The sequence below is a fragment of the Vanacampus margaritifer genome, unplaced genomic scaffold (assembly GCF_051991255.1).
Source record: "Vanacampus margaritifer isolate UIUO_Vmar unplaced genomic scaffold, RoL_Vmar_1.0 HiC_scaffold_25, whole genome shotgun sequence".
In the NCBI taxonomy this organism is placed as follows: domain Eukaryota; kingdom Metazoa; phylum Chordata; class Actinopteri; order Syngnathiformes; family Syngnathidae; genus Vanacampus; species Vanacampus margaritifer.
The window spans coordinates 880,866-952,954 of NW_027520735.1; positions in this window are offsets into that span (position 1 = coordinate 880,866).

Consider the following 72,089-nt stretch of genomic DNA (forward strand, 5'->3'; position numbering starts at 1 on the left):
TGTAACCCTAACCCTAATTTGAAACCCTAGTTTGAAACCCTAACCCTAATGTTAAACCCTAGTTTGAAACCCTAACCCTAATGTAAAACCCTAGTTTGAAACCCTACCCCTAATTTGAAACCCTAGTTTGAAATCCTAACCCTAATGTAAAACCCCTTGTTTGTAACCCTAACCCTAATTTGAAACCCTAGTTTGAAACCCTAACCCTAATGGTAAACCCTAGTTTGAAACCCTAACCCTAATGTAAAACCCTAGTTTGAAACCTTAACCCTAATTTGAAACCCTTGTTTGAAACCCTAAGCCTAATTTGAAACCCCTGTTTGAAATCCTAACTCTAATGTGAAACCTTAGTTTGAAACCCTAACCCTCATAAAAAACCCTAGTTTGTAACCCTAACCCTAATGTAAAATCCTAGTTTGTAACCCTAACCCTAATGTTAAACCCTAGTTTGAAACCCTAACCCTAATGTAAAACCCTAGTTTGAAACCCTAACCCTAATGATAAACCCTAGTTTGAAACCCTAACCCTAATGCAAAACCCTAGTTTGAAACCCTAACCCTAATGATAAACCCTAGTTTTAAACCCTAACCCTAAATTGAAACCCTAGTTTGAAACCCTAACCCTAATGTAAAACCCTAGTTTGAAACCCTAACCCTAATGTAAAACCCTAGTTTGAAACCCTAACCCTAATGTAAAACCATAGTTTGAAGCACTAACCCTAATGTAAAACACTAGTTTGAAACGCTAACCCTAATGTAAAACCCTAGTTTGAAGCATTAACCCTAATGTTAAACCCTAATTTGAAACCCTAACACTAAATTGAAACTCCAGTTTGAAACCCTAACACTAATGTAAAACCCTAGTTTGTAACCCTAACCCTAATGTAAAACCTTAGTGTGAAACCCTAACCCTAATGTAAAACCCTAGTTTGAAACCCTAACCCTAATGTAAAACACTAGTTTGAAACCCTAACCCTAATTTGAAACCCTAGTTTGAAACCCTAACCCTGATGTAAAACCCTAGTTTGAAACCCTACCCCTAATTTGAAACCCGAGTTTGAAACCCTAGCGCTAATGTAAAACCCTAGTTTGCAACCCTAACCCTAATTTGAAACCCTAGTTTGAAACCCTAACCCTAATGTTAAACCCTATTTTGAAACCCTAACCCTAATGTAAAACCCTAGTTTGAAACCCTAACCCTAACCCTAATGTAAAACCCTAGTTTGAAACCCTAATCCTAATGTAAAACCTCAATTTGAAACCCAAACCCTAATTTGAAACCCTAGTTTGAAACCCTAACCCTAATGTAAAACCCTAGTTTGTAACCCTAATCCTAATGTAAAACCTCAATTTGAAACCCAAACCCTAATTTGAAACCCTAGTTTGAAACCCTAAACCTAATGTAAAACCCAAGTTTGAAACCCTAACCCTAATTTAAAACCCCTGTTTTGAAACCCTAACCCTAATGTAAAATCCTTGTTTGAAACCCTAACCCTAATGTAAAACCCTTGTTTGAAACCCTAACCCTAATTTGAAACCCTAGTTTGAAACCCTAACCCTAATATAAAACCCTAGTTTGAAACCCTAACCCTAATTAGAAACCCTAGTTTGAAACCCTAACCCTAATGTAAAACCCTAGTTTGAAACCCTAACCCTAATGATAAACCCTAGTTTAATACCCTAACCCTAATTAGAAAGCCTAGTTTGATACCCTAACCCTAATTTGAAACCCTAGTTTGAAACCCTAACCCTAATGTAAAACCCTAGTTTGTAACCTTAACACTAATGTAAAACCCTAGTTTGGAACCCTAACCCTAATGTTAAACCCTAGTTTGAAACCCTAACCCTAATGTAAAACCCTTGTTTGAAACCCTAACCCTAATGTAAAACCCTAGTTTGAAGCAGTAACCCTAATGTAAAACCCTAGTTTGAAACTCTAACCCTAATTTTAAACCCTAGTTTGAAACCCTAACCCTATTGTAAAACCCTAGTTTGAAAGCGTAACCCTAATGTAAAACCCTAGTTTGAAGCATTAACCCTAATGTAAAACCCTAGTTTGAAACCCTAACACTAACGTTAAACCCTAGTTTGAAACCCTAACCGTAATGTAAAACCCTAGTTTGTAACCCTAACCCTAATGTAAAACCCTAGTTTGAAACCCTAACCCTAATGATAAACCCTAGTTTGAAACCCTAACCCTAATGCAAAACCCTAGTTTGAAACCCTAACCCTAATGTAAAACCCTTGTTTGTAACCCTAACCCAAATGTAAAGCCCTAGTTTGAAACCCAACCCTAATGTAAAACCCTAGTTTGAAGCATTAACCCTAATGTAAAACACTAGTTTGAAACCCTAACCCTAATAATAAGCCCTAGTTTGAAACCCTAACCCTAATGTAAAACCCTAGTTTGAAACCCTAACCCTAATGATAAACCCTAGTTTGAAACCCTAACCCTAAATTGAAACGCTAGTTTGAAACCGTAACCCTAATGTAAAACCCTAGTTTGAAACCCTAACCCTAATGTAAAACCCTAGTTTGAAACCCTAACCCTAATGTAAAACCCTAGTTTGTAACCCTAACTCTAATGTAAAACCCTAGTTTGAAACCCTAACCCTAATGTAAAACCCTAGTTTGAAACCCTAACCCTAATGTAAAACCCTTGTTTGAAACCCTTACCCTAATTTTAAACCCGAGTTTGAAACCCTAGCCCTAATGTAAAACCCTAGTTTGAAACCCTAACCCTAATGTAAAACCCTAGTTTGAAACCCTAACCCTAATGTAAAACCCTTGTTTGAAACCCTTACCCTAATTTTAAACCCGAGTTTGAAACCCTAGCCCTAATGTAAAACCCTAGTTTGAAACCCTAACCCTAATGTAAAACCCCTTGTTTGTAACCCTAACCCTAATTTGAAACCCTAGTTTGAAACCCTAACCCTAATGTAAAACCCTAGTTTGAAACCCTAACCCTAATGTAAAACCCTAGTTTGAAACCCTAACCCTAATGTAAAACCATAGTTTGAAGCACTAACCCTAATGTAAAACACTAGTTTGAAACCCTAACACTAAATTGAAACCCCAGTTTGAAACCCTAACACTAATGTAAAACCCTAGTTTGTAACCCTAACCCTAATGTAAAACCTTAGTGTGAAACCCTAACCCTAATGTAAAACCCTAGTTTGAAACCCTAACCCTAATGTAAAACCCTAGTTTGAAACCCTAACCCTAATTTGAAACCCTAGTTTGAAGCATTAACCCTAATGTAAAACACTAGTTTGAAACCCTAACCCTAATTATAAGCCCTAGTTTGAAACCCTAACCCTAATGTAAAACCCTAGTTTGAAACCCTAACCCTAATGATAAACCCTAGTTTGAAACCCTAACCCTAAATTGAAACCCTAGTTTGAAACCCTAACCCTAATTTAAAACCCTAGTTTGAAACCCTAACCCTAATGTAAAACCCTAGTTTGTAACCCTAACCCTAATGAAAAAACCCTTGTTTGAAACCCTAAACCTAATGTAAAACCCTAGTTTGAAACCCTAACCCTAATGTAAAACCCTTGTTTGAAACCCTAACCCTAAAACAAAACCCTAGATTGAAACCCTAAGCCTAATTTGAAACCCTAGTTTGAAACCCTAACCCTAATTTGAAACCCTAGTTTGAAACCCTAACCCTAATGTAAAACCCTAGTTTGAAACCCTAACCCTAATTAGAAACCCTAGTTTGAAACCCTAACCCTAATATAAAACCCTAGTTTGTAACCCTAACCCTAATGTAAAATGACTGTTTTGAAACCCTAACCCTAATGTAAAACCCTAGTTTGAAAACCTAACCCTAATGTAAAACCCTAGTGTGAAACCCTAACCCTAATTTTTAACCCCTGTTTTTAAACCCTAACCCTAATGTAAAACCCTAGTTTGAAACCCTAAACCTAATGTAAAACCCTAGTTTGAAACCCTAACCCTAATGTAAAACCCTAGTTTAAAACCCTAACCCTAATGTAAAACCCTTGTTTGAAACCCTAACCCTAATTTTAAACCCGAGTTTGTAACCTTAACACTAATGTAAAACCCTAGTTTGGAACCCTAACCCTAATGTTAAACCCTAGTTTGAAACCCTAACCCTAATGTAAAACCCTTGTTTGAAACCCTAACCCTAATGTAAAACCCTAGTTTGAAGCAGTAACCCTAATGTAAAACCCTAGTTTGAAACTCTAACCCTAATTTTAAACCCTAGTTTGAAACCCTAACCCTATTGTAAAACCCTAGTTTGAAAGCGTAACCCTAATGTAAAACCCTAGTTTGAAGCATTAACCCTAATGTAAAACCCTAGTTTGAAACCCTAACACTAACGTTAAACCCTAGTTTGAAACCCTAACCGTAATGTAAAACCCTAGTTTGTAACCCTAACCCTAATGTAAAACCCTAGTTTGAAACCCTAACCCTAATGATAAACCCTAGTTTGAAACCCTAACCCTAATGCAAAACCCTAGTTTGAAACCCTAACCCTAATGTAAAACCCTTGTTTGTAACCCTAACCCAAATGTAAAGCCCTAGTTTGAAACCCAACCCTAATGTAAAACCCTAGTTTGAAGCATTAACCCTAATGTAAAACACTAGTTTGAAACCCTAACCCTAATAATAAGCCCTAGTTTGAAGCATTAACCCTAATGTAAAACACTAGTTTGAAACCCTAACCCTAATTATAAGCCCTAGTTTGAAACCCTAACCCTAATGTAAAACCCTAGTTTGAAACCCTAACCCTAATGATAAACCCTAGTTTGAAACCCTAACCCTAAATTGAAACCCTAGTTTGAAACCCTAACCCTAATTTAAAACCCTAGTTTGAAACCCTAACCCTAATGTAAAACCCTAGTTTGTAACCCTAACCCTAATGAAAAAACCCTTGTTTGAAACCCTAAACCTAATGTAAAACCCTAGTTTGAAACCCTAACCCTAATGTAAAACCCTTGTTTGAAACCCTAACCCTAAAACAAAACCCTAGATTGAAACCCTAAGCCTAATTTGAAACCCTAGTTTGAAACCCTAACCCTAATTTGAAACCCTAGTTTGAAACCCTAACCCTAATGTAAAACCCTAGTTTGAAACCCTAACCCTAATTAGAAACCCTAGTTTGAAACCCTAACCCTAATATAAAACCCTAGTTTGTAACCCTAACCCTAATGTAAAATGACTGTTTTGAAACCCTAACCCTAATGTAAAACCCTAGTTTGAAAACCTAACCCTAATGTAAAACCCTAGTGTGAAACCCTAACCCTAATTTTTAACCCCTGTTTTTAAACCCTAACCCTAATGTAAAACCCTAGTTTGAAACCCTAAACCTAATGTAAAACCCTAGTTTGAAACCCTAACCCTAATGTAAAACCCTAGTTTAAAACCCTAACCCTAATGTAAAACCCTTGTTTGAAACCCTAACCCTAATTTTAAACCCGAGTTTGTAACCTTAACACTAATGTAAAACCCTAGTTTGGAACCCTAACCCTAATGTTAAACCCTAGTTTGAAACCCTAACCCTAATGTAAAACCCTTGTTTGAAACCCTAACCCTAATGTAAAACCCTAGTTTGAAGCAGTAACCCTAATGTAAAACCCTAGTTTGAAACTCTAACCCTAATTTTAAACCCTAGTTTGAAACCCTAACCCTATTGTAAAACCCTAGTTTGAAAGCGTAACCCTAATGTAAAACCCTAGTTTGAAGCATTAACCCTAATGTAAAACCCTAGTTTGAAACCCTAACACTAACGTTAAACCCTAGTTTGAAACCCTAACCGTAATGTAAAACCCTAGTTTGTAACCCTAACCCTAATGTAAAACCCTAGTTTGAAACCCTAACCCTAATGATAAACCCTAGTTTGAAACCCTAACCCTAATGCAAAACCCTAGTTTGAAACCCTAACCCTAATGTAAAACCCTTGTTTGTAACCCTAACCCAAATGTAAAGCCCTAGTTTGAAACCCAACCCTAATGTAAAACCCTAGTTTGAAGCATTAACCCTAATGTAAAACACTAGTTTGAAACCCTAACCCTAATAATAAGCCCTAGTTTGAAACCCTAACCCTAATGTAAAACCCTAGTTTGAAACCCTAACCCTAATGATAAACCCTAGTTTGAAACCCTAACCCTAAATTGAAACCCTAGTTTGAAACCCTAACCCTAATGTAAAACCCTAGTTTGAAACCCTAACCCTAATGTAAAACCCTAGTTTGAAACCCTAACCCTAATGTAAAACCCTAGTTTGTAACCCTAACTCTAATGTAAAACCCTAGTTTGAAACCCTAACCCTAATGTAAAACCCTAGTTTGAAACCCTAACCCTAATGTAAAACCCTTGTTTGAAACCCTTACCCTAATTTTAAACCCGAGTTTGAAACCCTAACCCTAATGTAAAACCCTAGTTTGAAACCCTAACCCTAATGTAAAACCCCTTGTTTGTAACCCTAACCCTAATTTGAAACCCTAGTTTGAAACCCTAACCCTAATGTAAAACCATAGTTTGAAGCACTAACCCTAATGTAAAACACTAGTTTGAAACCCTAACACTAAATTGAAACCCCAGTTTGAAACCCTAACACTAATGTAAAACCCTAGTTTGTAACCCTAACCCTAATGTAAAACCTTAGTGTGAAACCCTAACCCTAATGTAAAACCCTAGTTTGAAACCCTAACCCTAATGTAAAACCCTAGTTTGAAACCCTAACCCTAATTTGAAACCCTAGTTTGAAGCATTAACCCTAATGTAAAACACTAGTTTGAAACCCTAACCCTAATTAGAAACCCTAGTTTGAAACCCTAACCCTAATGTAAAACCCTAGTTTGTAACCCTAACCCTAATGTAAAATGACTGTTTTGAAACCCTAACCCTAATGTAAAACCCTTGTTTGAAACCCTAACCCTAATGTAAAACCCTAGTTTGAAAACCTAACCCTAATGTAAAACCCTAGTGTGAAACCCTAACCCTAATTTTTAACCCCTGTTTTTAAACCCTAACCCTAATGTAAAACCCTAGTTTGAAACCCTAAACCTAATGTAAAACCCTAGTTTGAAACCCTAACCCTAATGTAAAACCCTAATTTGAAACCCTAACCCTAATGTAAAACCCTTGTTTGAAACCCTAACCCTAATTTTAAACCCGAGTTTGAAACCCTAACCCTAATGTAAAATCCTAGTTTGAAACCCTAACCCTAATGTAAAACCCCTTGTTTGTAACCCTAACCCTAATTTGAAACCCTAGTTTGAAACCCTAACCCTAATGTTAAACCCTAGTTTGAAACCCTAACCCTAATGTAAAACCCTAGTTTGAAACCCTACCCCTAATTTGAAACCCTAGTTTGAAATCCTAACCCTAATGTAAAACCCCTTGTTTGTAACCCTAACCCTAATTTGAAACCCTAGTTTGAAACCCTAACCCTAAAGTTAAACCCTAGTTTGAAACCCTAACCCTAATGTAAAACCCTAGTTTGAAACCTTAACCCTAATTTGAAACCCTAACCCTTATTTGAAACCCCTGTTTGAAATCCTAACTCTAATGTGAAACCTTAGTTTGAAACCCTAACCCTCATAAAAAACCCTAGTTTGTAACCCTAACCCTCATGTAAAATCCTAGTTTGTAACCCTAACCCTAATGTTAAACCCTAGTTTGAAACCCTAACCCTAATGTAAAACCCTAGTTTGAAACCCTAACCCTAATGATAAACCCTAGTTTGAAACCCTAACCCTAATGCAAAACCCTAGTTTGAAACCCTAACCCTAATGTAAAACCCTAGTTTCTAAACCTAACCCAAATGTAAAACCCTAGTTTGAAACACTAACCCTAATGTAAAACCCTAGTTTGAAACGCTAACCCTAATGTAAAACCCTAGTTTAAAGCATTAAACCTAAAGTAAAACACTAGTTTGAAACCCTAACCCTAATGTTAAACCCTAGTTTGAAACCCTAACCCTAATGTAAAACCCTAGTTTGAAACCCTAACCCTAATGATAAACCTTAGTTTGAAACCCTAACCCTAAATTGAAACCCTAGTTTGAAACCCTAACCCTAATGTAAAACCCTAGTTTGAAACCCTAACCCTAATGTAAAACCCTAGTTTGAAACACTAACCCTAATGTAAAACCATAGTTTGAAGCACTAACCCTAATGTAAAACACTAGTTTGAAACGCTAACCCTAATGTAAAACCCTAGTTTGAAGCATTAACCCTAATGTAAAACCCTAGTTTGAAACCCCAAACCTAATTTGAAACCCTAGTTTGAAACCCTAACCCTAATGTAAAACCCTAGTTTGTAACCCTAATCCTAATGTAAAACCTCAATTTGAAACCCAAACCCTAATTTGAAACCCTAGTTTGAAACCCTAAACCTAATGTAAAACCCAAGTTTGAAACCCTAACCCTAATTTAAAACCCCTGTTTTGAAACCCTAACCCTAATGTAAAACCCTTGTTTGAAACCCTAACCCTAATGTAAAACCCTTGTTTGAAACCCTAACCCTAATGTAAAACCCTAGTTTGAAAGCCTAACCCTAATGATAAACCCTAGTTTGAAACCCTAAACCTAATGCAAAACCCTAGTTTGAAACCCTAACCCTAATGTAAAACCCTTGTTTGTAACCCTAACCCAAATGTAAAGCCCTAGTTTGAAACCCTAACCCTAATGTAAAACCCTAGTTTGAAACCCTAACCCTAATGATAAACCCTAGTTTGAAACCCTAACCCTAAATTGAAACCCTAGTTTGAAACCCTAACCCTAATGTAAAACCCTAGTTTGAAACCCTAACCCTAATGTAAAACCCTAGTTTGTAACCCTAACCCTAATGTAAAACCCTAGTTTGAAACCCTAAACCTAATGTAAAACCCTAGTTTGAAACCCTAACCCTATTGTAAAACCCTTGTTTGAAACCCTAACCCTAAAACAAAACCCTAGATTGAAACCCTAAGCCTAATTTGAAACCCTAGTTTGAAACCCTAACCCTAATGTAAAACCCTAGTTTGAAACCCTAACTCTAATTTGAAACCCTAGTTTGAAACCCTAACCCTAATGTAAAACCCTACTTTGAAGCCCTACCCCTAATTTGAAACCCGAGTTTGAAACCCTAGTGCTAATGTAAAACCCTAGTTTGCAACCCTAACCCTAATTTGAAACCCTAGTTTGAAACCCTAACCCTAATGTTAAACCCTATTTTGAAACCCTAACCCTAATGTAAAACCCTATTTTGAAACCCTAACCCTAATGTAAAACCCTAGTTTGAAACCCTAACCCTAATGTAAAACCCTAGTTTGAAACCCCAAACCTAATTTGAAACCCTAGTTTGAAACCCTAACCCTAATGTAAACCCCTAGTTTGTAACCCTAATCCTAATGTAAAACCTCAATTTGAAACCCAAACCCTAATTTGAAACCCTAGTTTGAAACCCTAAACCTAATGTAAAACCCAAGTTTGAAACCCTAACCCTAATTTAAAACCCCTGTTTTGAAACCCAAACCCTAATGTAAAACCCTTGTTTGAAACCCTAACCCTAATGTAAAACCCTTGTTTGTAACCCTAACCCTAATGTAAAACCCTAGTTTGAAACCCTAACCCTAATGATAAACCCTAGTTTGAAACCCTAAACCTAATGCAAAACCCTAGTTTGAAACCCTAACCCTAATGTAAAACCCTTGTTTGTAACCCTAACCCAAATGTAAAGCCCTAGTTTGAAACCCTAACCCTAATGTAAAACCCTAGTTTGAAACCCTAACCCTAATGATAAACCCTAGTTTGAAACCCTAACCCTAAATTGAAACCCTAGTTTGAAACCCTAACCCTAATGTAAAACCCTAGTTTGAAACCCTAACCCTATTGTAAAACCCTAGTTTGTAACCCTAACCCTAATGTAAAACCCTAGTTTGAAACCCTAAACCTAATGTAAAACCCTAGTTTGAAACCCTAACCCTATTGTAAAAACCCTTGTTTGAAACCCTAACCCTAAAACAAAACCCTAGATTGAAACCCTAAGCCTAATTTGAAACCCTAGTTTGAAACCCTAACCCTAATGTAAAACCCTAGTTTGAAACCCTAATCCTAATGTTAAACCCTAGTTTGTAACCCTAACCCTAATGTAAAACCCTAGTTTGAAACGCTAACCCTAATGTTAAACCCTAGTTTGAAACCCTAACCCTAATGTAAAACCCTTGTTTGAAACCCTAACCCTAATGTAAAACCCAAGTTTGAAACGCTAAGCCTAATTTGAAACCCTAGTTTGAAACCCTAAACCTAATGTAAAACCCTAGTTTGTAACCCTAACCCAAATGTAAAACCCTAGTTTGAAAACCTAACACTAATGTAAAACCCTAGTTTGAAACCCTAACCCTAATGTAAAACCCTAGTTTGAAGCATTAACCCTAATGTAAAACCCTAGTTTGAAGCACTAACCCTAATGTAAAACACTAGTTTGAAACGCTAACTCTAATGTAAAACCCTAGTTTGAAACCCCAAATCTAATATGAAACCATAGTTTAAAACCCTAACCCTAATGTAAAACCCTAGTTTGAAGCATTAACCCTAATTTAAAACAACAGTTTGAAACGCTAACCCTAATGTTAAACCCTAATTTGAAACCCTAACCCTAATGTAAAACCCTAGTTTGAAACCCTAACCCTAATGTAAAACCCTAGTTTGTAACCCTAACCCTAATGTAAAACCATAGTTTGAAACCCTAACCCTAATGTAAAACCCTAGTTTGAAACCCTAACCCTAATGTAAAACCCTAGTTTGTAACCCTAACTCTAATGTAAAACCCTAGTTTGAAACCCTAACCCTAATGTAAAACAATAGTTTGAAACCCTAACCCTAATGTAAAACCCTTGTTTGAAACCCTAACCCTAAAACAAAACCCTAGCTTGAAACCCTAAGCCTAATTTGAAACCCTAGTTTTAAACCCTAACCCTAATGTAAAGCCCTAGTTTGAAACCCTAACCCTTATTTTAAACCCGAGTTTGAAACCCTAACCCTAATGTAAAACCCTAGTTTGAAACCCTAACCCTAATGTAAAACCCCTTGTTTGTAACCCTAACCCTAATTTGAAACCCTAACCCTAATGTTAAACCCTAGTTTGAAACCCAAACCTTAATGTAAAACCCTAGTTTGAAACCCTAACCCTAATTTGAAACCCCTGTTTGAAATCCTAACTCTAATGTGAAACCTTAGTTTGAAACCCTAACCCTCATAAAAAACCCTAGTTTGTAACCCTAACCCAAATGTAAAACCCTAGTTTGAAACACTAACCCTAATGTAAAACCCTAGTTTGAAACCTTAACCCTAATGTAAAACCCTAGTTTGAAACCCTAACCCTAATGTAAAACCCTAGTTTGAAACCCTAACCCTAATGTAAAACCCTAGTTTGAAACCCTAACCCTAATGTAAAACCCTAGTTTGAAGCACTAACCCTAATGTAAAACACTAGTTTGAAACACTAACCCTAATGTAAAACCCTAGTTTGAAGCATTAACCCTAATGTTAAACCCTAGTTTGAAACACTAACCCTAATAATAAGCCCTAGTTTGAAACCCTAACCCTAATGTAAAACCCTAGTTTGAAACCCTAACCCTAATGATAAACCCTAGTTTGAAACCCTAACCCTAAATTGAAACCCTAGTTTGAAACCCTAACCCTAATGTAAAACCCTAGTTTGAAACCCTAACCCTAATGTAAAACCCTAGTTTGAAACCCTAACCCTAATGTAAAACCCTAGTTTGTAACCCTAACTCTAATGTAAAACCCTAGTTTGAAACCCTAACCCTAATGTAAAACCCTAGTTTGAAACCCTAACCCTAATGTAAAACCCTTGTTTGAAACCCTTACCCTAATTTTAAACCCGAGTTTGAAACCCTAACCCTAATGTAAAACCCTAGTTTGAAACCCTAACCCTAATGTAAAACCCCTTGTTTGTAACCCTAACCCTAATTTGAAACCCTAGTTTGAAACCCTAACCCTAATGTAAAACCCTAGTTTGAAACCCTAACCCTAATGTAAAACCATAGTTTGAAGCACTAACCCTAATGTAAAACACTAGTTTGAAACCCTAACACTAAATTGAAACCCCAGTTTGAAACCCTAACACTAATGTAAAACCCTAGTTTGTAACCCTAACCCTAATGTAAAACCTTAGTGTGAAACCCTAACCCTAATGTAAAACCCTAGTTTGAAACCCTAACCCTAATGTAAAACCCTAGTTTGAAACCCTAACCCTAATTTGAAACCCTAGTTTGAAGCATTAACCCTAATGTAAAACACTAGTTTGAAACCCTAACCCTAATTATAAGCCCTAGTTTGAAACCCTAACCCTAATGTAAAACCCTAGTTTGAAACCCTAACCCTAATGATAAACCCTAGTTTGAAACCCTAACCCTAAATTGAAACCCTAGTTTGAAACCCTAACCCTAATTTAAAACCCTAGTTTGAAACCCTAACCCTAATGTAAAACCCTAGTTTGTAACCCTAACCCTAATGTAAAACCCTAGTTTGAAACCCTAAACCTAATGTAAAACCCTAGTTTGAAACCCTAACCCTAATGTAAAACCCTTGTTTGAAACCCTAACCCTAAAACAAAACCCTAGATTGAAACCCTAAGCCTAATTTGAAACCCTACTTTGAAACCCTAACCCTAATTTGAAACCCTAGTTTGAAACCCTAACCCTAATGTAAAACCCTAGTTTGAAACCCTAACCCTAATTAGAAACCCTAGTTTGAAACCCTAACCCTAATGTAAAACCCTAGTTTGTAACCCTAACCCTAATGTAAAATGACTGTTTTGAAACCTTAACCCTAATGTAAAACCCTTGTTTGAAACCCTAACCCTAATGTAAAACCCTAGTTTGAAAACCTAACCCTAATGTAAAACCCTAGTTTGAAACCCTAAACCTAATGCAAAACCCTAGTTTGAAACCCTAACCCTAATGTAAAACCCTAGTTTGAAACCCTAACCCTAATGTAAAACCCTTGTTTGAAACCCTAACCCTAATTTTAAACCCGAGTTTGAAACCCTAACCCTAATGTAAAACCCTAGTTTGAAACCCTAACCCTAATGTAAAACCCCTTGTTTGTAACCCTAACCCTAATTTGAAACCCTAGTTTGAAACCCTAACCCTAATGTTAAACCCTAGTTTGAAACCCTAATCCTAATGTAAAACCCTAGTTTGAAACCCTACCCCTAATTTGAAACCCTAGTTTGAAATCCTAACCCTAATGTAAAACCCCTTGTTTGTAACCCTAACCCTAATTTGAAACCCTAGTTTGAAACCCTAACCCTAAAGTTAAACCCTAGTTTGAAACCCTAACCCTAATGTAAAACCCTAGTTTGAAACCTTAACCCTAATTTGAAACCCTTGTTTGAAACCCTAACCCTAATTTGAAACCCCTGTTTGAAATCCTAACTCTAATGTGAAACCTTAGTTTGAAACCCTAACCCTCATAAAAAACCCTAGTTTGTAACCCTAACCCTAATGTAAAATCCTAGTTTGTAACCCTAACCCTAATGTTAAACCCTAGTTTGAAACCCTAACCCTAATGTAAAACCCTAGTTTGAAACCCTAACCCTAATGATAAACCCTAGTTTGAAACCCTAACCCTAATGCAAAACCCTAGTTTGAAACCCTAACCCTAATGTAAAACCCTAGTTTGTAAACCTAACCCAAATGTAAAACCCTAGTTTGAAACACTAACCCTAATGTAAAACCCTAGTTTGAAACGCTAACCCTAATGTAAAACCCTAGTTTAAAGCATTAAACCTAAAGTAAAACACTAGTTTGAAACCCTAACCCTAATGTTAAACCCTAGTTTGAAACCCTAACCCTAATGTAAAACCCTAGTTTGAAACCCTAACCCTAATGATAAACCCTAGTTTGAAACCCTAACCCTAAATTGAAACCCTAGTTTGAAACCCTAACCCTAATGTAAAACCCTAGTTTGAAACCCTAACCCTAATGTAAAACCCTAGTTTGAAACACTAACCCTAATGTAAAACCATAGTTTGAAGCACTAACCCTAATGTAAAACACTAGTTTGAAACGCTAACCCTAATGTAAAACCCTAGTTTGAAGCATTAACCCTAATGTAAAACCCTAGTTTGAAACCCCAAACCTAATTTGAAACCCTAGTTTGAAACCCTAACCCTAATGTAAAACCCTAGTTTGTAACCCTAATCCTAATGTAAAACCTCAATTTGAAACCCAAACCCTAATTTGAAACCCTAGTTTGAAACCCTAAACCTAATGTAAAACCCAAGTTTGAAACCCTAACCCTAATTTAAAACCCCTGTTTTGAAACCCTAACCCTAATGTAAAACCCTTGTTTGAAACCCTAACCCTAATGTAAAACCCTTGTTTGAAACCCTAACCCTAATGTTAAACCCTAGTTTGAAAGCCTAACCCTAATGATAAACCCTAGTTTGAAACCCTAAACCTAATGCAAAACCCTAGTTTGAAACCCTAACCCTAATGTAAAACCCTTGTTTGTAACCCTAACCCAAATGTAAAGCCCTAGTTTGAAACCCTAACCCTAATGTAAAACCCTAGTTTGAAACCCTAACCCTAATGATAAACCCTAGTTTGAAACCCTAACCCTAAATTGAAACCCTAGTTTGAAACCCTAACCCTAATGTAAAACCCTAGTTTGAAACCCTAACCCTAATGTAAAACCCTAGTTTGTAACCCTAACCCTAATGTAAAACCCTAGTTTGAAACCCTAAATCTAATGTAAAACCCTAGTTTGAAACCCTAACCCTATTGTAAAACCCTTGTTTGAAACCCTAACCCTAAAACAAAACCCTAGATTGAAACCCTAAGCCTAATTTGAAACCCTAGTTTGAAACCCTAACCCTAATGTAAAACCCTAGTTTGAAACCCTAAACCTAATGCAAAACCCTAGTTTGAAACCCTAACCCTAATGTAAAACCCTAGTTTGAAACCCTAACCCTAATGTAAAACCCTTGTTTGAAACCCTAACCCTAATTTTAAACCCGAGTTTGAAACCCTAACCCTAATGTAAAACCCTAGTTTGAAACCCTAACCCTAATGTAAAACCCCTTGTTTGTAACCCTAACCCTAATTTGAAACCCTAGTTTGAAACCCTAACCCTAATGTTAAACCCTAGTTTGAAACCCTAATCCTAATGTAAAACCCTAGTTTGAAACCCTACCCCTAATTTGAAACCCTAGTTTGAAATCCTAACCCTAATGTAAAACCCCTTGTTTGTAACCCTAACCCTAATTTGAAACCCTAGTTTGAAACCCTAACCCTAAAGTTAAACCCTAGTTTGAAACCCTAACCCTAATGTAAAACCCTAGTTTGAAACCTTAACCCTAATTTGAAACCCTTGTTTGAAACCCTAACCCTAATTTGAAACCTCTGTTTGAAATCCTAACTCTAATGTGAAACCTTAGTTTGAAACCCTAACCCTCATAAAAAACCCTAGTTTGTAACCCTAACCCTAATGTAAAATCCTAGTTTGTAACCCTAACCCTAATGTTAAACCCTAGTTTGAAACCCTAACCCTAATGTAAAACCCTAGTTTGAAACCCTAACCCTAATGATAAACCCTAGTTTGAAACCCTAACCCTAATGCAAAACCCTAGTTTGAAACCCTAACCCTAATGTAAAACCCTAGTTTGTAAACCTAACCCAAATGTAAAACCCTAGTTTGAAACACTAACCCTAATGTAAAACCCTAGTTTGAAACGCTAACCCTAATGTAAAACCCTAGTTTAAAGCATTAAACCTAAAGTAAAACACTAGTTTGAAACCCTAACCCTAATGTTAAACCCTAGTTTGAAACCCTAACCCTAATGTAAAACCCTAGTTTGAAACCCTAACCCTAATGATAAACCCTAGTTTGAAACCCTAACCCTAAATTGAAACCCTAGTTTGAAACCCTAACCCTAATGTAAAACCCTAGTTTGAAACCCTAACCCTAATGTAAAACCCTAGTTTGAAACACTAACCCTAATGTAAAACCATAGTTTGAAGCACTAACCCTAATGTAAAACACTAGTTTGAAACGCTAACCCTAATGTAAAACCCTAGTTTGAAGCATTAACCCTAATGTAAAACCCTAGTTTGAAACCCCAAACCTAATTTGAAACCCTAGTTTGAAACCCTAACCCTAATGTAAAACCCTAGTTTGTAACCCTAATCCTAATGTAAAACCTCAATTTGAAACCCAAACCCTAATTTGAAACCCTAGTTTGAAACCCTAAACCTAATGTAAAACCCAAGTTTGAAACCCTAACCCTAATTTAAAACCCCTGTTTTGAAACCCTAACCCTAATGTAAAACCCTTGTTTGAAACCCTAACCCTAATGTAAAACCCTTGTTTGAAACCCTAACCCTAATGTTAAACCCTAGTTTGAAAGCCTAACCCTAATGATAAACCCTAGTTTGAAACCCTAAACCTAATGCAAAACCCTAGTTTGAAACCCTAACCCTAATGTAAAACCCTTGTTTGTAACCCTAACCCAAATGTAAAGCCCTAGTTTGAAACCCTAACCCTAATGTAAAACCCTAGTTTGAAACCCTAACCCTAATGATAAACCCTAGTTTGAAACCCTAACCCTAAATTGAAACCCTAGTTTGAAACCCTAACCCTAATGTAAAACCCTAGTTTGAAACCCTAACCCTAATGTAAAACCCTAGTTTGTAACCCTAACCCTAATGTAAAACCCTAGTTTGAAACCCTAAATCTAATGTAAAACCCTAGTTTGAAACCCTAACCCTATTGTAAAAGCCTTGTTTGAAACCCTAAGCCTAATTTGAAACCCTAGATTGAAACCCTAAGCCTAATTTGAAACCCTAGTTTGAAACCCTAACCCTAATGTAAAACCCTAGTTTGAAACCCTAACTCTAATTTGAAACCCTAGTTTGAAACCCTAACCCTAATGTAAAACCCTAGTTTGAAACCCTACCCCTAATTTGAAACCCGAGTTTGAAACCCTAGTGCTAATGTAAAACCCTAGTTTGCAACCCTAACCCTAATTTGAAACCCTAGTTTGAAACCCTAACCCTAATGTTAAACCCTATTTTGAAACCCTAACCCTAATGTAAAACCCTATTTTGAAACCCTAACCCTAATGTAAAACCCTAGTTTGAAACCCTAACCCTAATGTAAAACCCTAGTTTGAAACCCCAAACCTAATTTGAAACACTAGTTTGAAACCCTAACCCTAATGTAAAACCCTAGTTTGTAACCCTAATCCTAATGTAAAACCTCAATTTGAAACCCAAACCCTAATTTGAAACCCTAGTTTGAAACCCTAAACCTAATGTAAAACCCAAGTTTGAAACCCTAACCCTAATTTAAAACCCCTGTTTTGAAACCCTAACCCTAATGTAAAACCCTTGTTTGAAACCCTAACCCTAATGTAAAACCCTTGTTTGAAACCCTAACCCTAATGTAAAACCCTAGTTTGAAACCCTAACCCTAATGATAAACCCTAGTTTGAAACCCTAAACCTAATGCAAAACCCTAGTTTGAAACCCTAACCCTAATGTAAAACCCTTGTTTGTAACCCTAACCCAAATGTAAAGCCCTAGTTTGAAACCCTAACCCTAATGTAAAACCCTAGTTTGAAACCCTAACCCTAATGATAAACCCTAGTTTGAAACCCTAACCCTAAATTGAAACCCTAGTTTGAAACCCTAACCCTAATGTAAAACCCTAGTTTGAAACCCTAACCCTATTGTAAAACCCTAGTTTGTAACCCTAACCCTAATGTAAAACCCTAGTTTGAAACCCTAAACCTAATGTAAAACCCTAGTTTGAAACCCTAACCCTATTGTAAAACCCTTGTTTGAAACCCTAACCCTAAAACAAAACCCTAGATTGAAACCCTAAGCCTAATTTGAAACCCTAGTTTGAAACCCTAACCCTAATGTAAAACCCTAGTTTGAAACCCTAATCCTAATGTTAAACCCTAGTTTGTAACCCTAACCCTAATGTAAAACCCTAGTTTGAAACGCTAACCCTAATGTTAAACCCTAATTTGAAACCCTAACCCTAATGTAAAACCCTTGTTTGAAACCCTAACCCTAATGTAAAACCCAAGTTTGAAACGCTAAGCCTAATTTGAAACCCTAGTTTGAAACCCTAAACCTAATGTAAAACCCTAGTTTGTAACCCTAACCCAAATGTAAAACCCTAGTTTGAAAACCTAACACTAATGTAAAACCCTAGTTTGAAACCCTAACCCTAATGTAAAACCCTAGTTTGAAGCATTAACCCTAATGTAAAACCCTAGTTTGAAGCACTAACCCTAATGTAAAACACTAGTTTGAAACGCTAACTCTAATGTAAAACCCTAGTTTGAAACCCCAAATCTAATTTGAAACCATAGTTTAAAACCCTAACCCTAATGTAAAACCCTAGTTTGAAGCATTAACCCTAATGTAAAACAACAGTTTGAAACGCTAACCCTAATGTTAAACCCTAATTTGAAACCCTAACCCTAATGTAAAACCCTAGTTTGAAACCCTAACCCTAATGTAAAACCCTAGTTTGTAACCCTAACCCTAATGTAAAACCATAGTTTGAAACCCTAACCCTAATGTAAAACCCTAGTTTGAAACCCTAACCCTAATGTAAAACCCTAGTTTGTAACCCTAACTCTAATGTAAAACCCTAGTTTGAAACCCTAACCCTAATGTAAAACAATAGTTTGAAACCCTAACCCTAATGTAAAACCCTAGTTTGTAACCCTAACTCTAATGTAAAACCCTAGTTTGAAACCCTAACCCTAATGTAAAACAATAGTTTGAAACCCTAACCCTAATGTAAAGCCCTAGTTTGAAACCCTAACCCTTATTTTAAACCCGAGTTTGAAACCCTAACCCTAATGTAAAACCCTAGTTTGAAACCCTAACCCTAATGTAAAACCCCTTGTTTGTAACCCTAACCCTAATTTGAAACCCTAACCCTAATGTTAAACCCTAGTTTGAAACCCAAACCTTAATGTAAAACCCTAGTTTGAAACCCTAACCCTAATTTGAAACCCCTGTTTGAAATCCTAACTCTAATGTGAAACCTTAGTTTGAAACCCTAACCCTCATAAAAAACCCTAGTTTGAAACCCTAACCCAAATTTAAAACCCTAGTTTGAAACACTAACCCTAATGTAAAACCCTAGTTTGAAACCTTAACCCTAATGTAAAACCCTAGTTTGAAACACTAACCCTAATGTAAAACCCTAGTTTGAAACCTTAACCCTAATGTAAAACCCTAGTTTGAAACCCTAACCCTAATGTAAAACCCTAGTTTGAAACCCTAACCCTAATGTAAAACCCTAGTTTGAAACCCTAACCCTAATGTAAAACCCTAGTTTGAAGAACTAACCCTAATGTAAAACACTAGTTTGAAACACTAACCCTAATGTAAAACCCTAGTTTGAAGCATTAACCCTAATGTTAAACCCTAGTTTGAAACCCTAACACTAAATTGAAACCACAGTTTGAAACCCTAACCCTAATGTAAAACCCTAGTTTGAAACCCTAACCCTAATGTAAAACCCTAGTTTGTAACCCTAACCCTAATGTAAAACCATAGTTTGAAACCCTAACCCTAATGTAAAACCCTAGTTTGAAACCCTAACCCTAATGTAAAACCCTAGTTTGTAACCCTAACTCTAATGTAAAACCCTAGTTTGAAACCCTAACCCTAATGAAAAACCCTAGTTTGAAACCCTAACCCTAATGTAAAACCCTTGTTTGAAACCCTAACCCTAATTTTAAACCCGAGTTTGAAACACTAACCCTAATGTAAAACCCTAGTTTGAAACCCTAACCCTAATGTAAAACCCCTTGTTTGTAACCCTAACCCTAATTTGAAACCCTAGTTTGAAACCCTAACCCTAATGTTAAACCCTAGTTTGAAACCCTAACCCTAATGTAAAACCCTAGTTTGAAATCCTAACCCTAATTTGAAACCCTAGTTTGAAACCCTAACCCTAATGTAAAACCCCTTGTTTGTAACCCTAACCCTAATTTGAAACCCTAGTTTGAAACCCTAACCCTAATGATAAACCCTAGTTTGAAACCCTAACCCTAATGTAAAACCCTAGTTTGAAACCCTAAACCTAATTTGAAACCCTTGTTTGAAACCCTAACCCTAATTTGAAACCCCTGTTTGAAATCCTAACTCTAATGTGAAACCCTAGTTTGAAATCCTAACTCTAATGTGAAACCCTAGTTTAAAACGCTAACCCTTATGTAAAACCCTAGTTTGAAGCATTAACCCTAAAGTAAAACACTAGTTTGAAACCCTAACCCTAATGTTAAACCCTAGTTTCAAACCCTAACCCTAATGTAAAACCCTAGTTTGAAACCCTAACCCTAATGATAAACCCTAGTTTGAAACCCTAACCCTAAATTGAAATCCTAGTTTGAAACCCTAACCCTAATGTAAAACCCTAGTTTGAAACCCTAACCCTAATGTAAAACCCTAGTTTGAAACCCTAGCGCTAATGTAAAACCCTAGTTTGAAACCCTAACCCTAATGTAAAACCCTAGTTTGAAACCCCAAACCTAATTTGAAACCCTAGTTTGAAACCCTAACCCTAATGTAAAACCCTAGTTTGTAACCCTAATCCTAATGTAAAACCACAATTTGAAACCCAAACCCTAATTTGAAACCCTAGTTTGAAACCCTAAACCTAATGTAAAACCCAAGTTTGAAACCCTAACCCTAATTTAAAACCCCTGTTTTGAAACCCTAACCCTAATGTAAAACCCTTGTTTGAAACCCTAACCCTAATTTGAAACCCTAGTTTGAAACCCTAACCCTAATATAAAACCCTAGTTTGAAACCCTAACCCTAATTAGAAACCCTAGTTTGAAACCCTAACCCTAATGTAAAACCCTAGTTTGAAACCCTAACCCTAATGATAAACCCTAGTTTAAAACCCTAACCCTAATTAGAAAGCCTAGTTTGAAACCCTAACCCTAATGTAAAACCCTAGTTTGAAACCCTAACCCTAATGATAAACCCTAGTTTAAAACCCTAACCCTAATTTGAAACCCTAGTTTGAAACCCTAACCCTAATTTGAAACCCTAGTTTGAAACCCTAACCCTAATGTAAAACCCTAGTTTGTAACCCTAACCCTAATGTAAAACCATAGTTTGAAACCCTAACCCTAATGTAAAACCCTAGTTTGAAACCCTAACCCTAATGTAAAACCCTAGTTTGTAACCCTAACTCTAATGTAAAACCCTAGTTTGAAACCCTAACCCTAATGTAAAACAATAGTTTGAAACCCTAACCCTAATGTAAAACCCTTGTTTGAAACCCTAACCCTAAAACAAAACCCTAGCTTGAAACCCTAAGCCTAATTTGAAACCCTAGTTTTAAACCCTAACCCTAATGTAAAGCCCTAGTTTGAAACCCTAACCCTTATTTTAAACCCGAGTTTGAAACCCTAACCCTAATGTAAAACCCTAGTTTGAAACCCTAACCCTAATGTAAAACCCCTTGTTTGTAACCCTAACCCTAATTTGAAACCCTAACCCTAATGTTAAACCCTAGTTTGAAACCCAAACCTTAATGTAAAACCCTAGTTTGAAACCCTAACCCTAATTTGAAACCCCTGTTTGAAATCCTAACTCTAATGTGAAACCTTAGTTTGAAACCCTAACCCTCATAAAAAACCCTAGTTTGTAACCCTAACCCAAATGTAAAACCCTAGTTTGAAACACTAACCCTAATGTAAAACCCTAGTTTGAAACCTTAACCCTAATGTAAAACCCTAGTTTGAAACCCTAACCCTAATGTAAAACCCTAGTTTGAAACCCTAACCCTAATGTAAAACCCTAGTTTGAAACCCTAACCCTAATGTAAAACCCTAGTTTGAAGCACTAACCCTAATATAAAACACTAGTTTGAAACACTAACCCTAATGTAAAACCCTAGTTTGAAGCATTAACCCTAATGTTAAACCCTAGTTTGAAACACTAACCCTAATAATAAGCCCTAGTTTGAAACCCTAACCCTAATGTAAAACCCTAGTTTGAAACCCTAACCCTAATGATAAACCCTAGTTTGAAACCCTAACCCTAAATTGAAACCCTAGTTTGAAACCCAAACCCTAATGTAAAACCCTAGTTTGAAACCCTAACCCTAATGTAAAACCCTAGTTTGAAACCCTAACCCTAATGTAAAACCCTAGTTTGTAACCCTAACTCTAATGTAAAACCCTAGTTTGAAACCCTAACCCTAATGTAAAACCCTAGTTTGAAACCCTAACCCTAATGTAAAACCCTTGTTTGAAACCCTTACCCTAATTTTAAACCCGAGTTTGAAACCCTAACCCTAATGTAAAACCCTAGTTTGAAACCCTAACCCTAATGTAAAACCCCTTGTTTGTAACCCTAACCCTAATTTTAAACCCTAGTTTGAAACCCTAACCCTAATGTAAAACCCTAGTTTGAAACCCTAACCCTAATGTAAAACCCTAGTTTGAAACCCTAACCCTAATGTAAAACCATAGTTTGAAGCACTAACCCTAATGTAAAACACTAGTTTGAAACCCTAACACTAAATTGAAACCCCAGTTTGAAACCCTAACACTAATGTAAAACCCTAGTTTGTAACCCTAACCCTAATGTAAAACCTTAGTGTGAAACCCTAACCCTAATGTAAAACCCTAGTTTGAAACCCTAACCCTAATGTAAAACCCTAGTTTGAAACCCTAACCCTAATTTGAAACCCTAGTTTGAAGCATTAACCCTAATGTAAAACACTAGTTTGAAACCCTAACCCTAATTATAAGCCCTAGTTTGAAACCCTAACCCTAATGTAAAACCCTAGTTTGAAACCCTAACCCTAATGATAAACCCTAGTTTGAAACCCTAACCCTAAATTGAAACCCTAGTTTGAAACCCTAACCCTAATTTAAAACCCTAGTTTGAAACCCTAACCCTAATGTAAAACCCTAGTTTGTAACCCTAACCCTAATGTAAAACCCTAGTTTGAAACCCTAAACCTAATGTAAAACCCTAGTTTGAAACCCTAACCCTAATGTAAAACCCTTGTTTGAAACCCTAACCCTAAAACAAAACCCTAGATTGAAACCCTAAGCCTAATTTGAAACCCTACTTTGAAACCCTAACCCTAATTTGAAACCCTAGTTTGAAACCCTAACCCTAATGTAAAACCCTAGTTTGAAACCCTAACCCTAATTAGAAACCCTAGTTTGAAACCCTAACCCTAATGTAAAACCCTAGTTTGTAAACCTAACCCTAATGTAAAATGACTGTTTTGAAACCTTAACCCTAATGTAAAACCCTTGTTTGAAACCCTAACCCTAATGTAAAACCCTAGTTTGAAAACCTAACCCTAATGTAAAACCCTAGTGTGAAACCCTAACCCTAATTTTTAACCCCTGTTTTTAAACCCTAACCCTAATGTAAAACCCTAGTTTGAAACCCTAAACCTAATGCAAAACCCTAGTTTGAAACCCTAACCCTAATGTAAAACCCTAGTTTGAAACCCTAACCCTAATGTAAAACCCTTGTTTGAAACCCTAACCCTAATTTTAAACCCGAGTTTGAAACCCTAACCCTAATGTAAAACCCTAGTTTGAAACCCTAACCCTAATGTAAAACCCCTTGTTTGTAACCCTAACCCTAATTTGAAACCCTAGTTTGAAACCCTAACCCTAATGTTAAACCCTAGTTTGAAACCCTAATCCTAATGTAAAACCCTAGTTTGAAACCCTACCACTAATTTGAAACCCTAGTTTGAAATCCTAACCCTAATGTAAAACCCCTTGTTTGTAACCCTAACCCTAATTTGAAACCCTAGTTTGAAACCCTAACCCTAAAGTTAAACCCTAGTTTGAAACCCTAACCCTAATGTAAAACCCTAGTTTGAAACCTTAACCCTAATTTGAAACCCTTGTTTGAAACCCTAACCCTAATTTGAAACCCCTGTTTGAAATCCTAACTCTAATGTGAAACCTTAGTTTGAAACCCTAACCCTCATAATAAACCCTAGTTTGTAACCCTAACCCTAATGTAAAATCCTAGTTTGTAACCCTAACCCTAATGTTAAACCCTAGTTTGAAACCCTAACCCTAATGTAAAACCCTAGTTTGAAACCCTAACCCTAATGATAAACCCTAGTTTGAAACCCTAACCCTAATGCAAAACCCTAGTTTGAAACCCTAACCCTAATGTAAAACCCTAGTTTGTAAACCTAACCCAAATGTAAAACCCTAGTTTGAAACACTAACCCTAATGTAAAACCCTAGTTTGAAACGCTAACCCTAATGTAAAACCATAGTTTGAAGCACTAACCCTAATGTAAAACACTAGTTTGAAACGCTAACCCTAATGTAAAACCCTAGTTTGAAGCATTAACCCTAATGTAAAACCCTAGTTTGAAACCCCAAACCTAATTTGAAACCCTAGTTTGAAACCCTAACCCTAATGTAAAACCCTAGTTTGTAACCCTAATCCTAATGTAAAACCTCAATTTGAAACCCAAACCCTAATTTGAAACCCTAGTTTGAAACCCTAAACCTAATGTAAAACCCTAGTTTGTAACCCTAATCCTAATGTAAAACCTCAATTTGAAACCCAAACCTTAATTTGAAACCCTAGTTTGAAACCCTAAACCTAATGTAAAACCCAAGTTTGAAACCCTAACCCTAATTTAAAACCCCTGTTTTGAAACCCTAACCCTAATTTGAAACCCTAGTTTGAAACCCTAAACCTAATGTAAAACCCAAGTTTGAAACCCTAACCCTAATGTAAAACCCTAGTTTGAAACACTAACCCTAATGTTAAACCCTAGTTTGAAACCCTAACCCTAAATTGAAACCCTAGTTTGAAACCCTAACCCTAATGTAAAACCCTAGTTTGAAACCCTAACCCTAATGTAAAACCCTAGTTTGAAACACTAACCCTAATGTAAAACCATAGTTTGAAGCACTAACCCTAATGTAAAACACTAGTTTGAAACGCTAACCCTAATGTAAAACCCTAGTTTGAAGCATTAACCCTAATGTAAAACCCTAGTTTGAAACCCCAAACCTAATTTGAAACCCTAGTTTGAAACCCTAACCCTAATGTAAAACCCTAGTTTGTAACCCTAATCCTAATGTAAAACCTCAATTTGAAACCCAAACCCTAATTTGAAACCCTAGTTTGAAACCCTAAACCTAATGTAAAACCCAAGTTTGAAACCCTAACCCTAATTTAAAACCCCTGTTTTGAAACCCTAACCCTAATGTAAAACCCTTGTTTGAAACCCTAACCCTAATGTAAAACCCTTGTTTGAAACCCTAACCCTAATGTTAAACCCTAGTTTGAAAGCCTAACCCTAATGATAAACCCTAGTTTGAAACCCTAAACCTAATGCAAAGCCCTAGTTTGAAACCCTAACCCTAATGTAAAACCCTTGTTTGTAACCCTAACCCAAATGTAAAGCCCTAGTTTGAAACCCTAACCCTAATGTAAAACCCTAGTTTGAAACCCTAACCCTAATGATAAACCCTAGTTTGAAACCCTAACCCTAAATTGAAACCCTAGTTTGAAACCCTAACCCTAATGTAAAACCCTAGTTTGAAACCCTAACCCTAATGTAAAACCCTAGTTTGTAACCCTAACCCTAATGTAAAACCCTAGTTTGAAACCCTAAATCTAATGTAAAACCCTAGTTTGAAACCCTAACCCGATTGTAAAACCCTTGTTTGAAACCCTAACCCTAAAACAAAACCCTAGATTGAAACCCTAAGCCTAATTTGAAACCCTAGTTTGAAACCCTAACCCTAATGTAAAACCCTAGTTTGAAACCCTAACTCTAATTTGAAACCCTAGTTTGAAACCCTAACCCTAATGTAAAACCCTAGTTTGAAACCCTACCCCTAATTTGAAACCCGAGTTTGAAACCCTAGTGCTAATGTAAAACCCTAGTTTGCAACCCTAACCCTAATTTGAAACCCTAGTTTGAAACCCTAACCCTAATGTTAAACCCTATTTTGAAACCCTAACCCTAATGTAAAACCCTATTTTGAAACCCTAACCCTAATGTAAAACCCTAGTTTGAAACCCTAACCCTAATGTAAAACCCTAGTTTGAAACCCCAAACCTAATTTGAAACACTAGTTTGAAACCCTAACCCTAATGTAAAACCCTAGTTTGTAACCCTAATCCTAATGTAAAACCTCAATTTGAAACCCATACCCTAATTTGAAACCCTAGTTTGAAACCCTAAACCTAATGTAAAACCCAAGTTTGAAACCCTAACCCTAATTTAAAACCCCTGTTTTGAAACCCCAACCCTAATGTAAAACCCTTGTTTGAAACCCTAACCCTAATGTAAAACCCTTGTTTGAAACCCTAACCCTAATGTAAAACCCTAGTTTGAAACCCTAACCCTAATGATAAACCCTAGATTGAAACCCTAAGCCTAATTTGAAACCCTAGTTTGAAACCCTAACCCTAATGTAAAACCCTAGTTTGAAACCCTAATCCTAATGTTAAACCCTAGTTTGTAACCCTAACCCTAATGTAAAATCCTAGTTTGAAACGCTAACCCTAATGTTAAACCCTAGTTTGAAAACCTAACACTAATGTAAAACCCTAGTTTGAAACCCTAACCCTAATGTAAAACCCTAGTTTGAAGCATTAACCCTAATGTAAAACCCTAGTTTGAAGCACTAACCCTAATGTAAAACACTAGTTTGAAACGCTAACTCTAATGTAAAACCCTAGTTTGTAACCCTAACCCAAATGTAAAACCCTAGTTTGAAGCATTAACCCTAATGTAAAACCCTAGTTTGAAACCCTAACCCTAATGTAAAACAATAGTTTGAAACCCTAACCCTAATGTAAAGCCCTAGTTTGAAACCCTAACCCTTATTTTAAACCCGAGTTTGAAACCCTAACCCTAATGTAAAACCCTAGTTTGAAACCCTAACCCTAATGTAAAACCCCTTGTTTGTAACGCTAAGCCTAATTTGAAACCCTAGTTTGAAACCCTAAACCTAATGTAAAACCCTAGTTTGTAACCCTAACCCAAATGTAAAACCCTAGTTTGAAAACCTAACACTAATGTAAAACCCTAGTTTGAAACCCTAACCCTAATGTAAAACCCTAGTTTGAAGCATTAACCCTAATGTAAAACCCTAGTTTGAAGCACTAACCCTAATGTAAAACACTAGTTTGAAACGCTAACTCTAATGTAAAACCCTAGTTTGAAACCCCAAATCTAATTTGAAACCATAGTTTAAAACCCTAACCCTAATGTAAAACCCTAGTTTGAAGCATTAACCCTAATGTAAAACAACAGTTTGAAACGCTAACCCTAATGTTAAACCCTAATTTGAAACCCTAACCCTAATGTAAAACCCTAGTTTGAAACCCTAACCCTAATGTAAAACCCTAGTTTGTAACCCTAACCCTAATGTAAAACCATAGTTTGAAACCCTAACCCTAATGTAAAACCCTAGTTTGAAACCCTAACCCTAATGTAAAACCCTAGTTTGTAACCCTAACTCTAATGTAAAACCCTAGTTTGAAACCCTAACCCTAATGTAAAACAATAGTTTGAAACCCTAACCCTAATGTAAAACCCTAGTTTGTAACCCTAACTCTAATGTAAAACCCTAGTTTGAAACCCTAACCCTAATGTAAAACAATAGTTTGAAACCCTAACCCTAATGTAAAGCCCTAGTTTGAAACCCTAACCCTTATTTTAAACCCGAGTTTGAAACCCTAACCCTAATGTAAAACCCTAGTTTGAAACCCTAACCCTAATGTAAAACCCCTTGTTTGTAACCCTAACCCTAATTTGAAACCCTAACCCTAATGTTAAACCCTAGTTTGAAACCCAAACCTTAATGTAAAACCCTAGTTTGAAACCCTAACCCTAATTTGAAACCCCTGTTTGAAATCCTAACTCTAATGTGAAACCTTAGTTTGAAACCCTAACCCTCATAAAAAACCCTAGTTTGAAACCCTAACCCAAATTTAAAACCCTAGTTTGAAACACTAACCCTAATGTCAAACCCTAGTTTGAAACCTTAACCCTAATGTAAAACCCTAGTTTGAAACCCTAACCCTAATGTAAAACCCTAGTTTGAAACCCTAACCCTAATGTAAAACCCTAGTTTGAAACCCTAACCCTAATGTAAAACCCTAGTTTGAAGCACTAACCCTAATGTAAAACACTAGTTTGAAACACTAACCCTAATGTAAAACCCTAGTTTGAAGCATTAACCCTAATGTTAAACCCTAGTTTGAAACCCTAACACTAAATTGAAACCACAGTTTGAAACCCTAACCCTAATGTAAAACCCTAGTTTGAAACCCTAACCCTAATGTAAAACCCTAGTTTGTAACCCTAACCCTAATGTAAAACCATAGTTTGAAACCCTAACCCTAATGTAAAACCCTAGTTTGAAACCCTAACCCTAATGTAAAACCCTAGTTTGTAACCCTAACTCTAATGTAAAACCCTAGTTTGAAACCCTAACCCTAATGTAAAACCCTAGTTTGAAACCCTAACCCTAATGTAAAACCCTTGTTTGAAACCCTAACCCTAATTTTAAACCCGAGTTTGAAACACTAACCCTAATGTAAAACCCTAGTTTGAAACCCTAACCCTAATGTAAAACCCCTTGTTTGTAACCCTAACCCTAATTTGAAACCCTAGTTTGAAACCCTAACCCTAATGTTAAACCCTAGTTTGAAACCCTAACCCTAATGTAAAACCCTAGTTTGAAATCCTAACCCTAATTTGAAACCCTAGTTTGAAACCCTAACCCTAATGTAAAACCCCTTGTTTGTAACCCTAACCCTAATTTGAAACCCTAGTTTGAAACCCTAACCCTAATGATAAACCCTAGTTTGAAACCCTAACCCTAATGTAAAACCCTAGTTTGAAACCCTAAACCTAATTTGAAACCCTTGTTTGAAACCCTAACCCTAATTTGAAACCCCTGTTTGAAATCCTAACTCTAATGTGAAACCCTAGTTTGAAATCCTAACTCTAATGTGAAACCCTAGTTTAAAACGCTAACCCTTATGTAAAACCCTAGTTTGAAGCATTAACCCTAAAGTAAAACACTAGTTTGAAACCCTAACCCTAATGTTAAACCCTAGTTTCAAACCCTAACCCTAATGTAAAACCCTAGTTTCAAACCCTAACCCTAATGATAAACCCTAGTTTGAAACCCTAACCCTAAATTGAAACCCTAGTTTGAAACCCTAACCCTAATGTAAAACCCTAGTTTGAAACCCTAACCCTAATGTAAAACCCTAGTTTGAAACCCTAGCGCTAATGTAAAACCCTAGTTTGAAACCCTAACCCTAATGTAAAACCCTAGTTTGAAACCCCAAACCTAATTTGAAACCCTAGTTTGAAACCCTAACCCTAATGTAAAACCCTAGTTTGTAACCCTAATCCTAATGTAAAACCTCAATTTGAAACCCAAACCCTAATTTGAAACCCTAGTTTGAAACCCTAAACCTAATGTAAAACCCAAGTTTGAAACCCTAACCCTAATTTAAAACCCCTGTTTTGAAACCCTAACCCTAATGTAAAACCCTAGTTTGAAACCCTAACCCTAATGATAAACCCTAGTTTAAAACCCTAACCCTAATTAGAAAGCCTAGTTTGAAACCCTAACCCTAATGTAAAACCCTAGTTTGAAACCCTAACCCTAATGTAAAACCCTAGTTTGAAGCAGTAACCCTAATGTAAAACCCTAGTTTGAAACTCTAACCCTAATTTGAAACCCTAGTTTGAAACCCTAACCCTAATGTAAAACCCTAGTTTGAAAGCGTAACCCTAATGTAAAACCCTAGTTTGTAACCCTAACCCTAATGTAAAACCATAGTTTGAAACCCTAACCCTAATGTAAAACCCTAGTTTGAAACCCTAACCCTAATGTAAAACCCTAGTTTGTAACCCTAACTCTAATGTAAAACCCTAGTTTGAAACCCTAACCCTAATGTAAAACAATAGTTTGAAACCCTAACCCTAATGTAAAACCCTTGTTTGAAACCCTAACCCTAAAACAAAACCCTAGATTGAAACCCTAAGCCTAATTTGAAACCCTAGTTTTAAACCCTAACCCTAATGTAAAGCCCTAGTTTGAAACCCTAACCCTTATTTTAAACCCGAGTTTGAAACCCTAACCCTAATGTAAAACCCTAGTTTGAAACCCTAACCCTAATGTAAAACCCCTTGTTTGTAACCCTAACCCTAATTTGAAACCCTAGTTTGAAACCCTAACCCTGATGTAAAACCCTAGTTTGAAACCCTAAACCTAACGTTAAACCCTAGTTTGAAACCCTAACCGTAATGTAAAACCCTAGTTTGAAACCCTACCCCTAATTTGAAACCCGAGTTTGAAACCCTAGCGCTAATGTAAAACCCTAGTTTGCAACCCTAACCCTAATTTGAAACCCTAGTTTGAAACCCTAACCCTAATGTTAAACCCTATTTTGAAACCCTAACCCTAATGTAAAACCCTAGTTTGAAACCCTAACCCTAACCCTAATGTAAAACCCTAGTTTGAAACACCAAACCTAAATTGAAACCCTAGTTTGAAACCCTAACCCTAATGTAAAACCCTAGTTTGTAACCCTAATCCTAATGTAAAACCTCAATTTGAAACCCAAACCCTAATTTGAAACCCTAGTTTGAAACCCTAAACCTAATGTAAAACCCAAGTTTGAAACCCTAACCCTAATTTAAAACCCTTGTTTTGAAACCCTAACCCTAATGTAAAACCCTTGTTTGAAACCCTAACCCTAATGTAAAACCCTTGTTTGAAACCCTAACCCTAATTTGAAACCCTAGTTTGAAACCCTAACCCTAACATAAAACCCTAGTTTGAAAACCTAACCCTAATTAGAAACCCTAGTTTGAAACCCTAACCCTAATGTAAAACCCTAGTTTGAAACCCTAACCCTAATGATAAACCCTAGTTTAAAACCCTAACACTAATTAGAAAGCCTAGTTTGATACCCTAACCCTAATTTGAAACGCTAGTTTGAAACCCTAACCCTAATGTAAAACCCTAGTTTGTAACCTTAACACTAATGTAAAACCCTAGTTTGGAACCCTAACCCTAATGTTAAACCCTAGTTTGAAACCCTAACCCTAATGTAAAACCCTTGTTTGAAACCCTAACCCTAATGTAAAACCCTAGTTTGAAGCAGTAACCCTAATGTAAAACCCTAGTTTGAAACTCTAACCCTAATTTTAAACCCTAGTTTGAAACCCTAACCCTATTGTAAAACCCTAGTTTGAAAGCGTAACCCTAATGTAAAACCCTAGTTTGAAGCATTAACCCTAATGTAAAACCCTAGTTTGAAACCCTAACGCTAACGTTAAACCCTAGTTTGAAACCCTAACCGTAATGTAAAACCCTAGTTTGTAACCCTAACCCTAATGTAAAACCCTAGTTTGAAACCCTAACCCTAATGCAAAACCCTAGTTTGAAACCCTAACCCTAATGTAAAACCCTTGTTTGTAACCCTAACCCAAATGTAAAGCCCTAGTTTGAAACCCAACCCTAATGTAAAACCCTAGTTTGAAGCATTAACCCTAATGTAAAACACTAGTTTGAAACCCTAACCCTAATAATAAGCCCTAGTTTGAAACCCTAACCCTAATGTAAAACCCTAGTTTGAAACCCTAACCCTAATGATAAACCCTAGTTTGAAACCCTAACCCTAAATTGAAACCCTAGTTTGAAACCCTAACCCTAATGTAAAACCCTAGTTTGAAACCCTAACCCTAATGTAAAACCCTAGTTTGAAACCCTAACCCTAATGTAAAACCCTAGTTTGTAACCCTAACTCTAATGTAAAACCCTAGTTTGAAACCCTAACCCTAATGTAAAACCCTAGTTTGAAACCCTAACCCTAATGTAAAACCCTTGTTTGAAACCCTTACCCTAATTTTAAACCCGAGTTTGAAACCCTATCCCTAATGTAAAACCCTAGTTTGAAACCCTAACCCTAATGTAAAACCCCTTGTTTGTAACCCTAACCCTAATTTGAAACCCTAGTTTGAAACCCTAACCCTAATGTAAAACCCTAGTTTGAAACCCTAACCCTAATGTAAAACCCTAGTTTGAAACCCTAACCCTAATGTAAAACCATAGTTTGAAGCACTAACCCTAATGTAAAACACTAGTTTGAAACCCTAACACTAAATTGAAACCCCAGTTTGAAACCCTAACACTAATGTAAAACCCTAGTTTGTAACCCTAACCCTAATGTAAAACCTTAGTGTGAAACCCTAACCCTAATGTAAAACCCTAGTTTGAAACCCTAACCCTAATGTAAAACCCTAGTTTGAAACCCTAACCCTAATTTGAAACCCTAGTTTGAAGCATTAACCCTAATGTAAAACACTAGTTTGAAACCCTAACCCTAATTATAAGCCCTAGTTTGAAACCCTAACCCTAATGTAAAACCCTAGTTTGAAACCCTAACCCTAATGATAAACCCTAGTTTGAAACCCTAACCCTAAATTGAAACCCTAGTTTGAAACCCTAACCCTAATTTAAAACCCTAGTTTGAAACCCTTACCCTAATGTAAAACCCTAGTTTGTAACCCTAACCCTAATGTAAAACCCTAGTTTGAAACCCTAAACCTAATGTAAAACCCTAGTTTGAAACCCTAACCCTAATGTAAAACCCTTGTTTGAAACCCTAACCCTAAAACAAAACCCTAGATTGAAACCCTAAGCCTAATTTGAAACCCTAGTTTGAAACCCTAACCCTAATTTGAAACCCTAGTTTGAAACCCTAACCCTAATGTAAAACCCTAGTTTGAAACCCTAACCCTAATTAGAAACCCTAGTTTGAAACCCTAACCCTAATGTAAAACCCTAGTTTGTAACCCTAACCCTAATGTAAAACCCTAGTTTGAAAACCTAACCCTAATGTAAAACCCTAGTGTGAAACCCTAACCCTAATTTTTAACCCCTGTTTTTAAACCCTAACCCTAATGTAAAACCCTAGTTTGAAACCCTAAACCTAATGCAAAACCCTAGTTTGAAACCCTAACCCTAATGTAAAACCCAAGTTTGAAACCCTAACCCTAATTTAAAACCCTTGTTTTGAAACCCTAACCCTAATGTAAAACCCTTGTTTGAAACCCTAACCCTAATTTGAAACCCTAGTTTGAAACCCTAACCCTAATATAAAACCCTAACCCTAATTAGAAACCCTAGTTTGAAACCCTAACCCTAATGTAAAACCCTAGTTTGAAACCCTAACCCTAATGATAAACCCTAGTTTAAAACCCTAACCCTAATTAGAAAGCCTAGTTTGATACCCTAACCCTAATTTGAAACGCTAGTTTGAAACCCTAACCCTAATGTAAAACCCTAGTTTGTAACCTTAACACTAATGTAAAACCCTAGTTTGGAACCCTAACCCTAATTTGAAACCCTAGTTTGAAACCCTAACCCTGATGTAAAACCCTAGTTTGAAACCCTAAACCTAACGTTAAACCCTAGTTTGAAACCCTAACCGTAATGTAAAACCCTAGTTTGAAACCCTACCCCTAATTTGAAACCCGAGTTTGAAACCCTAAACCTAACGTTAAACCCTAGTTTGAAACCCTAACCGTAATGTAAAACCCTAGTTTGAAACCCTACCCCTAATTTGAAACCCGAGTTTGAAACCCTAGCGCTAATGTAAAACCCTAGTTTGCAACCCTAACCCTAATTTGAAACCCTAGTTTGAAACCCTAACCCTAATGTTAAACCCTATTTTGAAACCCTAACCCTAATGTAAAACCCTAGTTTGAAACCCTAACCCTAACCCTAATGTAAAACCCTAGTTTGAAACCCCAAACCTAAATTGAAACCCTAGTTTGAAACCCTAACCCTAATGTAAAACCCTAGTTTGTAACCCTAATCCTAATGTAAAACCTCAATTTGAAACCCAAACCCTAATTTGAAACCCTAGTTTGAAACCCTAAACCTAATGTAAAACCCAAGTTTGAAACCCTAACCCTAATTTAAAACCCTTGTTTTGAAACCCTAACCCTAATGTAAAACCCTTGTTTGAAACCCTAACCCTAATGTAAAACCCTTGTTTGAAACCCTAACCCTAATTTGAAACCCTAGTTTGAAACCCTAACCCTAATGATAAACCCTAGTTTAAAACCCTAACCCTAATTAGAAAGCCTAGTTTGATACCCTAACCCTAATTTGAAACGCTAGTTTGAAACCCTAACCCTAATGTAAAACCCTAGTTTGTAACCTTAACACTAATGTAAAACCCTAGTTTGGAACCCTAACCCTAATGTTAAACCCTAGTTTGAAACCCTAACCCTAATGTAAAACCCTTGTTTGAAACCCTAACCCTAATGTAAAACCCTAGTTTGAAGCAGTAACCCTAATGTAAAACCCTAGTTTGAAACTCTAACCCTAATTTTAAACCCTAGTTTGAAACCCTAACCCTATTGTAAATCCCTAGTTTGAAAGCGTAACCCTAATGTAAAACCCTAGTTTGAAGCATTAACCCTAATGTAAAACCCTAGTTTGAAACCCTAACACTAACGTTAAACCCTAGTTTGAAACCCTAACCGTAATGTAAAACCCTAGTTTGTAACCCTAACCCTAATGTAAAACCCTAGTTTGAAACCCTAACCCTAATGATAAACCCTAGTTTGAAACCCTAACCCTAATGCAAAACCCTAGTTTGAAACCCTAACCCTAATGTAAAACCCTTGTTTGTAACCCTAACCCAAATGTAAAGCCCTAGTTTGAAACCCAACCCTAATGTAAAACCCTAGTTTGAAGCATTAACCCTAATGTAAAACACTAGTTTGAAACCCTAACCCTAATAATAAGCCCTAGTTTGAAACCCTAACCCTAATGTAAAACCCTAGTTTGAAACCCTAACCCTAATGATAAACCCTAGTTTGAAACCCTAACCCTAAATTGAAACCCTAGTTTGAAACCCTAACCCTAATGTAAAACCCTAGTTTGAAACCCTAACCCTAATGTAAAACCCTAGTTTGAAACCCTAACCCTAATGTAAAACCCTAGTTTGTAACCCTAACTCTAATGTAAAACCCTAGTTTGAAACCCTAACCCTAATGTAAAACCCTAGTTTGAAATCCTAACCCTAATGTAAAACCCCTTGTTTGTAACCCTAACCCTAATTTGAAACCCTAGTTTGAAACCCTAACCCTAAAGTTAAACCCTAGTTTGAAACCCTAACCCTAATGTAAAACCCTAGTTTGAAACCTTAACCCTAATTTGAAACCCTTGTTTGAAACCCTAACCCTAATTTGAAACCCCTGTTTGAAATCCTAACTCTAATGTGAAACCTTAGTTTGAAACCCTAACCCTCATAAAAAACCCTAGTTTGTAACCCTAACCCTAATGTAAAATCCTAGTTTGTAACCCTAACCCTAATGTTAAACCCTAGTTTGAAACCCTAACCCTAATGTAAAACCCTAGTTTGAAACCCTAACCCTAATGATAAACCCTAGTTTGAAACCCTAACCCTAATGCAAAACCCTAGTTTGAAACCCTAACCCTAATGTAAAACCCTAGTTTGTAAACCTAACCCAAATGTAAAACCCTAGTTTGAAACACTAACCCTAATGTAAAACCCTAGTTTGAAACGCTAACCCTAATGTAAAACCCTAGTTTAAAGCATTAAACCTAAAGTAAAACACTAGTTTGAAACCCTAACCCTAATGTTAAACCCTAGTTTGAAACCCTAACCCTAATGTAAAACCCTAGTTTGAAACCCTAACCCTAATGATAAACCCTAGTTTGAAACCCTAACCCTAAATTGAAACCCTAGTTTGAAACCCTAACCCTAATGTAAAACCCTAGTTTGAAACCCTAACCCTAATGTAAAACCCTAGTTTGAAACACTAACCCTAATGTAAAACCATAGTTTGAAGCACTAACCCTAATGTAAAACACTAGTTTGAAACGCTAACCCTAATGTAAAACCCTAGTTTGAAGCATTAACCCTAATGTAAAACCCTAGTTTGAAACCCCAAACCTAATTTGAAACCCTAGTTTGAAACCCTAACCCTAATGTAAAACCCTAGTTTGTAACCCTAATCCTAATGTAAAACCTCAATTTGAAACCCAAACCCTAATTTGAAACCCTAGTTTGAAACCCTAAACCTAATGTAAAACCCAAGTTTGAAACCCTAACCCTAATGTAAAACCATAGTTTGAAACCCTAACCCTAATGTAAAACCCTAGTTTGAAACCCTAACCCTAATGTAAAACCCTAGTTTGTAACCCTAACTCTAATGTAAAACCCTAGTTTGAAACCCTAACCCTAATGTAAAACAATAGTTTGAAAACCTAACCCTAATGTAAAACCCTAGTTTGAAACCCTAACCCTAATGTAAAACCCTAGTTTGTAACCCTAACCCTAATGTAAAACCATAGTTTGAAACCCTAACCCTAATGTAAAACCCTAGTTTGAAACCCTAACCCTAATGTAAAACCCTAGTTTGTAACCCTAACTCTAATGTAAAACCCTAGTTTGAAACCCTAACCCTAATGTAAAACAATAGTTTGAAACCCTAACCCTAATGTAAAACCCTAGTTTGTAACCCTAACTCTAATGTAAAACCCTAGTTTGAAACCCTAACCCTAATGTAAAACAATAGTTTGAAACCCTAACCCTAATGTAAAGCCCTAGTTTGAAACCCTAACCCTTATTTTAAACCCGAGTTTGAAACCCTAACCCTAATGTAAAACCCTAGTTTGAAACCCTAACCCTAATGTAAAACCCCTTGTTTGTAACCCTAACCCTAATTTGAAACCCTAACCCTAATGTTAAACCCTAGTTTGAAACCCAAACCTTAATGTAAAACCCTAGTTTGAAACCCTAACCCTAATTTGAAACCCCTGTTTGAAATCCTAACTCTAATGTGAAACCTTAGTTTGAAACCCTAACCCTCATAAAAAACCCTAGTTTGAAACCCTAACCCAAATTTAAAACCCTAGTTTGAAACACTAACCCTAATGTAAAACCCTAGTTTGAAACCTTAACCCTAATGTAAAACCCTAGTTTGAAACCCTAACCCTAATGTAAAACCCTAGTTTGAAACCCTAACCCTAATGTAAAACCCTAGTTTGAAACCCTAACCCTAATGTAAAACCCTAGTTTGAAGCACTAACCCTAATGTAAAACACTAGTTTGAAACACTAACCCTAATGTAAAACCCTAGTTTGAAGCATTAACCCTAATGTTAAACCCTAGTTTGAAACCCTAACACTAAATTGAAACCACAGTTTGAAACCCTAACCCTAATGTAAAACCCTAGTTTGAAACCCTAACCCTAATGTAAAACCCTAGTTTGTAACCCTAACCCTAATGTAAAACCATAGTTTGAAACCCTAACCCTAATGTAAAACCCTAGTTTGAAACCCTAACCCTAATGTAAAACCCTAGTTTGTAACCCTAACTCTAATGTAAAACCCTAGTTTGAAACCCTAACCCTAATGTAAAACCCTAGTTTGAAACCCTAACCCTAATGTAAAACCCTTGTTTGAAACCCTAACCCTAATTTTAAACCCGAGTTTGAAACACTAACCCTAATGTAAAACCCTAGTTTGAAACCCTAACCCTAATGTAAAACCCCTTGTTTGTAACCCTAACCCTAATTTGAAACCCTAGTTTGAAACCCTAACCCTAATGTTAAACCCTAGTTTGAAACCCTAACCCTAATGTAAAACCCTAGTTTGAAATCCTAACCCTAATTTGAAACCCTAGTTTGAAACCCTAACCCTAATGTAAAACCCCTTGTTTGTAACCCTAACCCTAATTTGAAACCCTAGTTTGAAACCCTAACCCTAATGATAAACCCTAGTTTGAAACCCTAACCCTAATGTAAAACCCTAGTTTGAAACCCTTAACCTAATTTGAAACCCTTGTTTGAAACCCTAACCCTAATTTGAAACCCCTGTTTGAAATCCTAACTCTAATGTGAAACCCTAGTTTGAAATCCTAACTCTAATGTGAAACCCTAGTTTAAAACGCTAACCCTTATGTAAAACCCTAGTTTGAAGCATTAACCCTAAAGTAAAACACTAGTTTGAAACCCTAACCCTAATGTTAAACCCTAGTTTCAAACCCTAACCCTAATGTAAAACCCTAGTTTCAAACCCTAACCCTAATGATAAACCCTAGTTTGAAACCCTAACCCTAAATTGAAACCCTAGTTTGAAACCCTAACCCTAATGTAAAACCCTAGTTTGAAACCCTAACCCTAATGTAAAACCCTAGTTTGAAACCCTAGCGCTAATGTAAAACCCTAGTTTGAAACCCTAACCCTAATGTAAAACCCTAGTTTGAAACCCCAAACCTAATTTGAAACCCTAGTTTGAAACCCTAACCCTAATGTAAAACCCTAGTTTGTAACCCTAATCCTAATGTAAAACCTCAATTTGAAACCCAAACCCTAATTTGAAACCCTAGTTTGAAACCCTAAACCTAATGTAAAACCCAAGTTTGAAACCCTAACCCTAATTTAAAACCCCTGTTTTGAAACCCTAACCCTAATGTAAAACCCTTGTTTGAAACCCTAACCCTAATTTGAAACCCTAGTTTGAAACCCTAACCCTAATATAAAACCCTAGTTTGAAACCCTAACCCTAATTAGAAACCCTAGTTTGAAACCCTAACCCTAATGTAAAACCCTAGTTTGAAACCCTAACCCTAATGATAAACCCTAGTTTAAAACCCTAACCCTAATTAGAAAGCCTAGTTTGAAACCCTAACCCTAATGTAAAACCCTAGTTTGAAACCCTAACCCTAATGTAAAACCCTAGTTTGAAGCAGTAACCCTAATGTAAAACCCTAGTTTGAAACTCTAACCCTAATTTGAAACCCTAGTTTGAAACCCTAACCCTAATGTAAAACCCTAGTTTGAAAGCGTAACCCTAATGTAAAACCCTAGTTTGTAACCCTAACCCTAATGTAAAACCATAGTTTGAAACCCTAACCCTAATGTAAAACCCTAGTTTGAAACCCTAACCCTAATGTAAAACCCTAGTTTGTAACCCTAACTCTAATGTAAAACCCTAGTTTGAAACCCTAACCCTAATGTAAAACAATAGTTTGAAACCCTAACCCTAATGTAAAACCCTTGTTTGAAACCCTAACCCTAAAACAAAACCCTAGATTGAAACCCTAAGCCTAATTTGAAACCCTAGTTTTAAACCCTAACCCTAATGTAAAGCCCTAGTTTGAAACCCTAACCCTTATTTTAAACCCGAGTTTGAAACCCTAACCCTAATGTAAAACCCTAGTTTGAAACCCTAACCCTAATGTAAAACCCCTTGTTTGTAACCCTAACCCTAATTTGAAACCCTAGTTTGAAACCCTAACCCTGATGTAAAACCCTAGTTTGAAACCCTAAACCTAACGTTAAACCCTAGTTTGAAACCCTAACCGTAATGTAAAACCCTAGTTTGAAACCCTACCCCTAATTTGAAACCCGAGTTTGAAACCCTAGCGCTAATGTAAAACCCTAGTTTGCAACCCTAACCCTAATTTGAAACCCTAGTTTGAAACCCTAACCCTAATGTTAAACCCTATTTTGAAACCCTAACCCTAATGTAAAACCCTAGTTTGAAACCCTAACCCTAACCCTAATGTAAAACCCTAGTTTGAAACACCAAACCTAAATTGAAACCCTAGTTTGAAACCCTAACCCTAATGTAAAACCCTAGTTTGTAACCCTAATCCTAATGTAAAACCTCAATTTGAAACCCAAACCCTAATTTGAAACCCTAGTTTGAAACCCTAAACCTAATGTAAAACCCAAGTTTGAAACCCTAACCCTAATTTAAAACCCTTGTTTTGAAACCCTAACCCTAATGTAAAACCCTTGTTTGAAACCCTAACCCTAATGTAAAACCCTTGTTTGAAACCCTAACCCTAATTTGAAACCCTAGTTTGAAACCCTAACCCTAAAATAAAACCCTAGTTTGAAAACCTAACCCTAATTAGAAACCCTAGTTTGAAACCCTAACCCTAATGTAAAACCCTAGTTTGAAACCCTAACCCTAATGATAAACCCTAGTTTAAAACCCTAACACTAATTAGAAAGCCTAGTTTGATACCCTAACCCTAATTTGAAACGCTAGTTTGAAACCCTAACCCTAATGTAAAACCCTAGTTTGTAACCTTAACACTAATGTAAAACCCTAGTTTGGAACCCTAACCCTAATGTTAAACCCTAGTTTGAAACCCTAACCCTAATGTAAAACCCTTGTTTGAAACCCTAACCCTAATGTAAAACCCTAGTTTGAAGCAGTAACCCTAATGTAAAACCCTAGTTTGAAACTCTAACCCTAATTTTAAACCCTAGTTTGAAACCCTAACCCTATTGTAAAACCCTAGTTTGAAAGCGTAACCCTAATGTAAAACCCTAGTTTGAAGCATTAACCCTAATGTAAAACCCTAGTTTGAAACCCTAACGCTAACGTTAAACCCTAGTTTGAAACCCTAACCGTAATGTAAAACCCTAGTTTGTAACCCTAACCCTAATGTAAAACCCTAGTTTGAAACCCTAACCCTAATGCAAAACCCTAGTTTGAAACCCTAACCCTAATGTAAAACCCTTGTTTGTAACCCTAACCCAAATGTAAAGCCCTAGTTTGAAACCCAACCCTAATGTAAAACCCTAGTTTGAAGCATTAACCCTAATGTAAAACACTAGTTTGAAACCCTAACCCTAATAATAAGCCCTAGTTTGAAACCCTAACCCTAATGTAAAACCCTAGTTTGAAACCCTAACCCTAATGATAAACCCTAGTTTGAAACCCTAACCCTAAATTGAAACCCTAGTTTGAAACCCTAACCCTAATGTAAAACCCTAGTTTGAAACCCTAACCCTAATGTAAAACCCTAGTTTGAAACCCTAACCCTAATGTAAAACCCTAGTTTGTAACCCTAACTCTAATGTAAAACCCTAGTTTGAAACCCTAACCCTAATGTAAAACCCTAGTTTGAAACCCTAACCCTAATGTAAAACCCTTGTTTGAAACCCTTACCCTAATTTTAAACCCGAGTTTGAAACCCTAACCCTAATGTAAAACCCTAGTTTGAAACCCTAACCCTAATGTAAAACCCCTTGTTTGTAACCCTAACCCTAATTTGAAACCCTAGTTTGAAACCCTAACCCTAATGTAAAACCCTAGTTTGAAACCCTAACCCTAATGTAAAACCCTAGTTTGAAACCCTAACCCTAATGTAAAACCATAGTTTGAAGCACTAACCCTAATGTAAAACACTAGTTTGAAACCCTAACACTAAATTGAAACCCCAGTTTGAAACCCTAACACTAATGTAAAACCCTAGTTTGTAACCCTAACCCTAATGTAAAACCTTAGTGTGAAACCCTAACCCTAATGTAAAACCCTAGTTTGAAACCCTAACCCTAATGTAAAACCCTAGTTTGAAACCCTAACCCTAATTTGAAACCCTAGTTTGAAGCATTAACCCTAATGTAAAACACTAGTTTGAAACCCTAACCCTAATTATAAGCCCTAGTTTGAAACCCTAACCCTAATGTAAAACCCTAGTTTGAAACCCTAACCCTAATGATAAACCCTAGTTTGAAACCCTAACCCTAAATTGAAACCCTAGTTTGAACCCCTAACCCTAATTTAAAACCCTAGTTTGAAACCCTTACCCTAATGTAAAACCCTAGTTTGTAACCCTAACCCTAATGTAAAACCCTAGTTTGAAACCCTAAACCTAATGTAAAACCCTAGTTTGAAACCCTAACCCTAATGTAAAACCCTTGTTTGAAACCCTAACCCTAAAACAAAACCCTAGATTGAAACCCTAAGCCTAATTTGAAACCCTAGTTTGAAACCCTAACCCTAATTTGAAACCCTAGTTTGAAACCCTAACCCTAATGTAAAACCCTAGTTTGAAACCCTAACCCTAATTAGAAACCCTAGTTTGAAACCCTAACCCTAATGTAAAACCCTAGTTTGTAACCCTAACCCTAATGTAAAACCCTAGTTTGAAAACCTAACCCTAATGTAAAACCCTAGTGTGAAACCCTAACCCTAATTTTTAACCCCTGTTTTTAAACCCTAACCCTAATGTAAAACCCTAGTTTGAAACCCTAAACCTAATGCAAAACCCTAGTTTGAAACCCTAACCCTAATGTAAAACCCAAGTTTGAAACCCTAACCCTAATTTAAAACCCTTGTTTTGAAACCCTAACCCTAATGTAAAACCCTTGTTTGAAACCCTAACCCTAATGTAAAACCCTTGTTTGAAACCCTAACCCTAATTTGAAACCCTAGTTTGAAACCCTAACCCTAATATAAAACCCTAGTTTGAAACCCTAACCCTAATTAGAAACCCTAGTTTGAAACCCTAACCCTAATGTAAAACCCTAGTTTGAAACCCTAACCCTAATGATAAACCCTAGTTTAAAACCCTAACCCTAATTAGAAAGCCTAGTTTGATACCCTAACCCTAATTTGAAACGCTAGTTTGAAACCCTAACCCTAATGTAAAACCCTAGTTTGTAACCTTAACACTAATGTAAAACCCTAGTTTGGAACCCTAACCCTAATTTGAAACCCTAGTTTGAAACCCTAACCCTGATGTAAAACCCTAGTTTGAAACCCTAAACCTAACGTTAAACCCTAGTTTGAAACCCTAACCGTAATGTAAAACCCTAGTTTGAAACCCTACCCCTAATTTGAAACCCGAGTTTGAAACCCTAAACCTAACGTTAAACCCTAGTTTGAAACCCTAACCGTAATGTAAAACCCTAGTTTGAAACCCTACCCCTAATTTGAAACCCGAGTTTGAAACCCTAGCGCTAATGTAAAACCCTAGTTTGCAACCCTAACCCTAATTTGAAACCCTAGTTTGAAACCCTAACCCTAATGTTAAACCCTATTTTGAAACCCTAACCCTAATGTAAAACCCTAGTTTGAAACCCTAACCCTAACCCTAATGTAAAACCCTAGTTTGAAACCCCAAACCTAAATTGAAACCCTAGTTTGAAACCCTAACCCTAATGTAAAACCCTAGTTTGTAACCCTAATCCTAATGTAAAACCTCAATTTGAAACCCAAACCCTAATTTGAAACCCTAGTTTGAAACCCTAACCCTAATGTTAAACCCTATTTTGAAACCCTAACCCTAATGTAAAACCCTAGTTTGAAACCCTAACCCTAACCCTAATGTAAAACCCTAGTTTGAAACCCCAAACCTAAATTGAAACCCTAGTTTGAAACCCTAACCCTAATGTAAAACCCTAGTTTGTAACCCTAATCCTAATGTAAAACCTCAATTTGAAACCCAAACCCTAATTTGAAACCCTAGTTTGAAACCCTAAACCTAATGTAAAACCCAAGTTTGAAACCCTAACCCTAATTTAAAACCCTTGTTTTGAAACCCTAACCCTAATGTAAAACCCTTGTTTGAAACCCTAACCCTAATGTAAAACCCTTGTTTGAAACCCTAACCCTAATTTGAAACCCTAGTTTGAAACCCTAACCCTAATGATAAACCCTAGTTTAAAACCCTAACCCTAATTAGAAAGCCTAGTTTGATACCCTAACCCTAATTTGAAACGCTAGTTTGAAACCCTAACCCTAATGTAAAACCCTAGTTTGTAACCTTAACACTAATGTAAAACCCTAGTTTGGAACCCTAACCCTAATGTTAAACCCTAGTTTGAAACCCTAACCCTAATGTAAAACCCTTGTTTGAAACCCTAACCCTAATGTAAAACCCTAGTTTGAAGCAGTAACCCTAATGTAAAACCCTAGTTTGAAACTCTAACCCTAATTTTAAACCCTAGTTTGAAACCCTAACCCTATTGTAAAACCCTAGTTTGAAAGCGTAACCCTAATGTAAAACCCTAGTTTGAAGCATTAACCCTAATGTAAAACCCTAGTTTGAAACCCTAACACTAACGTTAAACCCTAGTTTGAAACCCTAACCGTAATGTAAAACCCTAGTTTGTAACCCTAACCCTAATGTAAAACCCTAGTTTGAAAACCTAACCCTAATGTAAAACCCTAGTGTGAAACCCTAACCCTAATTTTTAACCCCTGTTTTTAAACCCTAACCCTAAAACAAAACCCTAGATTGAAACCCTAAGCCTAATTTGAAACCCTAGTTTGAAACCCTAACCCTAATTTGAAACCCTAGTTTGAAACCCTAACCCTAATGTAAAACCCTAGTTTGAAACCCTAACCCTAATTAGAAACCCTAGTTTGAAACCCTAACCCTAATGTAAAACCCTAGTTTGTAACCCTAACCCTAATGTAAAACCCTAGTTTGAAAACCTAACCCTAATGTAAAACCCTAGTGTGAAACCCTAACCCTAATTTTTAACCCCTGTTTTTAAACCCTAACCCTAATGTAAAACCCTAGTTTGAAACCCTAAACCTAATGCAAAACCCTAGTTTGAAACCCTAACCCTAATGTAAAACCCAAGTTTGAAACCCTAACCCTAATTTAAAACCCTTGTTTTGAAACCCTAACCCTAATGTAAAACCCTTGTTTGAAACCCTAACCCTAATGTAAAACCCTTGTTTGAAACCCTAACCCTAATTTGAAACCCTAGTTTGAAACCCTAACCCTAATATAAAACCCTAGTTTGAAACCCTAACCCTAATTAGAAACCCTAGTTTGAAACCCTAACCCTAATGTAAAACCCTAGTTTGAAACCCTAACCCTAATGATAAACCCTAGTTTAAAACCCTAACCCTAATTAGAAAGCCTAGTTTGATACCCTAACCCTAATTTGAAACGCTAGTTTGAAACCCTAACCCTAATGTAAAACCCTAGTTTGTAACCTTAACACTAATGTAAAACCCTAGTTTGGAACCCTAACCCTAATTTGAAACCCTAGTTTGAAACCCTAACCCTGATGTAAAACCCTAGTTTGAAACCCTAAACCTAACGTTAAACCCTAGTTTGAAACCCTAACCGTAATGTAAAACCCTAGTTTGAAACCCTACCCCTAATTTGAAACCCGAGTTTGAAACCCTAAACCTAACGTTAAACCCTAGTTTGAAACCCTAACCGTAATGTAAAACCCTAGTTTGAAACCCTACCCCTAATTTGAAACCCGAGTTTGAAACCCTAGCGCTAATGTAAAACCCTAGTTTGCAACCCTAACCCTAATTTGAAACCCTAGTTTGAAACCCTAACCCTAATGTTAAACCCTATTTTGAAACCCTAACCCTAATGTAAAACCCTAGTTTGAAACCCTAACCCTAACCCTAATGTAAAACCCTAGTTTGAAACCCCAAACCTAAATTGAAACCCTAGTTTGAAACCCTAACCCTAATGTAAAACCCTAGTTTGTAACCCTAATCCTAATGTAAAACCTCAATTTGAAACCCAAACCCTAATTTGAAACCCTAGTTTGAAACCCTAACCCTAATGTTAAACCCTATTTTGAAACCCTAACCCTAATGTAAAACCCTAGTTTGAAACCCTAACCCTAACCCTAATGTAAAACCCTAGTTTGAAACCCCAAACCTAAATTGAAACCCTAGTTTGAAACCCTAACCCTAATGTAAAACCCTAGTTTGTAACCCTAATCCTAATGTAAAACCTCAATTTGAAACCCAAACCCTAATTTGAAACCCTAGTTTGAAACCCTAAACCTAATGTAAAACCCAAGTTTGAAACCCTAACCCTAATTTAAAACCCTTGTTTTGAAACCCTAACCCTAATGTAAAACCCTTGTTTGAAACCCTAACCCTAATGTAAAACCCTTGTTTGAAACCCTAACCCTAATTTGAAACCCTAGTTTGAAACCCTAACCCTAATGATAAACCCTAGTTTAAAACCCTAACCCTAATTAGAAAGCCTAGTTTGATACCCTAACCCTAATTTGAAACGCTAGTTTGAAACCCTAACCCTAATGTAAAACCCTAGTTTGTAACCTTAACACTAATGTAAAACCCTAGTTTGGAACCCTAACCCTAATGTTAAACCCTAGTTTGAAACCCTAACCCTAATGTAAAACCCTTGTTTGAAACCCTAACCCTAATGTAAAACCCTAGTTTGAAGCAGTAACCCTAATGTAAAACCCTAGTTTGAAACTCTAACCCTAATTTTAAACCCTAGTTTGAAACCCTAACCCTATTGTAAAACCCTAGTTTGAAAGCGTAACCCTAATGTAAAACCCTAGTTTGAAGCATTAACCCTAATGTAAAACCCTAGTTTGAAACCCTAACACTAACGTTAAACCCTAGTTTGAAACCCTAACCGTAATGTAAAACCCTAGTTTGTAACCCTAACCCTAATGTAAAACCCTAGTTTGAAACCCTAACCCTAATGATAAACCCTAGTTTGAAACCCTAACCCTAATGCAAAACCCTAGTTTGAAACCCTAACCCTAATGTAAAACCCTTGTTTGTAACCCTAACCCAAATGTAAAGCCCTAGTTTGAAACCCAACCCTAATGTAAAACCCTAGTTTGAAGCATTAACCCTAATGTAAAACACTAGTTTGAAACCCTAACCCTAATAATAAGCCCTAGTTTGAAACCCTAACCCTAATGTAAAACCCTAGTTTGAAACCCTAACCCTAATGATAAACCCTAGTTTGAAACCCTAACCCTAAATTGAAACCCTAGTTTGAAACCCTAACCCTAATGTAAAACCCTAGTTTGAAACCCTAACCCTAATGTAAAACCCTAGTTTGAAACCCTAACCCTAATGTAAAACCCTAGTTTGTAACCCTAACTCTAATGTAAAACCCTAGTTTGAAACCCTAACCCTAATGTAAAACCCTAGTTTGAAATCCTAACCCTAATGTAAAACCCCTTGTTTGTAACCCTAACCCTAATTTGAAACCCTAGTTTGAAACCCTAACCCTAAAGTTAAACCCTAGTTTGAAACCCTAACCCTAATGTAAAACCCTAGTTTGAAACCTTAACCCTAATTTGAAACCCTTGTTTGAAACCCTACTCCTAATTTGAAACCCCTGTTTGAAATCCTAACTCTAATGTGAAACCTTAGTTTGAAACCCTAACCCTCATAAAAAACCCTAGTTTGTAACCCTAACCCTAATGTAAAATCCTAGTTTGTAACCCTAACCCTAATGTTAAACCCTAGTTTGAAACCCTAACCCTAATGTAAAACCCTAGTTTGAAACCCTAACCCTAATGATAAACCCTAGTTTGAAACCCTAACCCTAATGCAAAACCCTAGTTTGAAACCCTAACCCTAATGTAAAACCCTAGTTTGTAAACCTAACCCAAATGTAAAACCCTAGTTTGAAACACTAACCCTAATGTAAAACCCTAGTTTGAAACGCTAACCCTAATGTAAAACCCTAGTTTAAAGCATTAAACCTAAAGTAAAACACTAGTTTGAAACCCTAACCCTAATGTTAAACCCTAGTTTGAAACCCTAACCCTAATGTAAAACCCTAGTTTGAAACCCTAACCCTAATGATAAACCCTAGTTTGAAACCCTAACCCTAAATTGAAACCCTAGTTTGAAACCCTAACCCTAATGTAAAACCCTAGTTTGAAACCCTAACCCTAATGTAAAACCCTAGTTTGAAACACTAACCCTAATGTAAAACCATAGTTTGAAGCACTAACCCTAATGTAAAACACTAGTTTGAAACGCTAACCCTAATGTAAAACCCTAGTTTGAAGCATTAACCCTAATGTAAAACCCTAGTTTGAAACCCCAAACCTAATTTGAAACCCTAGTTTGAAACCCTAACCCTAATGTAAAACCCTAGTTTGTAACCCTAATCCTAATGTAAAACCTCAATTTGAAACCCAAACCCTAATTTGAAACCCTAGTTTGAAACCCTAAACCTAATGTAAAACCCAAGTTTGAAACCCTAACCCTAATTTAAAACCCCTGTTTTGAAACCCTAACCCTAATGTAAAACCCTTGTTTGAAACCCTAACCCTAATGTAAAACCCTTGTTTGAAACCCTAACCCTAATGTTAAACCCTAGTTTGAAAGCCTAACCCTAATGATAAACCCTAGTTTGAAACCCTAAACCTAATGCAAAACCCTAGTTTGAAACCCTAACCCTAATGTAAAACCCTTGTTTGTAACCCTAACCCAAATGTAAAGCCCTAGTTTGAAACCCTAACCCTAATGTAAAACCCTAGTTTGAAACCCTAACCCTAATGATAAACCCTAGTTTGAAACCCTAACCCTAAATTGAAACCCTAGTTTGAAACCCTAACCCTAATGTAAAACCCTAGTTTGAAACCCTAACCCTAATGTAAAACCCTAGTTTGTAACCCTAACCCTAATGTAAAACCCTAGTTTGAAACCCTAAATCTAATGTAAAACCCTAGTTTGAAACCCTAACCCTATTGTAAAACCCTTGTTTGAAACCCTTACCCTAAAACAAAACCCTAGATTGAAACCCTAAGCCTAATTTGAAACCCTAGTTTGAAACCCTAACCCTAATGTAAAACCCTAGTTTGAAACCCTAAACCTAATGCAAAACCCTAGTTTGAAACCCTAACCCTAATGTAAAACCCTAGTTTGAAACCCTAACCCTAATGTAAAACCCTTGTTTGAAACCCTAACCCTAATTTTAAACCCTAGTTTGAAACCCTAACTCTAATTTGAAACCCTAGTTTGAAACCCTAACCCTAATGTAAAACCCTAGTTTGAAACCCTACCCCTAATTTGAAACCCGAGTTTGAAACCCTAGTGCTAATGTAAAACCCTAGTTTGCAACCCTAACCCTAATTTGAAACCCTAGTTTGAAACCCTAACCCTAATGTTAAACCCTATTTTGAAACCCTAACCCTAATGTAAAACCCTATTTTGAAACCCTAACCCTAATGTAAAACCCTAGTTTGAAACCCTAACCCTAATGTAAAACCCTAGTTTGAAACCCCAAACCTAATTTGAAACACTAGTTTGAAACCCTAACCCTAATGTAAAACCCTAGTTTGTAACCCTAATCCTAATGTAAAACCTCAATTTGAAACCCAAACCCTAATTTGAAACCCTAGTTTGAAACCCTAAACCTAATGTAAAACCCAAGTTTGAAACCCTAACCCTAATTTAAAACCCCTGTTTTGAAACCCTAACCCTAATGTAAAACCCTTGTTTGAAACCCTAACCCTAATGTAAAACCCTAGTTTGAAACCCTAACCCTAATGATAAACCCTAGTTTGAAACCCTAAACCTAATGCAAAACCCTAGTTTGAAACCCTAACCCTAATGTAAAACCCTTGTTTGTAACCCTAACCCAAATGTAAAGCCCTAGTTTGAAACCCTAACCCTAATGTAAAACCCTAGTTTGAAACCCTAACCCTAATGATAAACCCTAGTTTGAAACCCTAACCCTAAATTAAAACCCTAGTTTGAAACCCTAACCCTAATGTAAAACCCTAGTTTGAAACCCTAACCCTATTGTAAAACCCTAGTTTGTAACCCTAACCCTAATGTAAAACCCTAGTTTGAAACCCTAAACCTAATGTAAAACCCTAGTTTGAAACCCTAACCCTATTGTAAAACCCTTGTTTGAAACCCTAACCCTAAAACAAAACCCTAGATTGAAACCCTAAGCCTAATTTGAAACCCTAGTTTGAAACCCTAACCCTAATGTAAAACCCTAGTTTGAAACCCTAATCCTAATGTTAAACCCTAGTTTGTAACCCTAACCCTAATGTAAAACCCTAGTTTGAAACGCTAACCCTAATGTTAAACCCTAATTTGAAACCCTAACCCAAATGTAAAACCCTTGTTTGAAACCCTAACCCTAATGTAAAACCCAAGTTTGAAACGCTAAGCCTAATTTGAAACCCTAGTTTGAAACCCTTAACCTAATGTAAAACCCTAGTTTGTAACCCTAACCCAAATGTAAAACCCTAGTTTGAAAACCTAACACTAATGTAAAACCCTAGTTTGAAACCCTAACCCTAATGTAAAACCCTAGTTTGAAGCATTAACCCTAATGTAAAACCCTAGTTTGAAGCACTAACCCTAATGTAAAACACTAGTTTGAAACGCTAACTCTAATGTAAAACCCTAGTTTGAAACCCCAAATCTAATTTGAAACCATAGTTTAAAACCCTAACCCTAATGTAAAACCCTAGTTTGAAGCATTAACCCTAATGTAAAACAACAGTTTGAAACGCTTACCCTAATGTTAAACCCTAATTTGAAACCCTAACCCTAATGTAAAACCCTAGTTTGAAACCCTAACCCTAATGTAAAACCCTAGTTTGTAACCCTAACCCTAATGTAAAACCATAGTTTGAAACCCTAAACCTAATGTAAAACCCTAGTTTGAAACCCTAACCCTAATGTAAAACCCTAGTTTGTAACCCTAACTCTAATGTAAAACCCTAGTTTGAAACCCTAACCCTAATGTAAAACAATAGTTTGAAACCCTAACCCTAATGTAAAACCCTAGTTTGTAACCCTAACTCTAATGTAAAACCCTAGTTTGAAACCCTAACCCTAATGTAAAACAATAGTTTGAAACCCTAACCCTAATGTAAAGCCCTAGTTTGAAACCCTAACCCTTATTTTAAACCCGAGTTTGAAACCCTAACCCTAATGTAAAACCCTAGTTTGAAACCCTAACCCTAATGTAAAACCCCTTGTTTGTAACCCTAACCCTATTTTGAAACCCAAACCCTAATGTTAAACCCTAGTTTGAAACCCAAACCTTAATGTAAAACCCTAGTTTGAAACCCTAACCCTAATTTGAAACCCCTGTTTGAAATCCTAACTCTAATGTGAAACCTTAGTTTGAAACCCTAACCCTCATAAAAAACCCTAGTTTGAAACCCTAACCCAAATTTAAAACCATAGTTTGAAACACTAACCCTAATGTAAAACCCTAGTTTGAAACCTTAACCCTAATGTAAAACCCTAGTTTGAAACCCTAACCCTAATGTAAAACCCTAGTTTGAAACCCTAACCCTAATGTAAAACCCTAGTTTGAAACCCTAACCCTAATGTAAAACCCTAGTTTGAAGCACTAACCCTAATGTAAAACACTAGTTTGAAACACTAACCCTAATGTAAAACCCTAGTTTGAAGCATTAACCCTAATGTTAAACCCTAGTTTGAAACCCTAACACTAAATTGAAACCACAGTTTGAAACCCTAACCCTAATGTAAAACCCTAGTTTGAAACCCTAACCCTAATGTAAAACCCTAGTTTGTAACCCTAACCCTAATGTAAAACCATAGTTTGAAACCCTAACCCTAATGTAAAACCCTAGTTTGAAACCCTAACCCTAATGTAAAACCCTAGTTTGTAACCCTAACTCTAATGTAAAACCCTAGTTTGAAACCCTAACCCTAATGTAAAACCCTAGTTTGAAACCCTAACCCTAATGTAAAACCCTTGTTTGAAACCCTAACCCTAATTTTAAACCCGAGTTTGAAACACTAACCCTAATGTAAAACCCTAGTTTGAAACCCTAACCCTAATGTAAAACCCCTTGTTTGTAACCCTAACCCTAATTTGAAACCCTAGTTTGAAACCCTAACCCTAATGTTAAACCCTAGTTTGAAACCCTAACCCTAATGTAAAACCCTAGTTTGAAATCCTAACCCTAATTTGAAACCCTAGTTTGAAACCCTAACCCTAATGTAAAACCCCTTGTTTGTAACCCTAACCCTAATTTGAAACCCTAGTTTGAAACCCTAACCCTAATGATAAACCCTAGTTTGAAACCCTAACCCTAATGTAAAACCCTAGTTTGAAACCCTAAACCTAATTTGAAACCCTTGTTTGAAACCCTAACCCTAATTTGAAACCCCTGTTTGAAATCCTAACTCTAATGTGAAACCCTAGTTTGAAATCCTAACTCTAATGTGAAACCCTAGTTTAAAACGCTAACCCTTATGTAAAACCCTAGTTTGAAGCATTAACCCTAAAGTAAAACACTAGTTTGAAACCCTAACCCTAATGTTAAACCCTAGTTTCAAACCCTAACCCTAATGTAAAACCCTAGTTTGTAACCCTAACCCTAATGTAAAACCCTAGTTTGAAACCCTAAATCTAATGTAAAACCCTAGTTTGAAACCCTAACCCTATTGTAAAACCCTTAATTGAAACCCTAACCCTAAAACAAAACCCTAGATTGAAACCCTAAGCCTAATTTGAAACCCTAGTTTGAAACCCTAACCCTAATGTAAAACCCTAGTTTGAAACCCTAAACCTAATGCAAAACCCTAGTTTGAAACCCTAACCCTAATGTAAAACCCTAGTTTGAAACCCTAACCCTAATGTAAAACCCTTGTTTGAAACCCTAACCCTAATTTTAAACCCGAGTTTGAAACCCTAACCCTAATGTAAAACCCTAGTTTGAAACCCTAACCCTAATGTAAAACCCCTTGTTTGTAACCCTAACCCTAATTTGAAACCCTAGTTTGAAACCCTAACCCTAATGTTAAACCCTAGTTTGAAACCCTAATCCTAATGTAAAACCCTAGTTTGAAACCCTACCCCTAATTTGAAACCCTAGTTTGAAATCCTAACCCTAATGTAAAACCCCTTGTTTGTAACCCTAACCCTAATTTGAAACCCTAGTTTGAAACCCTAACCCTAAAGTTAAACCCTAGTTTGAAACCCTAACCCTAATGTAAAACCCTAGTTTGAAACCTTAACCCTAATTTGAAACCCTTGTTTGAAACCCTAACCCTAATTTGAAACCTCTGTTTGAAATCCTAACTCTAATGTGAAACCTTAGTTTGAAACCCTAACCCTCATAAAAAACCCTAGTTTGTAACCCTAACCCTAATGTAAAATCCTAGTTTGTAACCCTAACCCTAATGTTAAACCCTAGTTTGAAACCCTAACCCTAATGTAAAACCCTAGTTTGAAACCCTAACCCTAATGATAAACCCTAGTTTGAAACCCTAACCCTAATGCAAAACCCTAGTTTGAAACCCTAACCCTAATGTAAAACCCTAGTTTGTAAACCTAACCCAAATGTAAAACCCTAGTTTGAAACACTAACCCTAATGTAAAACCCTAGTTTGAAACGCTAACCCTAATGTAAAACCCTAGTTTAAAGCATTAAACCTAAAGTAAAACACTAGTTTGAAACCCTAACCCTAATGTTAAACCCTAGTTTGAAACCCTAACCCTAATGTAAAACCCTAGTTTGAAACCCTAACCCTAATGATAAACCCTAGTTTGAAACCCTAACCCTAAATTGAAACCCTAGTTTGAAACCCTAACCCTAATGTAAAACCCTAGTTTGAAACCCTAACCCTAATGTAAAACCCTAGTTTGAAACACTAACCCTAATGTAAAACCATAGTTTGAAGCACTAACCCTAATGTAAAACACTAGTTTGAAACGCTAACCCTAATGTAAAACCCTAGTTTGAAGCATTAACCCTAATGTAAAACCCTAGTTTGAAACCCCAAACCTAATTTGAAACCCTAGTTTGAAACCCTAACCCTAATGTAAAACCCAAGTTTGAAACCCTAACCCTAATTTAAAACCCCTGTTTTGAAACCCTAATCCTAATGTAAAACCTCAATTTGAAACCCAAACCCTAATTTGAAACCCTAGTTTGAAACCCTAAACCTAATGTAAAACCCAAGTTTGAAACCCTAACCCTAATTTAAAACCCCTGTTTTGAAACCCTAACCCTAATGTAAAACCCTTGTTTGAAACCCTAACCCTAATGTAAAACCCTTGTTTGAAACCCTAACCCTAATGTTAAACCCTAGTTTGAAAGCCTAACCCTAATGATAAACCCTAGTTTGAAACCCTAAACCTAATGCAAAACCCTAGTTTGAAACCCTAACCCTAATGTAAAACCCTTGTTTGTAACCCTAACCCAAATGTAAAGCCCTAGTTTGAAACCCTAACCCTAATGTAAAACCCTAGTTTGAAACCCTAACCCTAATGATAAACCCTAGTTTGAAACCCTAACCCTAAATTGAAACCCTAGTTTGAAACCCTAACCCTAATGTAAAACCCTAGTTTGAAACCCTAACCCTAATGTAAAACCCTAGTTTGTAACCCTAACCCTAATGTAAAACCCTAGTTTGAAACCCTAAATCTAATGTAAAACCCTAGTTTGAAACCCTAACCCTATTGTAAAAGCCTTGTTTGAAACCCTAAGCCTAATTTGAAACCCTAGATTGAAACCCTAAGCCTAATTTGAAACCCTAGTTTGAAACCCTAACCCTAATGTAAAACCCTAGTTTGAAACCCTAACTCTAATTTGAAACCCTAGTTTGAAACCCTAACCCTAATGTAAAACCCTAGTTTGAAACCCTACCCCTAATTTGAAACCCGAGTTTGAAACCCTAGTGCTAATGTAAAACCCTAGTTTGCAACCCTAACCCTAATTTGAAACCCTAGTTTGAAACCCTAACCCTAATGTTAAACCCTATTTTGAAACCCTAACCCTAATGTAAAACCCTATTTTGAAACCCTAACCCTAATGTAAAACCCTAGTTTGAAACCCTAACCCTAATGTAAAACCCTAGTTTGAAACCCCAAACCTAATTTGAAACACTAGTTTGAAACCCTAACCCTAATGTAAAACCCTAGTTTGTAACCCTAATCCTAATGTAAAACCTCAATTTGAAACCCAAACCCTAATTTGAAACCCTAGTTTGAAACCCTAAACCTAATGTAAAACCCAAGTTTGAAACCCTAACCCTAATTTAAAACCCCTGTTTTGAAACCCTAACCCTAATGTAAAACCCTTGTTTGAAACCCTAACCCTAATGTAAAACCCTTGTTTGAAACCCTAACCCTAATGTAAAACCCTAGTTTGAAACCCTAACCCTAATGATAAACCCTAGTTTGAAACCCTAAACCTAATGCAAAACCCTAGTTTGAAACCCTAACCCTAATGTAAAACCCTTGTTTGTAACCCTAACCCAAATGTAAAGCCCTAGTTTGAAACCCTAACCCTAATGTAAAACCCTAGTTTGAAACCCTAACCCTAATGATAAACCCTAGTTTGAAACCCTAACCCTAAATTGAAACCCTAGTTTGAAACCCTAACCCTAATGTAAAACCCTAGTTTGAAACCCTAACCCTATTGTAAAACCCTAGTTTGTAACCCTAACCCTAATGTAAAACCCTAGTTTGAAACCCTAAACCTAATGTAAAACCCTAGTTTGAAACCCTAACCCTATTGTAAAACCCTTGTTTGAAACCCTAACCCTAAAACAAAACCCTAGATTGAAACCCTAAGCCTAATTTGAAACCCTAGTTTGAAACCCTAACCCTAATGTAAAACCCTAGTTTGAAACCCTAATCCTAATGTTAAACCCTAGTTTGTAACCCTAACCCTAATGTAAAACCCTAGTTTGAAACGCTAACCCTAATGTTAAACCCTAATTTGAAACCCTAACCCTAATGTAAAACCCTTGTTTGAAACCCTAACCCTAATGTAAAACCCAAGTTTGAAACGCTAAGCCTAATTTGAAACCCTAGTTTGAAACCCTAAACCTAATGTAAAACCCTAGTTTGTAACCCTAACCCAAATGTAAAACCCTAGTTTGAAAACCTAACACTAATGTAAAACCCTAGTTTGAAACCCTAACCCTAATGTAAAACCCTAGTTTGAAGCATTAACCCTAATGTAAAACCCTAGTTTGAAGCACTAACCCTAATGTAAAACACTAGTTTGAAACGCTAACTCTAATGTAAAACCCTAGTTTGAAACCCCAAATCTAATTTGAAACCATAGTTTAAAACCCTAACCCTAATGTAAAACCCTAGTTTGAAGCATTAACCCTAATGTAAAACAACAGTTTGAAACGCTAACCCTAATGTTAAACCCTAATTTGAAACCCTAACCCTAATGTAAAACCCTAGTTTGAAACCCTAACCCTAATGTAAAACCCTAGTTTGTAACCCTAACCCTAATGTAAAACCATAGTTTGAAACCCTAACCCTAATGTAAAACCCTAGTTTGAAACCCTAACCCTAATGTAAAACCCTAGTTTGTAACCCTAACTCTAATGTAAAACCCTAGTTTGAAACCCTAACCCTAATGTAAAACAATAGTTTGAAACCCTAACCCTAATGTAAAACCCTAGTTTGTAACCCTAACTCTAATGTAAAACCCTAGTTTGAAACCCTAACCCTAATGTAAAACAATAGTTTGAAACCCTAACCCTAATGTAAAGCCCTAGTTTGAAACCCTAACCCTTATTTTAAACCCGAGTTTGAAACCCTAACCCTAATGTAAAACCCTAGTTTGAAACCCTAACCCTAATGTAAAACCCCTTGTTTGTAACCCTAACCCTAATTTGAAACCCTAACCCTAATGTTAAACCCTAGTTTGAAACCCAAACCTTAATGTAAAACCCTAGTTTGAAACCCTAACCCTAATTTGAAACCCCTGTTTGAAATCCTAACTCTAATGTGAAACCTTAGTTTGAAACCCTAACCCTCATAAAAAACCCTAGTTTGAAACCCTAACCCAAATTTAAAACCCTAGTTTGAAACACTAACCCTAATGTAAAACCCTAGTTTGAAACCTTAACCCTAATGTAAAACCCTAGTTTGAAACCCTAACCCTAATGTAAAACCCTAGTTTGAAACCCTAACCCTAATGTAAAACCCTAGTTTGAAACCCTAACCCTAATGTAAAACCCTAGTTTGAAGAACTAACCCTAATGTAAAACACTAGTTTGAAACACTAACCCTAATGTAAAACCCTAGTTTGAAGCATTAACCCTAATGTTAAACCCTAGTTTGAAACCCTAACACTAAATTGAAACCACAGTTTGAAACCCTAACCCTAATGTAAAACCCTAGTTTGAAACCCTAACCCTAATGTAAAACCCTAGTTTGTAACCCTAACCCTAATGTAAAACCATAGTTTGAAACCCTAACCCTAATGTAAAACCCTAGTTTGAAACCCTAACCCTAATGTAAAACCCTAGTTTGTAACCCTAACTCTAATGTAAAACCCTAGTTTGAAACCCTAACCCTAATGAAAAACCCTAGTTTGAAACCCTAACCCTAATGTAAAACCCTTGTTTGAAACCCTAACCCTAATTTTAAACCCGAGTTTGAAACACTAACCCTAATGTAAAACCCTAGTTTGAAACCCTAACCCTAATGTAAAACCCCTTGTTTGTAACCCTAACCCTAATTTGAAACCCTAGTTTGAAACCCTAACCCTAATGTTAAACCCTAGTTTGAAACCCTAACCCTAATGTAAAACCCTAGTTTGAAATCCTAACCCTAATTTAAAACCCTAGTTTGAAACCCTAACCCTAATGTAAAACCCCTTGTTTGTAACCCTAACCCTAATTTGAAACCCTAGTTTGAAACCCTAACCCTAATGATAAACCCTAGTTTGAAACCCTAACCCTAATGTAAAACCCTAGTTTGAAACCCTAAACCTAATTTGAAACCCTTGTTTGAAACCCTAACCCTAATTTGAAACCCCTGTTTGAAATCCTAACTCTAATGTGAAACCCTAGTTTGAAATCCTAACTCTAATGTGAAACCCTAGTTTAAAACGCTAACCCTTATGTAAAACCCTAGTTTGAAGCATTAACCCTAAAGTAAAACACTAGTTTGAAACCCTAACCCTAATGTTAAACCCTAGTTTCAAACCCTAACCCTAATGTAAAACCCTAGTTTGAAACCCTAACCCTAATGATAAACCCTAGTTTGAAACCCTAACCCTAAATTGAAATCCTAGTTTGAAACCCTAACCCTAATGTAAAACCCTAGTTTGAAACCCTAACCCTAATGTAAAACCCTAGTTTGAAACCCTAGCGCTAATGTAAAACCCTAGTTTGAAACCCTAACCCTAATGTAAAACCCTAGTTTGAAACCCCAAACCTAATTTGAAACCCTAGTTTGAAACCCTAACCCTAATGTAAAACCCTAGTTTGTAACCCTAATCCTAATGTAAAACCACAATTTGAAACCCAAACCCTAATTTGAAACCCTAGTTTGAAACCCTAAACCTAATGTAAAACCCAAGTTTAAAACCCTAACCCTAATTTAAAACCCCTGTTTTGAAACCCTAACCCTAATGTAAAACCCTTGTTTGAAACCCTAACCCTAATTTGAAACCCTAGTTTGAAACCCTAACCCTAATATAAAACCCTAGTTTGAAACCCTAACCCTAATTAGAAACCCTAGTTTGAAACCCTAACCCTAATGTAAAACCCTAGTTTGAAACCCTAACCCTAATGATAAACCCTAGTTTAAAACCCTAACCCTAATTTGAAACCCTAGTTTGAAACCCTAACCCTAATTTGAAACCCTAGTTTGAAACCCTAACCCTAATGTAAAACCCTAGTTTGTAACCCTAACCCTAATGTAAAACCATAGTTTGAAACCCTAACCCTAATGTAAAACCCTAGTTTGAAACCCTAACCCTAATGTAAAACCCTAGTTTGTAACCCTAACTCTAATGTAAAACCCTAGTTTGAAACCCTAACCCTAATGTAAAACAATAGTTTGAAACCCTAACCCTAATGTAAAACCCTTGTTTGAAACCCTAACCCTAAAACAAAACCCTAGCTTGAAACCCTAAGCCTAATTTGAAACCCTAGTTTTAAACCCTAACCCTAATGTAAAGCCCTAGTTTGAAACCCTAACCCTTATTTTAAACCCGAGTTTGAAACCCTAACCCTAATGTAAAACCCTAGTTTGAAACCCTAACCCTAATGTAAAACCCCTTGTTTGTAACCCTAACCCTAATTTGAAACCCTAACCCTAATGTTAAACCCTAGTTTGAAACCCAAACCTTAATGTAAAACCCTAGTTTGAAACCCTAACCCTAATTTGAAACCCCTGTTTGAAATCCTAACTCTAATGTGAAACCTTAGTTTGAAACCCTAACCCTCATAAAAAACCCTAGTTTGTAACCCTAACCCAAATGTAAAACCCTAGTTTGAAACACTAACCCTAATGTAAAACCCTAGTTTGAAACCTTAACCCTAATGTAAAACCCTAGTTTGAAACCCTAACCCTAATGTAAAACCCTAGTTTGAAACCCTAACCCTAATGTAAAACCCTAGTTTGAAACCCTAACCCTAATGTAAAACCCTAGTTTGAAGCACTAACCCTAATATAAAACACTAGTTTGAAACACTAACCCTAATGTAAAACCCTAGTTTGAAGCATTAACCCTAATGTTAAACCCTAGTTTGAAACACTAACCCTAATAATAAGCCCTAGTTTGAAACCCTAACCCTAATGTAAAACCCTAGTTTGAAACCCTAACCCTAATGATAAACCCTAGTTTGAAACCCTAACCCTAAATTGAAACCCTAGTTTGAAACCCAAACCCTAATGTAAAACCCTAGTTTGAAACCCTAACCCTAATGTAAAACCCTAGTTTGAAACCCTAACCCTAATGTAAAACCCTAGTTTGTAACCCTAACTCTAATGTAAAACCCTAGTTTGAAACCCTAACCCTAATGTAAAACCCTAGTTTGAAACCCTAACCCTAATGTAAAACCCTTGTTTGAAACCCTTACCCTAATTTTAAACCCGAGTTTGAAACCCTAACCCTAATGTAAAACCCTAGTTTGAAACCCTAACCCTAATGTAAAACCCCTTGTTTGTAACCCTAACCCTAATTTTAAACCCTAGTTTGAAACCCTAACCCTAATGTAAAACCCTAGTTTGAAACCCTAACCCTAATGTAAAACCCTAGTTTGAAACCCTAACCCTAATGTAAAACCATAGTTTGAAGCACTAACCCTAATGTAAAACACTAGTTTGAAACCCTAACACTAAATTGAAACCCCAGTTTGAAACCCTAACACTAATGTAAAACCCTAGTTTGTAACCCTAACCCTAATGTAAAACCTTAGTGTGAAACCCTAACCCTAATGTAAAACCCTAGTTTGAAACCCTAACCCTAATGTAAAACCCTAGTTTGAAACCCTAACCCTAATTTGAAACCCTAGTTTGAAGCATTAACCCTAATGTAAAACACTAGTTTGAAACCCTAACCCTAATTATAAGCCCTAGTTTGAAACCCTAACCCTAATGTAAAACCCTAGTTTGAAACCCTAACCCTAATGATAAACCCTAGTTTGAAACCCTAACCCTAAATTGAAACCCTAGTTTGAAACCCTAACCCTAATTTAAAACCCTAGTTTGAAACCCTAACCCTAATGTAAAACCCTAGTTTGTAACCCTAACCCTAATGTAAAACCCTAGTTTGAAACCCTAAACCTAATGTAAAACCCTAGTTTGAAACCCTAACCCTAATGTAAAACCCTTGTTTGAAACCCTAACCCTAAAACAAAACCCTAGATTGAAACCCTAAGCCTAATTTGAAACCCTACTTTGAAACCCTAACCCTAATTTGAAACCCTAGTTTGAAACCCTAACCCTAATGTAAAACCCTAGTTTGAAACCCTAACCCTAATTAGAAACCCTAGTTTGAAACCCTAACCCTAATGTAAAACCCTAGTTTGTAAACCTAACCCTAATGTAAAATGACTGTTTTGAAACCTTAACCCTAATGTAAAACCCTTGTTTGAAACCCTAACCCTAATGTAAAACCCTAGTTTGAAAACCTAACCCTAATGTAAAACCCTAGTGTGAAACCCTAACCCTAATTTTTAACCCCTGTTTTTAAACCCTAACCCTAATGTAAAACCCTAGTTTGAAACCCTAAACCTAATGCAAAACCCTAGTTTGAAACCCTAACCCTAATGTAAAACCCTAGTTTGAAACCCTAACCCTAATGTAAAACCCTTGTTTGAAACCCTAACCCTAATTTTAAACCCGAGTTTGAAACCCTAACCCTAATGTAAAACCCTAGTTTGAAACCCTAACCCTAATGTAAAACCCCTTGTTTGTAACCCTAACCCTAATTTGAAACCCTAGTTTGAAACCCTAACCCTAATGTTAAACCCTAGTTTGAAACCCTAATCCTAATGTAAAACCCTAGTTTGAAACCCTACCACTAATTTGAAACCCTAGTTTGAAATCCTAACCCTAATGTAAAACCCCTTGTTTGTAACCCTAACCCTAATTTGAAACCCTAGTTTGAAACCCTAACCCTAAAGTTAAACCCTAGTTTGAAACCCTAACCCTAATGTAAAACCCTAGTTTGAAACCTTAACCCTAATTTGAAACCCTTGTTTGAAACCCTAACCCTAATTTGAAACCCCTGTTTGAAATCCTAACTCTAATGTGAAACCTTAGTTTGAAACCCTAACCCTCATAATAAACCCTAGTTTGTAACCCTAACCCTAATGTAAAATCCTAGTTTGTAACCCTAACCCTAATGTTAAACCCTAGTTTGAAACCCTAACCCTAATGTAAAACCCTAGTTTGAAACCCTAACCCTAATGATAAACCCTAGTTTGAAACCCTAACCCTAATGCAAAACCCTAGTTTGAAACCCTAACCCTAATGTAAAACCCTAGTTTGTAAACCTAACCCAAATGTAAAACCCTAGTTTGAAACACTAACCCTAATGTAAAACCCTAGTTTGAAACGCTAACCCTAATGTAAAACCATAGTTTGAAGCACTAACCCTAATGTAAAACACTAGTTTGAAACGCTAACCCTAATGTAAAACCCTAGTTTGAAGCATTAACCCTAATGTAAAACCCTAGTTTGAAACCCCAAACCTAATTTGAAACCCTAGTTTGAAACCCTAACCCTAATGTAAAACCCTAGTTTGTAACCCTAATCCTAATGTAAAACCTCAATTTGAAACCCAAACCCTAATTTGAAACCCTAGTTTGAAACCCTAAACCTAATGTAAAACCCTAGTTTGTAACCCTAATCCTAATGTAAAACCTCAATTTGAAACCCAAACCTTAATTTGAAACCCTAGTTTGAAACCCTAAACCTAATGTAAAACCCAAGTTTGAAACCCTAACCCTAATTTAAAACCCCTGTTTTGAAACCCTAACCCTAATTTGAAACCCTAGTTTGAAACCCTAAACCTAATGTAAAACCCAAGTTTGAAACCCTAACCCTAATGTAAAACCCTAGTTTGAAACACTAACCCTAATGTTAAACCCTAGTTTGAAACCCTAACCCTAAATTGAAACCCTAGTTTGAAACCCTAACCCTAATGTAAAACCCTAGTTTGAAACCCTAACCCTAATGTAAAACCCTAGTTTGAAACACTAACCCTAATGTAAAACCATAGTTTGAAGCACTAACCCTAATGTAAAACACTAGTTTGAAACGCTAACCCTAATGTAAAACCCTAGTTTGAAGCATTAACCCTAATGTAAAACCCTAGTTTGAAACCCCAAACCTAATTTGAAACCCTAGTTTGAAACCCTAACCCTAATGTAAAACCCTAGTTTGTAACCCTAATCCTAATGTAAAACCTCAATTTGAAACCCAAACCCTAATTTGAAACCCTAGTTTGAAACCCTAAACCTAATGTAAAACCCAAGTTTGAAACCCTAACCCTAATTTAAAACCCCTGTTTTGAAACCCTAACCCTAATGTAAAACCCTTGTTTGAAACCCTAACCCTAATGTAAAACCCTTGTTTGAAACCCTAACCCTAATGTTAAACCCTAGTTTGAAAGCCTAACCCTAATGATAAACCCTAGTTTGAAACCCTAAACCTAATGCAAAGCCCTAGTTTGAAACCCTAACCCTAATGTAAAACCCTTGTTTGTAACCCTAACCCAAATGTAAAGCCCTAGTTTGAAACCCTAACCCTAATGTAAAACCCTAGTTTGAAACCCTAACCCTAATGATAAACCCTAGTTTGAAACCCTAACCCTAAATTGAAACCCTAGTTTGAAACCCTAACCCTAATGTAAAACCCTAGTTTGAAACCCTAACCCTAATGTAAAACCCTAGTTTGTAACCCTAACCCTAATGTAAAACCCTAGTTTGAAACCCTAAATCTAATGTAAAACCCTAGTTTGAAACCCTAACCCTATTGTAAAACCCTTGTTTGAAACCCTAACCCTAAAACAAAACCCTAGATTGAAACCCTAAGCCTAATTTGAAACCCTAGTTTGAAACCCTAACCCTAATGTAAAACCCTAGTTTGAAACCCTAACTCTAATTTGAAACCCTAGTTTGAAACCCTAACCCTAATGTAAAACCCTAGTTTGAAACCCTACCCCTAATTTGAAACCCGAGTTTGAAACCCTAGTGCTAATGTAAAACCCTAGTTTGCAACCCTAACCCTAATTTGAAACCCTAGTTTGAAACCCTAACCCTAATGTTAAACCCTATTTTGAAACCCTAACCCTAATGTAAAACCCTATTTTGAAACCCTAACCCTAATGTAAAACCCTAGTTTGAAACCCTAACCCTAATGTAAAACCCTAGTTTGAAACCCCAAACCTAATTTGAAACACTAGTTTGAAACCCTAACCCTAATGTAAAACCCTAGTTTGTAACCCTAATCCTAATGTAAAACCTCAATTTGAAACCCAAACCCTAATTTGAAACCCTAGTTTGAAACCCTAAACCTAATGTAAAACCCAAGTTTGAAACCCTAACCCTAATTTAAAACCCCTGTTTTGAAACCCCAACCCTAATGTAAAACCCTTGTTTGAAACCCTAACCCTAATGTAAAACCCTTGTTTGAAACCCTAACCCTAATGTAAAACCCTAGTTTGAAACCCTAACCCTAATGATAAACCCTAGATTGAAACCCTAAGCCTAATTTGAAACCCTAGTTTGAAACCCTAACCCTAATGTAAAACCCTAGTTTGAAACCCTAATCCTAATGTTAAACCCTAGTTTGTAACCCTAACCCTAATGTAAAATCCTAGTTTGAAACGCTAACCCTAATGTTAAACCCTAGTTTGAAAACCTAACACTAATGTAAAACCCTAGTTTGAAACCCTAACCCTAATGTAAAACCCTAGTTTGAAGCATTAACCCTAATGTAAAACCCTAGTTTGAAGCACTAACCCTAATGTAAAACACTAGTTTGAAACGCTAACTCTAATGTAAAACCCTAGTTTGTAACCCTACCCCAAATGTAAAACCCTAGTTTGAAGCATTAACCCTAATGTAAAACCCTAGTTTGAAACCCTAACCCTAATGTAAAACAATAGTTTGAAACCCTAACCCTAATGTAAAGCCCTAGTTTGAAACCCTAACCCTTATTTTAAACCCGAGTTTGAAACCCTAACCCTAATGTAAAACCCTAGTTTGAAACCCTAACCCTAATGTAAAACCCCTTGTTTGTAACGCTAAGCCTAATTTGAAACCCTAGTTTGAAACCCTAAACCTAATGTAAAACCCTAGTTTGTAACCCTAACCCAAATGTAAAACCCTAGTTTGAAAACCTAACACTAATGTAAAACCCTAGTTTGAAACCCTAACCCTAATGTAAAACCCTAGTTTGAAGCATTAACCCTAATGTAAAACCCTAGTTTGAAGCACTAACCCTAATGTAAAACACTAGTTTGAAACGCTAACTCTAATGTAAAACCCTAGTTTGAAACCCCAAATCTAATTTGAAACCATAGTTTAAAACCCTAACCCTAATGTAAAACCCTAGTTTGAAGCATTAACCCTAATGTAAAACAACAGTTTGAAACGCTAACCCTAATGTTAAACCCTAATTTGAAACCCTAACCCTAATGTAAAACCCTAGTTTGAAACCCTAACCCTAATGTAAAACCCTAGTTTGTAACCCTAACCCTAATGTAAAACCATAGTTTGAAACCCTAACCCTAATGTAAAACCCTAGTTTGAAACCCTAACCCTAATGTAAAACCCTAGTTTGTAACCCTAACTCTAATGTAAAACCCTAGTTTGAAACCCTAACCCTAATGTAAAACAATAGTTTGAAACCCTAACCCTAATGTAAAACCCTAGTTTGTAACCCTAACTCTAATGTAAAACCCTAGTTTGAAACCCTAACCCTAATGTAAAACAATAGTTTGAAACCCTAACCCTAATGTAAAGCCCTAGTTTGAAACCCTAACCCTTATTTTAAACCCGAGTTTGAAACCCTAACCCTAATGTAAAACCCTAGTTTGAAACCCTAACCCTAATGTAAAACCCCTTGTTTGTAACCCTAACCCTAATTTGAAACCCTAACCCTAATGTTAAACCCTAGTTTGAAACCCAAACCTTAATGTAAAACCCTAGTTTGAAACCCTAACCCTAATTTGAAACCCCTGTTTGAAATCCTAACTCTAATGTGAAACCTTAGTTTGAAACCCTAACCCTCATAAAAAACCCTAGTTTGAAACCCTAACCCAAATTTAAAACCCTAGTTTGAAACACTAACCCTAATGTAAAACCCTAGTTTGAAACCTTAACCCTAATGTAAAACCCTAGTTTGAAACCCTAACCCTAATGTAAAACCCTAGTTTGAAACCCTAACCCTAATGTAAAACCCTAGTTTGAAACCCTAACCCTAATGTAAAACCCTAGTTTGAAGCACTAACCCTAATGTAAAACACTAGTTTGAAACACTAACCCTAATGTAAAACCCTAGTTTGAAGCATTAACCCTAATGTTAAACCCTAGTTTGAAACCCTAACACTAAATTGAAACCACAGTTTGAAACCCTAACCCTAATGTAAAACCCTAGTTTGAAACCCTAACCCTAATGTAAAACCCTAGTTTGTAACCCTAACCCTAATGTAAAACCATAGTTTGAAACCCTAACCCTAATGTAAAACCCTAGTTTGAAACCCTAACCCTAATGTAAAACCCTAGTTTGTAACCCTAACTCTAATGTAAAACCCTAGTTTGAAACCCTAACCCTAATGTAAAACCCTAGTTTGAAACCCTAACCCTAATGTAAAACCCTTGTTTGAAACCCTAACCCTAATTTTAAACCCGAGTTTGAAACACTAACCCTAATGTAAAACCCTAGTTTGAAACCCTAACCCTAATGTAAAACCCCTTGTTTGTAACCCTAACCCTAATTTGAAACCCTAGTTTGAAACCCTAACCCTAATGTTAAACCCTAGTTTGAAACCCTAACCCTAATGTAAAACCCTAGTTTGAAATCCTAACCCTAATTTGAAACCCTAGTTTGAAACCCTAACCCTAATGTAAAACCCCTTGTTTGTAACCCTAACCCTAATTTGAAACCCTAGTTTGAAACCCTAACCCTAATGATAAACCCTAGTTTGAAACCCTAACCCTAATGTAAAACCCTAGTTTGAAACCCTAAACCTAATTTGAAACCCTTGTTTGAAACCCTAACCCTAATTTGAAACCCCTGTTTGAAATCCTAACTCTAATGTGAAACCCTAGTTTGAAATCCTAACTCTAATGTGAAACCCTAGTTTAAAACGCTAACCCTTATGTAAAACCCTAGTTTGAAGCATTAACCCTAAAGTAAAACACTAGTTTGAAACCCTAACCCTAATGTTAAACCCTAGTTTCAAACCCTAACCCTAATGTAAAACCCTAGTTTCAAACCCTAACCCTAATGATAAACCCTAGTTTGAAACCCTAACCCTAAATTGAAACCCTAGTTTGAAACCCTAACCCTAATGTAAAACCCTAGTTTGAAACCCTAACCCTAATGTAAAACCCTAGTTTGAAACCCTAGCGCTAATGTAAAACCCTAGTTTGAAACCCTAACCCTAATGTAAAACCCTAGTTTGAAACCCCAAACCTAATTTGAAACCCTAGTTTGAAACCCTAACCCTAATGTAAAACCCTAGTTTGTAACCCTAATCCTAATGTAAAACCTCAATTTGAAACCCAAACCCTAATTTGAAACCCTAGTTTGAAACCCTAAACCTAATGTAAAACCCAAGTTTGAAACCCTAACCCTAATTTAAAACCCCTGTTTTGAAACCCTAACCCTAATGTAAAACCCTTGTTTGAAACCCTAACCCTAATTTGAAACCCTAGTTTGAAACCCTAACCCTAATATAAAACCCTAGTTTGAAACCCTAACCCTAATTAGAAACCCTAGTTTGAAACCCTAACCCTAATGTAAAACCCTAGTTTGAAACCCTAACCCTAATGATAAACCCTAGTTTAAAACCCTAACCCTAATTAGAAAGCCTAGTTTGAAACCCTAACCCTAATGTAAAACCCTAGTTTGAAACCCTAACCCTAATGTAAAACCCTAGTTTGAAGCAGTAACCCTAATGTAAAACCCTAGTTTGAAACTCTAACCCTAATTTGAAACCCTAGTTTGAAACCCTAACCCTAATGTAAAACCCTAGTTTGAAAGCGTAACCCTAATGTAAAACCCTAGTTTGTAACCCTAACCCTAATGTAAAACCATAGTTTGAAACCCTAACCCTAATGTAAAACCCTAGTTTGAAACCCTAACCCTAATGTAAAACCCTAGTTTGTAACCCTAACTCTAATGTAAAACCCTAGTTTGAAACCCTAACCCTAATGTAAAACAATAGTTTGAAACCCTAACCCTAATGTAAAACCCTTGTTTGAAACCCTAACCCTAAAACAAAACCCTAGATTGAAACCCTAAGCCTAATTTGAAACCCTAGTTTTAAACCCTAACCCTAATGTAAAGCCCTAGTTTGAAACCCTAACCCTTATTTTAAACCCGAGTTTGAAACCCTAACCCTAATGTAAAACCCTAGTTTGAAACCCTAACCCTAATGTAAAACCCCTTGTTTGTAACCCTAACCCTAATTTGAAACCCTAGTTTGAAACCCTAACCCTGATGTAAAACCCTAGTTTGAAACCCTAAACCTAACGTTAAACCCTAGTTTGAAACCCTAACCGTAATGTAAAACCCTAGTTTGAAACCCTACCCCTAATTTGAAACCCGAGTTTGAAACCCTAGCGCTAATGTAAAACCCTAGTTTGCAACCCTAACCCTAATTTGAAACCCTAGTTTGAAACCCTAACCCTAATGTTAAACCCTATTTTGAAACCCTAACCCTAATGTAAAACCCTAGTTTGAAACCCTAACCCTAACCCTAATGTAAAACCCTAGTTTGAAACACCAAACCTAAATTGAAACCCTAGTTTGAAACCCTAACCCTAATGTAAAACCCTAGTTTGTAACCCTAATCCTAATGTAAAACCTCAATTTGAAACCCAAACCCTAATTTGAAACCCTAGTTTGAAACCCTAAACCTAATGTAAAACCCAAGTTTGAAACCCTAACCCTAATTTAAAACCCTTGTTTTGAAACCCTAACCCTAATGTAAAACCCTTGTTTGAAACCCTAACCCTAATGTAAAACCCTTGTTTGAAACCCTAACCCTAATTTGAAACCCTAGTTTGAAACCCTAACCCTAAAATAAAACCCTAGTTTGAAAACCTAACCCTAATTAGAAACCCTAGTTTGAAACCCTAACCCTAATGTAAAACCCTAGTTTGAAACCCTAACCCTAATGATAAACCCTAGTTTAAAACCCTAACACTAATTAGAAAGCCTAGTTTGATACCCTAACCCTAATTTGAAACGCTAGTTTGAAACCCTAACCCTAATGTAAAACCCTAGTTTGTAACCTTAACACTAATGTAAAACCCTAGTTTGGAACCCTAACCCTAATGTTAAACCCTAGTTTGAAACCCTAACCCTAATGTAAAACCCTTGTTTGAAACCCTAACCCTAATGTAAAACCCTAGTTTGAAGCAGTAACCCTAATGTAAAACCCTAGTTTGAAACTCTAACCCTAATTTTAAACCCTAGTTTGAAACCCTAACCCTATTGTAAAACCCTAGTTTGAAAGCGTAACCCTAATGTAAAACCCTAGTTTGAAGCATTAACCCTAATGTAAAACCCTAGTTTGAAACCCTAACGCTAACGTTAAACCCTAGTTTGAAACCCTAACCGTAATGTAAAACCCTAGTTTGTAACCCTAACCCTAATGTAAAACCCTAGTTTGAAACCCTAACCCTAATGCAAAACCCTAGTTTGAAACCCTAACCCTAATGTAAAACCCTTGTTTGTAACCCTAACCCAAATGTAAAGCCCTAGTTTGAAACCCAACCCTAATGTAAAACCCTAGTTTGAAGCATTAACCCTAATGTAAAACACTAGTTTGAAACCCTAACCCTAATAATAAGCCCTAGTTTGAAACCCTAACCCTAATGTAAAACCCTAGTTTGAAACCCTAACCCTAATGATAAACCCTAGTTTGAAACCCTAACCCTAAATTGAAACCCTAGTTTGAAACCCTAACCCTAATGTAAAACCCTAGTTTGAAACCCTAACCCTAATGTAAAACCCTAGTTTGAAACCCTAACCCTAATGTAAAACCCTAGTTTGTAACCCTAACTCTAATGTAAAACCCTAGTTTGAAACCCTAACCCTAATGTAAAACCCTAGTTTGAAACCCTAACCCTAATGTAAAACCCTTGTTTGAAACCCTTACCCTAATTTTAAACCCGAGTTTGAAACCCTAACCCTAATGTAAAACCCTAGTTTGAAACCCTAACCCTAATGTAAAACCCCTTGTTTGTAACCCTAACCCTAATTTGAAACCCTAGTTTGAAACCCTAACCCTAATGTAAAACCCTAGTTTGAAACCCTAACCCTAATGTAAAACCCTAGTTTGAAACCCTAACCCTAATGTAAAACCATAGTTTGAAGCACTAACCCTAATGTAAAACACTAGTTTGAAACCCTAACACTAAATTGAAACCCCAGTTTGAAACCCTAACACTAATGTAAAACCCTAGTTTGTAACCCTAACCCTAATGTAAAACCTTAGTGTGAAACCCTAACCCTAATGTAAAACCCTAGTTTGAAAAACTAACCCTAATGTAAAACCCTAGTTTGAAACCCTAACCCTAATTTGAAACCCTAGTTTGAAGCATTAACCCTAATGTAAAACACTAGTTTGAAACCCTAACCCTAATTATAAGCCCTAGTTTGAAACCCTAACCCTAATGTAAAACCCTAGTTTGAAACCCTAACCCTAATGATAAACCCTAGTTTGAAACCCTAACCCTAAATTGAAACCCTATTTTGAACCCCTAACCCTAATTTAAAACCCTTGTTTGAAACCCTTACCCTAATGTAAAACCCTAGTTTGTAACCCTAACCCTAATGTAAAACCCTAGTTTGAAACCCTAAACCTAATGTAAAACCCTAGTTTGAAACCCTAACCCTAATGTAAAACCCTTGTTTGAAACCCTAACCCTAAAACAAAACCCTAGATTGAAACCCTAAGCCTAATTTGAAACCCTAGTTTGAAACCCTAACCCTAATTTGAAACCCTAGTTTGAAACCCTAACCCTAATGTAAAACCCTAGTTTGAAACCCTAACCCTAATTAGAAACCCTAGTTTGAAACCCTAACCCTAATGTAAAACCCTAGTTTGTAACCCTAACCCTAATGTAAAACCCTAGTTTGAAAACCTAACCCTAATGTAAAACCCTAGTGTGAAACCCTAACCCTAATTTTTAACCCCTGTTTTTAAACCCTAACCCTAATGTAAAACCCTAGTTTGAAACCCTAAACCTAATGCAAAACCCTAGTTTGAAACCCTAACCCTAATGTAAAACCCAAGTTTGAAACCCTAACCCTAATTTAAAACCCTTGTTTTGAAACCTTAACCCTAATGTAAAACCCTTGTTTGAAACCCTAACCCTAATGTAAAACCCTTGTTTGAAACCCTAACCCTAATTTGAAACCCTAGTTTGAAACCCTAACCCTAATATAAAACCCTAGTTTGAAACCCTAACCCTAATTAGAAACCCTAGTTTGAAACCCTAACCCTAATGTAAAACCCTAGTTTGAAACCCTAACCCTAATGATAAACCCTAGTTTAAAACCCTAACCCTAATTAGAAAGCCTAGTCAGATACCCTAACCCTAATTTGAAACGCTAGTTTGAAACCCTAACCCTAATGTAAAACCCTAGTTTGTAACCTTAACACTAATGTAAAACCCTAGTTTGGAACCCTAACCCTAATTTGAAACCCTAGTTTGAAACCCTAACCCTAATGTAAAACCCTTGTTTGAAACCCTAACCCTAATTTGAAACCCTAGTTTGAAACCCTAACCCTAAAATAAAACCCTAGTTTGAAAACCTAACCCTAATTAGAAACCCTAGTTTGAAACCCTAACCCTAATGATAAACCCTAGTTTAAAACCCTAACACTAATTAGAAAGCCTAGTTTGATACCCTAACCCTAATTTGAAACGCTAGTTTGAAACCCTAACCCTAATGTAAAACCCTAGTTTGTAACCTTAACACTAATGTAAAACCCTAGTTTGGAACCCTAACCCTAATGTTAAACCCTAGTTTGAAACCCTAACCCTAATGTAAAACCCTTGTTTGAAACCCTAACCCTAATGTAAAACCCTAGTTTGAAGCAGTAACCCTAATGTAAAACCCTAGTTTGAAACTCTAACCCTAATTTTAAACCCTAGTTTGAAACCCTAACCCTATTGTAAAACCCTAGTTTGAAAGCGTAACCCTAATGTAAAACCCTAGTTTGAAGCATTAACCCTAATGTAAAACCCTAGTTTGAAACCCTAACGCTAACGTTAAACCCTAGTTTGAAACCCTAACCGTAATGTAAAACCCTAGTTTGTAACCCTAACCCTAATGTAAAACCCTAGTTTGAAACCCTAACCCTAATGCAAAACCCTAGTTTGAAACCCTAACCCTAATGTAAAACCCTTGTTTGTAACCCTAACCCAAATGTAAAGCCCTAGTTTGAAACCCAACCCTAATGTAAAACCCTAGTTTGAAGCATTAACCCTAATGTAAAACACTAGTTTGAAACCCTAACCCTAATAATAAGCCCTAGTTTGAAACCCTAACCCTAATGTAAAACCCTAGTTTGAAACCCTAACCCTAATGATAAACCCTAGTTTGAAACCCTAACCCTAAATTGAAACCCTAGTTTGAAACCCTAACCCTAATGTAAAACCCTAGTTTGAAACCCTAACCCTAATGTAAAACCCTAGTTTGAAACCCTAACCCTAATGTAAAACCCTAGTTTGTAACCCTAACTCTAATGTAAAACCCTAGTTTGAAACCCTAACCCTAATGTAAAACCCTAGTTTGAAACCCTAACCCTAATGTAAAACCCTTGTTTGAAACCCTTACCCTAATTTTAAACCCGAGTTTGAAACCCTAACCCTAATGTAAAACCCTAGTTTGAAACCCTAACCCTAATGTAAAACCCCTTGTTTGTAACCCTAACCCTAATTTGAAACCCTAGTTTGAAACCCTAACCCTAATGTAAAACCCTAGTTTGAAACCCTAACCCTAATGTAA